Source organism: Schistocerca gregaria, chromosome 2, assembly GCF_023897955.1.
Source record: "Schistocerca gregaria isolate iqSchGreg1 chromosome 2, iqSchGreg1.2, whole genome shotgun sequence".
NCBI lineage: Eukaryota > Metazoa > Arthropoda > Insecta > Orthoptera > Acrididae > Schistocerca > Schistocerca gregaria.
The window spans coordinates 431845380-431906327 of NC_064921.1; the positions used below are offsets into that span (position 1 = coordinate 431845380).

Here is a 60948-nt window from a genome sequence, read left to right on the forward strand (position 1 = left end):
CCTCTCTGCCACACAATTGGACGAAGAGTGGAAAGGGGGGGGCTACAGCTATGTTTGATACTGTTGGCCTGACAGAAGTCGTGGAAGGAGGACACCATGAATTGGGGACCATTATCAGAAACCAATGTGTGTAGCAGGCCCTCAATGGCGAGAACATGGACCAGGGCAGTGAGTGTAGCCTCTGTGGTGGTGGATGCCATGTGGACAACATATGTGTATTTCGAGTAGGCATCAATGATGAGTAACCACATGGACCCCAAAACAGGCCCGCAAAATCGATATGGATGGGATCCCAGGGCTGGCGAGGCACAGGCCAGGGTGCAAACGACTGAAGGGGGCTTGCCTGGTGATGCACACAGACAGTGCACCCACGGACCAGGTGCTCAATATCGCCATCAATGCTGGGCCAATACATGTACCGGCGACCTAAAACTTTCATATGAGTCATACCCTAGTGCCTGGAATGTAGCAAACTGAGCACCCGAAGTTGCAGTTCCGGAGGGATGACCACCTGATGGGCATCGGACTCCGTGGCCAACAGAAGAACATCATTGGCCACGGACAGCCTGTGGGGCAGGTGGCGCCAGGGGCTGAAATTGGACTGCATCCGACGAGTAACATAGGGGGGGGGGGGGGGTCACCCATGGACCACTTAGTGGAGAACCTGCCGCAAGACAGGGTCACAGAGGGTAGCCACTGCAATGTGAACAGCCATAAGAGGCAGACCATCCAGTGCATCCTGGCGGGCAGAATCAATGTGAAAGAAGAGTACCTCTTGTTGGCCAAAGGCAGGATCGGGGCCTGCTGGGAGATGTGACAAAGCGTACGCATTAACATGATGGGCGGTGGGCTTATACCGATGGTGTAAGCATAATTGCGTTTAAATAATGCCCAGCGCTGAAGTCGTAGAGCTGTCCGCTCTGGAAGGTGAGTGTGGGGGCTGAAAAGTGTAACCAAGGGTTTGTGGTCTGTCAGGAGGACGAACTTTGCTCCAAAGAGATAGGTGTGAAATTTTTGGACGACAAACACGATCGCCAGGGCCTCCTTTTCAATCTAGGAGTAGTTCTGTTGTGCTGGGGTCAACGACTTAGAGGCATAAGCGACGGGCTATTCGGAACCATTGGCATCCCGGTGCGTGAGGACAGGCCCAATGCTGTATGCTGACACATTACCTGCCACAACCAAGCGCATCTGGAGAGAAGGGAGTAAGGAAAGGGGCGGACTTCAGGATCGCCTTTAAATGGAGAAAAGCATGGTCACGCGCAGGAGTCCAATCAAAAGGTACCCCTTTGCATGCAAGTGATTAAGGGGTTGAGCAACAGAGGCAGCCTGGTGCAAGAACATTAAGTAACCTTGCCCAAAAACACCTGGAGTTCAGGTAAGTCCTTGGGACGAGGAAGGGCCCCAATGGCCGCAACATTACGATCCGAAGGGCGAATGCCACCTTTGCTAAGTCAGTGGCCTACGTATTCCACTTTCGGTTGAAAAAAAAAAAAACAACACTTGTCCAGCCAACAGTGTAAACCAGCAGATTGCAGAATGTGAAATAAGGCGCTGAGGTTTTGCAAATGTTCCTGGCAGGGATGCCCAGTGACCAAGATGTCATCCAGATAATTCACACAGGCGGGGATAGGCTGTGTAAGCTGCTCCAGGAATCGCTGGAAAATGGCCGCCACCGAAGAGACACCAAAGGGAAGGCACTTGTACTAATAAAATCCAAGAGGCGTGTTTATAACCATGATGTTCTGAGATTCGGCATCCAAGGGCAACTGGTGGTATGCCTCAACCAGGTCGATCTTTGAAAAATACTCTCCCCTGGCAAGCTTGGCAAGAAGGTCTTCCTGTCGGGGAATGGGGTAAGTGTCAACAAGGGACAGAGTATTGACTATAGTGCCGAAGTCCTCACACAGCCGAATGGACCCATGGGGTTTCTGTATGACCACCAATGGCGTCGCCCAGGCACTATGAGTTACAGGCTCCAGAATGCCAGCAGCCTGGAGCCAATCTAGTTCCTGCTTAACCGTTGGCCATAAGGCCGGGTCTGTAAAAAGCGAGGCTGTGCATCCGGCTATAGGGTGATGTGCGCCTGAAAACTGGAAGCACATCCGAGATCCATTGCAAAGGCTGCAAAAGCAGAGCACAGATCGTCGAAATTTTGTAAAGGAACAGCAGTGGAAACGACCTTAACATTGTTGGAAATTGAAAAGCCAAACAGTTGAAACGTATCCAGTTCAAAAATATTCTAAGCCGATGGATGGTCGATGACAAAGAGCGTGAGGAGCTGTGGAACATGCTTGTACATCTCCTGGACGACAAACTCCCCATGAAGGAGAATGGAACCCGTCTCTGTAGGCGACCAAACGGCGAGAGGGAGGTGACAACTCAGGAGAGCCCAGCTGAGTATATGTCGCCACATTAATCAGGGAGACAAAGGCCCCAGTGTTGACCTGAAAACTGACATACTCAGTGAAAAAGTAGAGCGTGAGGAAAAGCTTCCGCACTGATGGGTCATCCTGTGGGATGACCGATTGCAGAGCATGGACTGTATCTTGAGGCACAGGAGGGGGAGGACTGGAGTGAGTCGAGCAACTACGACAAACCAATCGGATGTGGCCCTCCTTTTTACACAGCATGCATGTTTTCAAACAGTGGGGAAAATCAGCCTGTGAATGTACAATTAAGCACTGTGGGCAAGATGGAAGTGGGTCGCGTGACTGGCAACAAGGGGCGACCAGAGGCGCGATGTCGTGAGGGTGGAGCCCGCCGAGATGCGGCGATCGCCGCCACCTGCAGTCGCGCCATACGACGCTCGTTAGCCGCTTGATCAATTTCAAAGGAGTGGTCAATGTGGAGAATCTCTTCCAAGGAGAGTTTGTCGAGTTTCAATCCCACAGTATGGACCTCAGGATCGGGAGCCAGCTGAAGCACCATATCCCGGATCAGCAAGTCCGCATACGAAGCCTTACACTGCTGATTGGTGCATGTAAATTCGCATCGACAACTGAGACCCTGCAAGTCCATGACCCAGGAAAGATATGATTGACCAGGCTGTTATGGTACTGGTGGAATTCCAGCCAAGAGGCGACCACATGGTAGCGTTGGGAATAATAGTTTGTCAGCAAAAGGCATATCTCCTGGAAAGAGAGAGCCACAGGATTGGACAATGGTGCCAATTTGTAGAGAAGAAAGGACGTATCCGGAGAGGCCCAAGAAAAAACAATGACCGTTGCAAGGCGTCGTCCGTGACTTGAAAATCCGTGAAATGTTGTTTCAGCCGATGTAAGAAGGTTTCCCAGTCCTCTTTAGCGTCATTAATGGGTGGAAACGATGGCGGCCGTGGGGAAGCATCGGACATCTGAGGACTCGGAAGCTATTGTGTTAACGTGTCCCGAGCATCAACTTTGTCCGTGAGCAGCTGCAGTGACTGTTGTAAGATGTCTAACTGGAGCTGCTGCTGCTGCATGAGCTGCTGCTGTTGCTCCAGAAGACAAACTAACTTTGCCTCCATGCTAGCAACTACCACTGTTTACCTCGTCACCAGAGATGAACAAACAAACAAATGGAAAGGATGGACACAAAACAACGACGGACAATGGAGAGAGACCTTACAAGAGACAACATGCAAGAAGCAATGGAATGACAGAGACAACCAGACGAATCCAAGACGTCCACTAGTAATGAAAACAAATAACGATAAACACGCTGTCTGTTGTCGAGGCGATGTGTCAAGACTCGCGCAACGATTAGACTCGCTGGCTGAGCGAGAGGCAGGCGCTTAAATACTCTATCGGGAGCGTCGCTATTGGCCACTGGAACCACGTGTACCACTGTGGCGCCCTCACACTAAATGTGGACCGGGACGCGCGCGGCGCCACAGCTTATGGCGCGATGGTGCAGAAATCTCTAGGGCGCTTCGACATCCATGATGTCTGGCGGGGATTCAAATTCTGCGGCGCGCGGTACCAGACCAAGACTATATACTACATGCAAACAGCATTCGAAAAACTGTATCCACGCATACAAAGTTGACAATCGGTACTGAAGGTGATCTTCAGAGGCTTTGTTTTCTAAAATAGCGCCGATATTCTTAAATAATTCTTTTGAAGTTGCATTGCATAAATAGCACCATTGAGTAGACATATTATGTGTGACAGCATTAAAAACTTACTATCATGGGGAAAGCAAGTCGGAAACAAACCCTTCGGAAAGGGACAAGATTTTTCTCTTGCTGTTCAATGTATTCCATTTCTTCACGAGTAGCTTCAGGACTCTCATGAAAAAACTGGATTGTAATTGGACTGCAAAAACGAGCAGATGACGTCCTCAGATTTTTCCATACAACTATCCTTGCGTTTGTTTCTTGGTCGTCTGACACAAGTTGCAGTGGAACGATTGAGGTAAAAAAAAAATTTGCATCTGACTTGTTTCCATCATCATTGGTGAACTTTTGTTTGTAGTGCCATCGCTGCCGCACATACAAATTAAATTCAAGTTACGAACATTTTCAGCAAACTTTCGACAGCATCCATTTGTGTTAATAATATCCTATCAACTGTTTGATTCAGCAAAGCCTGCAATTTTAACCTCGGAATATGTGACTTAGGCGGATAACATTTGAGCTTTGCTTGACATGGCAATTTATATGGTGGAAATAAACCACAGCTGTTCTCTTTGCTTCTATTACGAAGCCCCTGATAATGCGATTTCGATCGTTTTAGTTCTACCATGAGCGACAGAACGGCATCGGCACATAAAGTCGTTTATCGAATCGTATCTATAGACTCCTTACACTTCTTGGATTTAGATGGGCTCCCCAATACCACAGCATGGCCAATTTTTGGAGCATCTGATTTCCCAGATGATCGGAGCCTCATTTGAGTGACATACGTTAATTATTCCGTGCTATTTCTTGCCCTAATTCTTCAGTCGTACTTCGTTTCTTTCGGTCACTAGACCCTGAAAATTCTGAAGAAGGCCTGCGCAAATTACGGGATTTTTCCGAAGGTTGTTTACTTTCTTCGAAAGAAGCAAACACACTCATCCACTCAGAATATCTTTGCTGGAGCAATTTGCCGTCATTTTTCGATACTTGCTACCACTTTTCACGCAAGTCATGCAACAACTTGCGGAGGACAGGTCTCGTAGAGCGAAGGGGCGTTGCAATTTAGCAGACATAAAATTTTCGATCACTGCATACGCTTCAGTCACTTTCTCATTCAAATGACATTTCAATATCATAAAAATTTCCCCCGTTTCAGGCCACACACTTCACTTTCATCAGCGACAGATTCTGAAATAGGAAAATATATAGGTGGATAATTCCACATTTAACGTCGTTTCTATTATTCATTCCAAAATATTATTTGAAAAGTAGAAGAGTGTATTTATAAAAGTGAATTACGTGTCATAGAACTCAAAATACAATGAAGAGTACAGATGAATTCAAGAAAAAGAGCAACATTCTGCTTAATTGATGTACGAAATTCAACACACTATGTTTTACGTTGCAAGAATTCGTTCCAATGTCTCAGTTGCAGCTAGATGCAGTAAGTTATAATTTTTTTCAGTCAATAATAGTTCCATCTATAACTTACGATCCGTCAGGTCGTCAAACTCTGCACAACTTATAAGCTTCTCTCTTAGTGTTAACAATTTTTCCGTTCATATACGCATAAATAGTTCATTTTTTGTTATCGCGTGGTCTGTTTTTATCAATTTTATGTTACATAGTGATTTTCTATTTACTTTTGGCTGTTGATTCCATCTTTAAGAATTGAAATCGATTGATTTTTAGAACTTTGGCGTTATGCAGGGTGTTTATAAATGAATATCGGTGTTTTAAAGCTTTATAATATTTATTACATTAAACTTACAGTTATAAATGATGTGTCAATGAAAGAGCAACTCAAACAGATTTACCAAGAACCTTATACCATAGCGAAGTAGACGACTCGTTGAACTTCACTGTACCCAAGCGCTTGATAAGCTGCAAGGGGTCCAATGATAGGGCTTGCTTTGCATGGCGTCCACGTTCGCCCGACCTAACGCCACGCGATTTTTTTTCCCTTTGAGGCTTCACCAAGGATCGTGTGTACCTGCCTCCGCTACCAGCAGACCTACCTGAATTCAGAAACCGGGCTCAAGTAGCTGTTGCTACAATCACTGAAGACACACTAATCAAAGTTTGGAAGAACTCGGCTATAGACATGATATGTGCCATGTGACAAATGGTTCTCGGTAAAACTGAGTTGCTCTTTCGTTTGACATATCATTTATAACTCTAAGCTTAATGTAATAAATATTATAAAGCCTTAAAACCCCGATATTCATTTATGAACATCCTGTATTGAATGTAGCATTGAAATATTTGCTCTCTGCACAACGTGTCTATCTTGCTGAAAGGTTCCCCTTTATATTGTTCTACTGCAGCAGGTATAGAGGCAAGGGGGCTCTGGCACCGGAATTCGACCTTCGGACCCTTACCCAACCTAATCCATGATTAGAAATTACCGAACTTCAACTTTATCTTTCGACTTTTGGCCAGATTTTTGGGATTTGTCCCCACTGTGTGACGCACCAAATCACAAGGCAACATCATGAATCCATGGACGCTGCATGTCAGCTGGGGACTATTCTGGTGGAGGCTCTGTAATGTTGTGAGGCATGTGCAATTGGAGTGATATGGGACCCTGATAAGACTAGATACGACGCTGACCCAGGTGACATGTACATAGGCATCCTGTATGACCATGCATCCATTCATGTCCATTGTGCATTCTGATGCACTTGGGCAATTTCTGCAGGACAATGCGACACCCCACACATCCAGAATTGCTACAGAGTGGCTTCAGGAACATCCTTCTGAGTTTATTCAATTTCTTTGGCAACAGAACTCTCCAGACATAAACATTATTGAGTATATCTGAGATGCCTTACAATGTGCTGTTCAGAAGAGACCTTCATCCTTCATACTCTTACAGATTTATGGACAGTCCTGCAGGATTCATGGTGTCAGTTCCCTGCAGCACTATTTCAGACATTAATCGAGTCCATGCCACGTCATGTTGTGGAACTTCTGTGTGCTCGCGGAGGCCACACACAGTATTAGACAGGTGTACCAGTTTCTTTGGCTCTTCGACATAGGTCCTAACCTTACACCTCACTGTTACAAACGGACGTTAAACACGAGCAGACAAAAATTTGAATACTGCAAACAGCGGAAAAAAAGAAAAGAAAAGTGGCAACAGGGAGTTTCGAACATGATTAGTCTGCTTCACAATCTAACACCACAACCATGTGCCAACAAAGCAATTTAAATTTCTCGCCGCTCTATATTGTATTTCTTTCTGGAACTGTCATTGTTTCTAATTTGATTTTGTTCACTGTCCAGTACACCACCTTCCTGTTTTCTTGCTTGATTTGTGTTTTAGTTTTTGACGGACTCTCCACTGGGTCCTCTTACCACTAAATCTGAGGAAGGTGCGATGGGGAGTTTTAAGGAGGTAAGAACTGAACAACAGGAATACAGATGCCATTGATATCAGATTACATTCATGACCTCTGTACAGCACCATAAAGTAACGAAGTTAAACACATTAACAATACAGCAGTGAGGAAATGTAGAAAGATCTTCCTATTTACATACCAATAATGCTGACGAAATTACAAACAAGAAATAAAAGAGAGAACAGCTGTAACCATTAGATTGAGTCTTCAACCCTCGAGCGGGCGGGCGTATGTATGAAGTGCGCTTACCACAAATAACATTGTTTTGTCTCATCCCATTGTAATTTTACGATTGCGAACCCACTTGCATTTCTTCAGCTAACACAGTGATAAGCTGTGTTCTTATATGCCAGGTGAGTGGCAGTAATATAAAATAAACAGTGAGCCAGGTGAGAAAAAATTTACTATCTGTGCAAGAAAATGGCCCAGATTCCGAACTATACTGTGTGATTAAAAGTATCAGCACACACCGACAAAACATGTTTCTCATATCAGGTGCATTGTGCTGCCACCTACTGCCAGGTACTCCATATCAGCGATCCTGGTAGTCCTTAGACATCATGAGAGAGCAGAATAGGGTGCTCTGCGGAACTCATGGACTTCAAACTTGGTCAGGTGATTGGGTGTCACTTGCATTATACACCTGTATGTGAGATTTCCAGACTCCTAAACATCCATAGGTCCAATATGATAGTGGAATGGAAACATTAAGTGACATGTACAGCACAAAAGCTTACAGCCCGACCTCATCTGTTGACTGCCAGACACCGCTGCAATTGAAGACAATTGTAATGTATAATAGGCAGACGTCTATCCAGACCACCACACAGGAATTCCAAACTGCATCAGAATCCACTGCAAGTACTATGTCAGTTAAGCAGGAGATGAGAAAACATGAATTTCATGGTCGAGTGGCTGCTTATAAGTCACCCATCACACTGGTAAATTCCAAACGACACCTTGCTTGGTGTAAGGAGAGTAAACATTGGACAACTGAACAGTGGAAAAACGTTGTGTGGAGCAACACAATGTGGTGATCCGATGGCAGGATGTGGGTATGGCAAATGCTTGGTGAAAGTTATAGGCCAGAGTGTGTAGTGCCAACAGTAAAATTCGGAGGCAGTGGTGTTACAGTGTGGCTGTTTTTATCGTGGAGGGGGCTTGCACCCCTTGTTGTTTTACGTGGCAGTATCACAGCACAAGCCTACATTGGTGTTGTAAGCAACTTCTTGCTTCCCACTGTTGAAGAGCAATTCAAGGATGGGATGGCAATTGCAACTTTCAACATGATCGAGCACCTGTTCATAATGCAAGGCCTGTGGTGCAGTGGTTACATGACAGTAACATCCCTGTTATGGACTGGCCTGCACTGAGTCCTGGCCTGACTCCTATAGAACACCTGACTTCGTGTCAGGCCTCACTGACCGACATTGATACCTCTCCTCAGTGCAGCACTCCATGAAGAATGCGCTCCCATTGTCATTTACAGTCTTCCTAGTGCAGAGTGTGTGTCAGTTAATGTTTGGCTCAGCAGCCACATACTGCAAGTATCTGTGGACTGATACCAAATGCAGGTAAGCTCTAGTATGCCCACAATTCCTGTCACAGCCAACACAGTAAGCAACAGTATTGATTGAAAACAATATTTAACTGCGTGAGGCAGACTACTGAAGAATGTTGCCGGATGGTAGGCCCTAGGCCCACTAATTAATGAAAATAAAATTTAATCAGTTGCCACCAGAAATAATAATTGCTCAACTGTTGTGTACATTTTTGGTCCTGTATTACATGAGAGTACTGACATAGCACCACTTTATGGGCCGTTCAGCTGACTTATGTAAATGGAAAATATAGTAATATGCCTGCTATTCAAGACACAGAAAATAAATGAGCTGTGTACATTTACATGAGTTCCAAGTAGACAAAGTTTTGTTCTGTTGTCCATATGAATTTTTGATAGGAAGAATGAAATGCTTGAACATATATTACATGCAACTTACTGTGCCACACAAACACTTCAAAATGTTCTTCATAACAGCTGCAGCTTCAGGTACGTGCTTTGCTAGCAATATTTCTGTTTACAGTTACATGTAAAGGTGTCACAGACTTCCTGCCTGACAAAATCTGTAATATCTCTTCATAAGCATAGCAAGTGTGGAAGGTGCCACAAGTCAAACAAAGCAAGAATTGTTTGGAATACTCGTATGTTATATGTGTACAAAGGGTGAACCCCATCTCCACCAACAAAATTTCGAAGGTTGTTCAAGAATATTCTTTGAATATTTTCGTATAAGGAACCTGCGATTTGTGGTAGTTCATTACAGAGTAATAATTTAATTACGATTTCTTCAGTTTGTCACCCCAAGTATCTTTGCTTCAGTGAAAATTCCTTCACAACAGGAAAAAGCCCGTAATACGCAATCATCAAAATGTAAAACACAAAACAATTACTAATGAAACACTCCTCAGATAAAACACAGAGATTTTCATCACAATTTGCTCTATCAGTGCACTGTACAGTATGCAGCCAATGCTCACCTGTTATCATACACAGATTGTACAAAATCTCAACCACAACCATTATGACAGAGAGAGAGAGAGAGAGAGAGAGAGAGAGAGAGAGAGAGAGATAGAGAGAGAGAGAGAGAGAGAGCAGCAACACATCATTGTCTCTCTTACACATGGAAGAATCCCAGGAATTTGGCATACTACTTCCAAGTCTGCAACAATTCTAGTAACCAGCTCCATGAGAATATCAGTCAGTCTTCTAAACTCGGCTCTTCATTTGGCCCCAGAAGTAGTAGTTTGTTGGTGCCATGTCTTACAAACCAAGCTGATCCTGGAACAATACTTCCATGACCAATTCATTGTTTACCAAACCGCAGATCAATTACATTCCTCAACATTTGAGTACAAAGTGTGACTGTGCCTCATCATGCCGAAACACATTAAGCTAATGAATCTCTGTGACACACCTTCCAGGAATCATGGGCAGTCACGTTGAAGGGACTGTTGTTGTATATTAATCTGTTCAGTTTATCAGAAAATATGTAAGGTCTAAGCGCATAACTGTTGACACTAGCATCCCATACACTGACAGCAAACTTGTGTGGATAGGAGCGACGCAACATGGCATGTAGGGTTTCTACAGGGATGTCTCTACTGCTGAATATTCCTTCTCTTGTAAACATGGCCACAACGGTAAATTACATGAAAACAGGAAAATTGTGATTTTCTGCACACTGCTATAGGAACCAATTTGCAACTTGCTTGACATGGGAGGTCCACTGGCCACAATGACTGCATCTTCTATGGATGATTTGGGTGCAGTTATTCATGTAAGATTCTCAACACAGTTTACTTGTGCTCAAAGCTCATGCTACGCACAAACGTCTGGTGACACAATCATCACCAATTAAGTGTAACCCTTTCCTTTCGAGATCAAGTGTCCTGGCATCTCTGTACAGCCAATTCCCTCTTTCCAACAAAGTAGGACCACATTTCTCATAGGCTTTGTTGTGATTTCTTTTAAGAAGATCAAATATAGCAGCTCTTTCTTCATTAAATTTGGTAGGTGAATTTAGATTACTAAATAGGATTATGTCTTGGTCTTCTTTTAGACTTTTGGCTCTAATTTTTTTTATCTTTTTTTAGAGTTCTCAGCATGAAAATTACTATTCTGGCATTTATACTTGTTCTCTTGGTTATTTTCAGGAATATCATCTTTTAGTTTTGCATTGATTGCCTTTAAATATTCTTTGTTTAAATTGCTTAAGTATTTTAATTGAAAATATTGTTTGGTGGGATCAATGATATGAAGTTTTTCATCTTAGGCCGTGTATTTATATTCTATTTCTTCCGAGTCTTTTTATTTTTTTTAAATCAAGAACTATAATCTTTATTTTAGGTATCTAGTACTTAATAACTGATTATAGAGTTTTGTTAAACATATGGGCCTTTAATAAGTAACGGTACAGTGCAATGACTGCCATCACTGTGGGAACAGCTCTAACATATGGTTTCTGTGCCAGTCTTTCATTGCATTCTGTGAACACTTAGACAAGGTGGATATTAGCATACCCTTTATCAGTATACATATCCATACTACTACCTATTACAGTTGGAGTCATAATGAATGCAACCTCAAGGCATATAGTAAAGTGGGCATTATTGTTGTTAATAGTGCCCACCATGAGTGAATGTAACGGTTTTGTTTCCATTCAAGACGCACAGCACATATTGTTCACAATTGCATAGCTGTGCAAATACTTTCATTGCAGATGCAAAGATAAATGGTGGCAACAATGAAACAACATATAATTATCTGTAACAAACAATTGGAGATCACAGTTTTCCCAGTACCAAAATACTCTCTAAATACCCCCAAACAAGCACTGAAATTTTGGTAGAAGAGTTCATGTTCAGCCTGTAGATCACCAATACAGTTCTGAAGCGTATAATACACCATATAGAAAGGGCAACACATTTTATCACAGAGAGAATAAAGATACAATTAACTTAAAGCTAGCTTAGTAAATAAGTCACTTTTGATACATATTTATCCAAATATAATTACAGTGTAGTGTAGGAAAATTTAATTAAAAATATTTGCCTCTATGTTAATTTAAATAGAGTCTCAGGATAGTATGTTGATTTGGTTCACATCAGTGTTTATTTTCTTCTACAGTGTCTGTTACGATGAAGCTGCGTAAATGCAGTATGTTCCACATTTTCTATTAGAGTACATGCTTGCTCAGAATTCTCTCTGTTAGGGGGTTTCATATTACATTTAAATTGTAAGTTTCAATAAAGGAACATTAGCAGAATATACAAATACGGTAGCTCATTATAAATTAGAATGTTAGTCATAGGAAACGTCCTGCATTTGAAATATACTGGGGTGAAGTAAGCATGTGGATACATAGTTCCAATACTTCAAGGTGGTAAATTTTCTTGCCTCTTCTCACGATGTGTAAGATCTGTAAATTATCATAAATGCTAGAAGTACAATGACTATGCTAACTCATATGACTGGCCGAAAGGATATGCTGATCTTTTTCGAATTTAAAGCCATCCAGGTGTTCTCTGTATCTTATGTTAAAATTACTGCCAGATTAAGATAACCTGAGGCAACTGTCACAAACCCTTATAATGTCTAGATTTTTTGATCTTGGCCGTTTGGTTTTGCATTGTATTTTGTATTATGTTGCACAGTGGTATTGGTGCAGAAACACAGTTTTGTTATTAGATAATTTTGTGTAATACACATTCATTCCACATGCAATGTTATTGTCGAGTGTGGCAGTCCAATCACTTTTGTTGCCAGACTGTTGCCTCTGATCAGACAATTTAATAGAAATTAATTTAGATCATTTTATGGATTACATGATCCGTCAACTTTCTGAGAAAAACCAAAATGTCCACATTGTGGGAGTAGGAGGTGCATTACTGGTACATTGAGCACAAAAGCATAATCAAAAATATGTCTTCACAATCTGTAGAGGTGATGCAAACAGGAGACTTGTAAGAGTTGGTGAAAGATTACAGCACTGCTAAGGGTACACGTGTTGTTATACATAAATCTTTTCACGGTACACAGTACAATGAATAATTAGGCCCAATACTATTTTTCAACGTATATTAATTATTATACACCGAGGTGACGTAAGTCATAGGATACCTCCTAGTATTGTGTCTTCCCAGCATAGTGCAGCAACTCAACATGACATGGGCTCAATAAGTCGTCATATGTCCCCTGCAGAAATATAGAGACATGCTGCCTCTACAGCTGTCCATAAGTGCAAAAGTGCAGCCTCTGGAATTTTGTGCACAAAATGATCGATCCTTTATATCTCATAAAGGATCGATGGGATGCATATCTGGTGATATGGTTGGCCAAATTGTTCGAACTGTCCAGAATGGTCTTCAAAGTGTGGCAAAACAAGTGCTGTATCATTTGAGAGGTACAGAGGCGAGCGACTGTACTGGGACTTACCCAAGTTCACTGCTACTAGCACAACGTCTTCATAACACACCTGTGTGTACCATACAGGTATTGCATCATAATTTAAGAATTAAACTAAAAATGGAAGTAGTATCTCCAAACTTTGTCAACATATACTTCAGTATATTAATGTTTAAATTGTTAAATCTCAGAATGATCAGATGAATATGTTTTCCTAAATACACAGTTCTAAGTAAAAAACAAGTGGTGCTAAATAATAAAGCTAGAAAGCAAAAAAATCTAAAGGGTGTGCAAATGTATGTCACAATCAACTGTTACAAATTTCAACTTGATCAGAACAATGTTTCGGTCAAAATCGGCATTTTTACAAAAATTGAAGGCCTAAATATTAGACTCAGGAAGATAAAAATCCGTAAGATGCTTCAGTTTGTTATAAACACATTAACTGTGTGATCCCATTAGGCTACCTCTTAATAGTTTTTGAGTAGTTTACTGAAAACTAAATTTGGAACAAAAACATTCTTATTTGTAATAGATTAATTACGATTTATATTAATGACAAAAAGTTCTGATTACAGTTCCTGATGAAACCCATTAAATTATAAAGCTATAACAAGTTTCAAGACCTTAATGTAAATAACAATCAGTACAAGGTCTCGTAAAGTTGTAGTTCAGAGATCATGTTCTACTGTTAGTTCCATTCTAAAACTTCTAACCAGCAAAGTTTAAATGCAGTCGAACTGAAACTTGTTCTGTAATTAAAGCAAACATTACTCCACTCATGTAAAAATTACAATGATTTTAAATTGATGCACAACGGTGTTATAAAATCATGTGTCTCCGAGAAAGTGGCTGTTTAGATGCTTCTACTTCGCGATAGAGCAGATGATGGCAGGTGCTTCCTTCGGCCATCTGCTGTGCCCCTATATAAATACAGCCTAAGAGGCAGTGAGTATTTCACATCACACCCAGCTAAAATACGGTCCACGTCAGTCAAATGCCGGCTTACGTGCTTGCCTTGGGTGATGTCACAGCCAGACTGCAACTAAATGCATGTTTTCGGTACAAATACGAAGTGAACTCGCGAGGACTGTACACTGTCCTGGATCACTTGAATTTTGTGAGAGTAACTGTTTGCCTGCCACCCGTAATGTTAACAAAATCACGTGGCAAATGGTGATATTTCCACTTTTGTGGTGAGTAATTAACTTTGATTATAAAAAGTTTGGGAGAAAGACCTTGGAGATCGCCTCTGAACTGCTCATAGTGCTGTTTCTGATAGACACACCATAATAATAATAATAATAATAATAATAATAATAATAATAATAATAACAATAAACACCAGATATTACAGCAAGCACATTATTAAAGATCCCAATACCACAACAGATAAATGCAGACTTTGCAAACAACAAATAGAAACAGTAGACCACATCACAAGCGGATGTACAATACTAGCAAATACAGAATACCCCAGAAGACATGACAATGTAGCAAAAATAATACATCAACAACTTGCCATACAACATAAACTAATAAAACAACATGTTCCCACATACAAGTATGCACCACAAAGTGTACTGGAGAATGATGAATACAAATTATACTGGAACAGAACCATTATAACAGATAAAACAACACCACATAACAAACCTGACATCATACTCACCTGTAAAAAGAAGAAATTAACACAACTAATCGAAATATCCATACCCAATACAACAAATATACAGAAGAAAACAGGAGAAAAAATTGAAAAATACATCCAACTGGCTGAGGAAGTCAATGACATGTGGCATCAGGATAAAGTTGACATTATACCAATTATACTATCAACTACAGGAGTCATACCATACAATATCCACCAGTACATCAACGCAATACAGCTACATCCAAACGTATATATACAACTACAGAAATCTGTAATTATTGATACACGTTAAATTACCCGAAAGTTCCTAAATGCAATGTAACATATACCGTACAGTTAAAAGGAAGTCATGCATGATCAAGGTCCGCGTCACTTTCCTTTTTTAACCAGACATAACCTCTGAGAAAGGAAAGAAATAATAATAATAAAATAATAATTGTTATTATTAGTAGTAGTAGTAGTATTAGTATTATCAGGAATATTACTATGTTGTGAGTGTTAAATTTTCTTTAATATAATTGAATCAAATAGAAGTCAAAACTTTTATTTACAATTATAATCATTATCCCACTGAGCAAATGGAGAGTAGAAACATTTATTTCAGTGAACAAAGGAAGAATGTGGACTTGCAGACTGGAAACTATAGTCAGTATGTTCTCCAGCACTCATGAAGTTCATGAATGGCTGCAAATGGTCTTCAAGTAGTCAAACCAGTCAGTGATCGGTTCAGGTGGACCAGAGGACCCAGTCCATTCGTGTAAAAACTGCCCACACCATTATGGAGCCACCACCAGCTGGCATAGTGCCTTGTTGACAGCTTGGGATCATTGCTTCGTGGAGTCTGCACCACACTCAAACCATACCATCAGCTGTTAGCAACTGAAATCGGGATTCATCTGACCAGGCCACAGTTTTCCAGTCGTGTATGGTCCAACCTATATGGCCACAAGCCCAGGAGAAGCACTGTAGGATATGTCATGCTGTGAACAAGGACATCGCGTTGGTCGTCTGCTGCCATAGCCCATTAATGCCAAATTTTTGCAGCACTGTCTAACTGATACATTCATTGTACACCCCACATTCATTTCTGTGCTTATTTCCACAGTGTTTCTTGTTTGTTAGCACTGACAACTCTACGCAAACACCATTACTCTCGGTCGTTCAGTGAAGGCCGTTGGCCACTTTTTTGTCTGTGGTGAGAGGTAACTCTTGAAAGTTGGTATTCTCTGCATACTCTTGACACGGTGGATCTCATAATATTGAATTCTCTGATGATTTCTGAAATGGAATGTCTATGCACCTAGCTCCAACAATCAGTCAGCATTTAAAGTCTGTTAATTTCCATCATATGGAAATAATCATGTTGAACACCTTTGCACATGAATCATTGGAGTATAAATGACAGCTCTGTTAATGCACTGCCCTTTTACACTGAAGGGCCAAAGAAACTGCTACACCTGCCTAATATAAAGCAAACAGAAATGCTGCAACACAACTTGGCATGGGCTTGACTAATGTCTGAAGGAGTGCTGAGGGAAATGGACACGATGAGTCCTGTAGTGTTGTCCATAAATCCATAAGAGTACGAGGGGGTGGAGATCTCTTCTGAACAGCAAGTTGCAAAGCATCCTAGACTGTATGCTCAATAATGTTCATGTCTCCGGAGTTCGGTGACAAGCAGAAGTGTTTAAACTCAGAAGAGTGTTTCTGCAGCCAGTCTGTAGCAATTGGATGTGTGGTGTGTTGCATTATCCTGCTGGAATTGCTGTATTTCATCAGAACACACAATCGACATGAATGGATGCAGGTGATAAGACAGGATGCTTACATATGAGTCACCAGTCAAAGTCATATCTAGACATATCAGGGGTCCCATATCACTCTAACTGCACATGTCGCACACCACTTCCATGAATTCATGAGGTTGTTTCCATACCCGTACATATTGATACACCAGGCAACATGTTTCCAGTGATCAACAGCTCAGTGTCTGTGTCGACGGGCCCAGTTGAGACGTAAAGTTTTGTGTCATGCAATCGTCAAGAGTACATGAGCGGGCCTTCAGCTCCGAAGGTCCATATTGATGATGTTTCATCGAATGGCACACTCTCTGACACTTGTTGATGGTCCATCATTGAAATCTCCAGCAATTTGTGGAAGGGTTTCACTTCTGTCACGTTGAACGATTCTCTTCAGTCGTCGGGTGGTCCCATTCTTGCAGGATCTTTTTCCGACTGCAGCAGTGTCTGAGATTTGATGTTTTACTTGATTCTTGATATTCACGGTACACTCGTGAAATGATCATATGGAGAAATCTCCACTTCAGTGTTACCTCAGAGATGCTGTGTCCCATCGCTCGTGTGCTGACTGTAACACCATATTCAGACTCACTTAAATCTTGATAACCTGCCATTGAAGCAGCAGTAACCAATCTAACAACTGCACCAGACACTTGTTATCTTATATAGGTGTTGCTGGCCGTAGTGTCGTATTCTGCCTGTTTACATATCTCTGTATTTGAATACACAGGCCTGTACCTGTTTCTTTGGCACTTCAGTGTATTTAGTTGAGTTTACATGTAAAACAAATAGGAAAAGCGACTGAAATAGTGTGGTGTGGATTTTTTTAAAAAATACATATTAATCTCTAACATTTCCATTGCAATAGGGATACCTTTAAGTACAACATGAGTATCAAATAAGCTACAGTATAAGGAATTTAGCCCTAAAAGTGTCACAAAAAGAAAAAAGCTTTAACTGATTCACAAGAAAGCCCTTTATTCCTCCATATCAGAAAGGCACTGGTTGTAATTAATTTACAACTGAATTCTTTTGCTCTTCTGCAGGAACAAGAGTCGGTGATGTATTTTCCACTGTATTGTTGACTGTCTGCTGTATCAGCTGATGACATTCTTGCATACTGTCCAGAATGTGTTTTAGGTGCCAGTGTTTTGGCAGGAGAGCGTGTTCCAGTGTGAAGAGCCCATGCCGAATACAGTGAATGCCAGTGCATGTAGCACATGTGTGAAGTTGGATACCAATGTCATGGATGAGAGTCTTCAAGTATGATTCATACTCATTAATACACGTAACCTCTGCAAAAATTAAAAACAACAAAAAGAATGACAGTTTCGGCAAATAAAAACCATCTTCATTTAAAACATTTTACACAAGTAGTTACATCAGGTAAAAAAAAAAAGAATGACTGAAAATATACAGCATTATCCTTCACAACATAATACGAGTCAAGTAGCAAAAAACACAAATTAAAAAAGAAATGTACTTCATATGCTAATATAATTAGTACTACTGCTACCTGAAGAAAGGAGATCTTAAAAGGGAATCTTTAGAAGAATGTCCTTCCAAAATTACACTAAGTAAGCTGACAACTGGTATTTGAGGAAGACTACAAGACAATGGCAAGGAGAGATTAGAGCAGCTGGGACAGTTAGTATTATTTATTTATAACTTTTACACTATTTACTGCAACTGATTTCATACAAAGGGTGAAGATGCGAAATTCATGAAAATCACTGGAGATATAATGACATGGCATCTATTGGATATACAGTAGAAAATAAATTGTAATGGAATTCCCCTGAAAGTGCTGTCATCAAACTGACAGCAAAACCATTTACTGTGTGTTAAAACACCATATACTGCACTTAGAGCAAAAGATAATGTGTGGTGAGAACCCAGCAGTAGTGATGCAATAAAATTTACTTTGTATTTCATCACATCTGAAATAAAATACAATTGCAGATCTTAAAACTTATGCAGCTGTTGACTGCACCATGGGTGTTTTGGTGTACAGCTGCTGAACAGTCAGCCACACAAAGGGGACGACATGCTTAAACTGCTGTGGCAGTCAAGGATTAAGGATGGACCACTAGCTTAATCAGATAATGTTTATTGATGTGGCTTTCTTGAAGGAAACATCAACTGGAGAGATTTATTGAACATGCAGGCTACCTAAATGAGATTGGTTGCGTGGGGGCTTGAAATCCACATCTCTAAACTGCATCTCGAAGAAGAAAGCAGGCGGAGAGAACGCAAAAGATCAGCTAGAGTTAACCTCTGCTTCGCTGGGTGTGATGGGCTTCAGTATATACAATAAATCAATAAGATATTTTTGCACAGAGCCTGCAGAACAATCATGTACTAAGGGAGGAAGCCCCGAGTTACTGCAATGAGACCCAGATAATCCCAACTATCATACATAATTTTTGCAGTGGTGAATGTCAGGTGGAATGGCACCACTTTATCTTGCAGTAGAAAAAGCTACATACAATGATCTCAATCTCTAGACCCTGTTATTAAATGTTTATTTATTTAGTTATTTGTTTATTTCATTAGTGTAACACTAATTTAACAGACTACAGAATCCTCCTACAAAACTTCAACTACTGATGAAAAATCTAGGTGAGTTATTGAGCTCCCTGTTGGACAAGAAGAAACAGTAGTTTGTGGAGATTTCAATGTAGATTTCGGGTACAGACAGGACAAATGAACTAGAATTATTATTTGGATATTTCAATCTAATTTCATTAGTCAATTTTCCAACTTGGGTGAAGCATGATAATACATCACTGACTGATGATATTTTTACAGCCAGTGCTCAGGCTGAATCAGTTACTCTGTATCCAGTTGCTAATGGACTATCTGATCATCACGCACAATTAATGAAAATAAACAATTTGAGACCTTACATACCTGAACCAGTTTCATACACAACAGTGATGCTTTTTAATGAGAACAGGGCATAACATTCTAAGAGTAAGTTATAAGGGGTGGTATGGAACAATATACAAGTTTGGAACTTAAATAGTGGAAACTATTTATTCACAACCGATACAAAAGTGTTACAAGTTTGCACCCATTACAGTCCTTCAAAGCAGTCACCAGCGTTGTGTGAAACCTGTTGCCAGCGATGTGGAAGGCGTAGTATACCATTAGCAGAGCCTGTTCTGTTGATGGTGCAGTCTACAACTTGTCGAATCTCTGGAACAGTTCTGAAGCAAATGACACGAAGTGGTTCCTTCATCTTCGGAATCAAATCAAAGTCACATGGACTTAAGTCCAGGGATTATGGTGGATGGTACAGTACTTCCCAGTCCCACTGACTGAACAGAGCAGCCACAGCTTGCGCTGTATCCACCCACGCATTGCCGTGCAAAATTATGGGTGGGTTGTGGAGAAAGTTTCGCCGCTTCTTTCGCAAAGCTGGTCACAGGTGATGCTCCAAAAACGAACAGTAATACAACTTAAGTCCTTGTGACTTTGATTTGATTCCAAATACGAAGGAACCACTTCGTGGCATTCGCTTCATAACTGTTCCAGAGATTTGAGAGATTGTAGACCACTCCATTTGCATCATTAATAGAACAGGCTCTGCTATCGGTATACTACGCCTTCCACATCGCTGGCAATGGGTTCTACACAATGCTGATGACTACTTTGAAGGACAGTAACAGGTGCAAACATGTAACTCTTTTGTATCAGTTGTGAATAAATAGTTGCCAATATTTAAGTTCCAACCCTCACATAAAGAGATGCAGATTTAAAGGAATGTTTAATACAAATCGTCGGCTTTACATAGCGACATAGGAAACATGCGACAAATGCCGTCAAAAATATTGTGACTATAATGTAATTCTGTCAGAATTTTTTAAATATTGGTTAAGGACAGATCATCCTGTCACCCTACCCACATTTCTTCCCACTATATCACATTCATTGGCTTCTACAACTCACAACCAAACTATTACCTTCCAACCTGGGCAGGAATCACTAAACAGAGTAGAATGCTCCAAAATTTTGGGCGTAAATATTGATGAAAGCTTCAACTGAAAGAAGCACATTACTGAGCTTCTCAAAAAATTAGGTTCAGCTACTTGTTTTCTTTGTATAATTGCAAATCTCGTAAATGAATAATTAACTTTCTGACATATTCCACATATTTCCACCAATAATGTCTTATGGATTAATTTTCTTACACAGAAAGTATTGATTGCACACAAGTGAGCAGTAAGAATAAAATGTGGTGTTCATACATCGACAATATGTAGGTACATATTCATGGAACTAGGTATTTTAACTCCGCTGTCACAATACACAAAGTGTAGTACACAAAAGTCATACTGAGACTGTCTAATAAATATTTTATTTGCAGTTTGCCAACTTTGGATTATTGTGACGAGCAACCATAGTTTGTGCAAGGTTCACTGGAAGACAGAACTTGTCAATATCATGCATGTGTGTCACCCTCGCAAGTTGGGCAAGGGCTAGTTGACACCAGAACAAAAAGTGAAGCAGTGTCATTTTCAATGGAAATGAAGAGAGTAGCAGAAGCAACAGTTTATTGTTTATTTTCACAAATGTGGGCATAGACAATACAGTGTATAGATTACCAACAAAATTTAAAACTGACTGCAGTATTATAGAGTAGAAGTTACCTTGTGCCAATGCAGTCCATACCCCAGAGAATATCAAGGCTGTGACAGTGTCTTTGACGCAAAGTCTTTAAAAACCCATGATGCAAGCTACAGTTGAATTGGGCATCTCACATCATTCTCTTCACAGACTATGTCATGCTGGAGTGAAACTATTCCCATATGAAATTACAGTGTTGCACAAACTAATGGAGAATTACAGTCTGGGACTTCAGCTGTTGCGAATGACGGTGCTATGATTCATGACACATGGTTTTCTGATGAGGTGTATGTTTATCTGAATGGTAACGTCAATAGGCAGAACATCATATTTTGGGCACAAGAAGCTCCTGATGTTGTAGACAAAATTGAAAATTAAGGAAAAAAAGTGAGTGTATGGGGTGCCATTTCCAACCATAGAATCACTGGGCCAATGTTTTTCACAGGTGCAGTTAACAGTGCATGGTACATGAACAAGTTGCTGAGCAATTTTCTTCCACAACTTTATACACACAATGGTTCCGGCATAATGGAGCTCGTCCTCATACAGCAAATGTTACTCTGGATTTCTGCATGAAAATTTCAGGCACCATGTAATATTCCATTGATATCCAGAACATTTTTGGGGTGGTTTAATATGGCCACCACACAGCTTGGATTTTAATCTCTGTGATTATTTCTTACGGGGAACATTCGAAGGAGACAGTCTACCACAACAAATCACATAATCCAAAGCAACTGGTAGTGGCTACCACAACAATTCTCCAGGGAATCACAGGAGACTCGTCTCAGATGGTTGGAAACATCACAGTTGACCTCAAAGAGGTGGTACGTCAATAAGGCATACATACTGAACATTTACTGCACACTTGCTGAACACACACATTCTGATGATTACTGTACAAAGGAAAGAAATAAATATTTTTGTTTATTAAAAGTTATATAAAAAATTTTCAATGTAAGACATTTCGCACACCACCCTGTATAATCACTAATAAAATTTACCATAAATAATCCATCATAAATTGAGAAGAACAGCAATCGCCATACCTAAAACACTAGAGGGGAATAAAAATATTTGATTATTCATCCAATAACATAAAATGTCTGACCGGTAGCAAAGCAAGTTTTAAATCTTATTTAAAAGTCATTTCTCCTGGATAGTTCCATCTATATCATTGACCAATTTCTACTTAAAAACAGGGAGCCAGTAAAAAAACTTGCTGTTTAATGTAGTTACATGAGTAGGCCTAAAATAATAAAGTGGTCATTAATGTTAACATTACTCATGTATACACATCCTGTAAACTCATTTCGTTACAAGAAATGTTCAAATGATCTACGGAATATGTCATTAGCCACCTACTTAAGCACCATGATAAGCTTAGAAGCATTACAACAGTTGTTCTCCATTTTTCTTTTTTCTTTCTCCATTTAAGCTATATGTTTTTCATCCATGCCCTGTGTCTATCACAGTGTTCATCTGACCATTTGGCACAGTTGTTTGTTTTCCATCTTGGAAAGTCCCAAATATTATTACAGCTATCCTGAAGACATCTCAGTTTTGTGTGTCTTCTGCTTGTATACCAACTTCCTCTAAGATCGTTTTAGATATTCATCTGCATTAGCATTCTCATTTTCAGATATTTGTGTAAGGTATTGAAGATACATTTTGTCCATTTGAAATCATTCATTCTTATAACAAGACCATAAAACAAAATTGTGTGTTTGTGCATTGTGTCCCTATTTTTTTCTATTTTCAGGTATTCTTGTGGTTCAAATTTTTTATGTAGATCCTGTTTTTTATATTTCTCACTTTCTAATTCCATTAGCAAACATCTTTAAAGTGCATGTAAGCACACTATTTTTTGGACAGAGTTGCAATGACAAGTTTTGATATTTACCAAAAAGCACTTTTTGTTGTAAATGTTCCACGTGGTTTACAATGCTATTTTCATTTTACTAGTAGCTGTTGTTTCAATGCATTTTTTATGCAGCCCATTGGCTGTAATCCATTAACCCTGATATTTATAGCTATACACATGTTTTATTGTTTCAAATATGGCGTTGAACTGGTTTATAACGTTGATATTGCTGTTAGATCTGTTAATTCTTTCAGTACATTAATCTGTTCTGTAGCTATTTCAAATCTTCTGTCATTAAGCCCATATCACAGCAGTAGCTTAACAGCCGATACCCACGCCATTCTTCTTAGTGTCAATCCTTAAAAGTTTAAACAAGTTTTAAAGTTTCAATTCCTTGTGTCATCAGTGTATTACTGAACTCCTGTATTATAATTACTAGCAGTGTTTCATGAACTTCCTTTTGGATAAATATGTTAAGTAGGACATCACAGCCAAAGGACTCCTATGCCTCCTCACAATCTGCACTGCTAGATACATATTTTACGTATTTTTTAACGTTATTTTTACTGGGCAGATATATTAATTCCCTGACAAGGAGACATTTTCTCCACAACAAAGCAAATTATAACGTATTTGGCATAATATAACAACAATTTTTTCAGAAAGTTAGTTTTCGTGTGTCAAAATTCAGGAGTTCTGGTACTGGAAAGAATGTATTGACAGATTTCAGGAAAATAAGCCTAGGTGTGGAATTCAGCAACTTATTGCACCAAACACTGAAATTCCAGAAGTTTGTTGGTCGTGTTGACTTTTCGCAGGATGAAATATTACTTTTAATTATTCTTTTACAAGATATGTTTTCATGCTACTATTGAAAAAATTAACACACTGGCCTTTTTTTGCCTGTGACAGCATTCACTTCAAATTTTTAAAAGTTCTCCAGAAATAATTCAAACTGTTTAACAAACTAACAGATTCATTACTAAAATGTAATATTATTTTTTCTATGGCAAAACAAAACACTAACCGAGAGTAAAATCTGGTGGATTGAAGTAGGTGCACCTCACATTGTACAAAAGAGGAACTGTATTTGCTGGTGGTCTGATCATGCCTCGTGATGCCAGTTCATATGCAGTCTGACTCTGAATGTCAACTCCAGCCTGTCTGTAAACAAATAACATATAATTTTACAATATGCTAATATTTTTTAATAGTGCTCAATAGTAATAACTGTTAAAATGAGAGTGTTGATTCATATTGAAGCTGATGGTGTACCATGTGATGGCACTAGTTGTCTCTGTAACTTTCTTTTCTGTGAAGCAGGAAGACTTAACATCAGCTAAAGGACACTGTGTTGCAAGGTACAAAGGACATTACGCCTAAAACTGAACATTCAAAATGTGTCCAATCAACTGCAGATCAGACCATCAATTTTCTTTTGTTCTTCCTGATTGTTGTCCTTAAACGAAACCTTCTGCATAAGTCACAAGACAACAAATATAAAAGGTCAAAGATTCAAATAAAAAATTTATTCTGACAAGGGTTCATGCAACATAAATTGCTCTGCATCGCCGTTTTCCATTGATCCTACTATGAATCTGCTGCCATCAGTGAGAAAAGTTCCAGCCAATATTTTGTTTAGTTTCTGAAACTCTAGTCAGTTACAAAAAGGTTCTTTACTCATAAAAGAAATTTATTAGCCAACAACAATCGTAACAATCATGAATGGTCTTGGGAACACTGGATTTTCCACTGCTGTGTACGGCCACAGTTACTCCCCCATTTTAGTGATACGTAATTTGAAGAAAAAAAAAGAAGAAGAAAGCAGTAAGATAAAACTATTAAAACAGACCTCCATCTCTTATATGGTTTTTGTAAAGAAGAAAGACAAAACACGGCATTTCTGTGACAATCATAAGCAAATGAAAAAATTATCACAAAGAATAGCTATCCATTGCCTTTAAAAACTAAATTTTGAGTTGTCTGAAAGTAGTAAATTATTTCTTCATTGTAAATATGTAGACTGGATACTGATAGGACAAGGCCAGTGAGCCTGCAAAGGAAAAAAAATGGCTTTCACAGATCCAGTCGTAACAACTGGTCTGGGCAATGTATCTACAGTAGATAATGCTACCCAAATGACATCACTGCCTTTGAAAAGACATTTCAAAATAAATTAAGAAAATGTGTGTGTGATTTCTTAAGGGACCAAACTGCTGAGGCCATTGGTCCCTAGAAATTAAGCTGGAACTGCTATAATGATGCGTGCTCTACCTGGATCCATGAGAGAGCGTTGTCTTTGTTGCTGAAGAAATAAAATTCTTGGGGTGCCCAGTTAATATAGAAGTACTTTGAACTGAATGAGAAGGAGGCAACACATTTTCCAGTGCCCCAATAAACATTTGACATGAGCAGTTTTCTTGGAACAATCTCGTATTGTAGGTACTTTGAAATAATTTTATTGTACTAAGGTACAACCATTGGAAGAACTGATGCAGGTGAACACCAAATTTTTTTGGAATAAAGAGCAAGAAATATCTTCCTCTGTTTATTAGTAGGCCGCAATATCATCATCTCCAGGAGCGGCCCTGTATGATAAGAAGATGGAACTGCACACTAACTACATGTTGCAGGATGGGTGCAGTTCTAGCACAAACCTAGGACAATTTGGAAACAGTGATCAAGGCTCTCCCTTGTCTGAAAAGAATTATTCTGTGAGTGAGAAACTGTGAATAATGAATAAATTTCTACCACATTTATTTATCTGAAATTCGATATTGTAGCAAATCGTCGAATAATGAATAAATTTCTACCACATTTATTTATCTGAAATTCGATATTGTAGCAACTCGTCGTTTTTTACACTAGATTACAAGTCTGACAGATCTACTAGGATAGTTTGCAGGATTGACAGCGAGGCTGGAGAAGTAAAATTTTACACAGGAAAACAAAAGCAGATGTAATGGCATACCATCAACTGTCTTTTGAGGGATCATTTAGAGAAAAACTCCTACAAGGATGACAATTCTTTTGCTGTTATCTTGACAGATACCCCTAATGAACAAAGAGAGAACCTGGTGTTAAGGAAGACTAAAAGCTGCGGACAGAGAAACAGGCTCCAAAGAAAATTGCTGATTAATAAACAGTGAACTGTATAAATGAAATTACAGTCCAATGAGACAGAAATGGTCACTGATCATGCCAACTCATTTATGGAAAAGCATTTCAAAATATTTTCACAATTCTCAAACATTTTCCCCTCTGGTATTTGTGAAGATCCAAGAGGATTAAAATTCAAGTGTCCTTGGCCAGGTCCCCACAATCATTCAAAACTTGTAGAGAGTCCCTGTGACAGGATGATATCCTACAAAGAGGCTCTTAATAATGGAAATCCAGGATAGAATAAAGGCAATATTATGAAAAGGATAGAGTGCTACTCACCATGTAGTGGAGATGCTGAGTCACAGATAGGCACAAAAAAGACTGATAATCAAGCAAGCTTCAGCTAAAAGGCCTGCTTCCGAAGTACACACACACACACACACACACACACACACACACACACAAACTGTCTCTGGTTGCCTCGGCTGCAAGAAACAGTGCTTGTGTGAGTGAGTTGTGTTTGTGTGAATGTATGTGTGTTTTCTACTTCTGAAGCACGTCTTTTGGCTAAAAGCTTACTTGTTTAGCAGTCTTTCTGTAGTGCCTGTCTGTGACTCAACATCTCTACTACATGGTGAGTAGCAATCCAGCCTTTTCGTAATAATGTCAAACAGGTTCTTGAAGTAGATAAATGGAAATCGGTGCATAATTATGTGTATGATTTACCTCACTCACAATGCTTTCACCAAAACCGAGAAAATGTTGTCCTAGAAGTTGCAAAGTTCATTGTGGAAGACATAACTCTGAAATAAAGAGGAAAGAATATGTAACAAACTCTATTTCCTTTTAACTGCCTTTGTTAAAACAGATCACAGACAGTTTCACAGAGTCACCCACAGGATGACCACTATCGCCATCCACAAATCATCTCATGGGATATTTTAACAACACATTGGCAGATATGCTCTCCATTTACAATGACAATGTACAGAGAGACCAAGAAACAAAGCTACTTCTCATGGCATAGCGAGGCAAGACGGTACAGGCTTATCACATTCTTCCTGCTCCACAGTTTGAGACTGAAACAACAATGGATATACTCTGCTCTCAACTTGATGATACTCATAGCCATTATGATAACCAACATAACTAAAAGAAGCAACAGAGCTGCCCCACATAAATATCATGGACACACAGAACAGGTATTAAGAGTGTTACGCTGCTAAGCACCAATACGTAACTTACAAGCGAAACAATTCTGTGCCGACAGTTTACTTATCACAAAAAAATTACTAAAGCATTAATTTGGCCTTACTACATACTGAAGAGCTATTCAGAAATTGCAAGTAAATTTCCAGAATGAATTTTCACTCTGCAGTGGAGTGTTTGGATATATTTGCAACTTCCTGGGTACGAAGGCAGGTTGTGAATCGTGCTTTGACAACTGTCAGTAAAGCACTTGCACGAGAAAGGCATGTAACAAAACATTTGGCTGATTCAACATCAAAATTTAATGCTGTTTATAAATGTGGGCACTGTTCATCAGGGGGCAGTTCAGCTCCATCTCTGCTTTTTGGTGGGGCTTTCTAATGAACAGGACTCAGATCTGTGTCTCTGCCTTTTGCATGTAACAAATTCAAATTAACACAGTACATGGGCTAACTGGAGTTCAATATTGTTTGCTGTAAATGGCTGACAAGATAATAGCTCAATGTAAATACCCATTATTAAATTAACAAATATTATGCAAAATGTGGAAATAAAAATTGTGGTAGTGATGGCTGTGACAACTCCTATAAAGGTGTTTATAAGAATGCAAGTGGTGGAGTGATGCACAGTGGCAAGGAACAGAATACCATGTGATGCTCTAGCCAAAAACATTATTCTCCTATGTCCTGTATCTTTCGTTTCAGGGTGCATGTAGAACACATGCACTGATTTTCATGTTAGTTTAGGTATAGTGAGGGTGGATAGGCACTGTATGCTCATTGTGAGTGCCATGAAGCAAACATGACAAGTATTACATTAAGAGGTGACAGTAATAGTTTTCAAAACCTACAGTTTTTTCTGGGGAAACTCAGAAGCAGATACACTGGACCAATGTGGCTCTCACGTCAACACTGACAATTACTAGGATAGGCAACGGCTGGAGTTTGAGGCATGGGACAGAAACAGATAGCACACTCGCAATGCTGCAATATGTTATCCATTCTTCTCTGTGCAGAATGCTTCATGCAATCGTCATCTTTTTAGAACATCAGTATAGTTTATGTTAGACTTAATCAATTTTTAAACATATTACATCTTAACCATATTATGTGGGAATACAGTGTTTAAATTTCAAAATACAATTCAATACCTGCCGACAAAAACATTGTAACCCTCACTTTTCAAAGAAACCAGTTTGTCACGTATAAACATTATATGGGCCAAGAGTAAGGCGTGTATGAAGTTATATTGACAAACATGTACATTAAGCACCATTTTTTGAATGTTTCCTATTCGTTGCGAGGTGCTCAGATGCAGAAATGTTGTAAACATGGAGAAGAAATGTTGTGTGATGTTAAGTCAGAGCATGTGCGAAGATACGAGGGCTATCCACAAAGTACATTACATTTTGGAATTAAAAATAATTAAAGCATTGGAATTTTTATTATTAATACAGATGAAAGCCACACTTAAATATTACTTTTCTACATAGTTGCCATTTAAATTAAGGCACTTATCGTAGCATGAACAAGCTTGGAAATTTCTTCGTCGTAAAATTCGGCCGCCTGCACCTTCAACCACGTGGATCCATGAGAGAGCGTCGTCTTTGTTGCTGAAGAAATAAAATTCTTGGGGTGCCCAGTTAATATAGATGTACTTTGAACTGAATGAGAAAGAGGCAACACATTTTCCAGTGCCCCAATAAACATTTGACATGAGCAGTTTTCTTGGAACAATCTCGTATTGTAGGTACTTTGAAATAATTTTATTGTACTAAGGTACAACCATTGGAAGAACTGATGCTGGTGAACACCAAATTTTTTTGGAATAAAGAGCAAGAAATATCTTCCTCTGTTTATTAGTAGGCAGTAATATCATCATCTCCAGGAGCGGCCCTGTATGATAAGAAGATGGAACTGCACACTAACTAAATGTTGCAGGATAGGTGCAGTTCCAGCACAAACATAGGACAATTTGGAAACAGTGATCAAGGCTCTCCCTTGTCTGAAAAGAATTATTCTGTGAGTGAGAAACTGTGAATAATGAATAAATTTCTACCACACTTATTTATCTGAAATTCGATATTGTAGCAACTCGTCGAATAATGAATAAATTTCTACCACATTTATTTATCTGAAATTCGATATTGTAGCAACTCGTCGTTTTTTACACTAGATAACAAGTCTGACAGATCTAATAGGATAGTTTGCAGGATTGACAGCGAGGCTGGAGAAGTAAAATTTTACACAGGAAAACAAAAGCAGATGTAATGGCATACCATCAACTGTCTTTTGAGGGATCATTTAGAGAAAAACTCCTACAAGGATGACAATTCTCTTGCTGTTATCTTGACAGATACCCCTAATGAACAAAGAGAGAACCTGGTGTTAAGGAAGACTAAAAGCTGCGGACAGAGAAACAGGCTCCAAAGAAAATTGCTGATTAATAAACAGTGAACTGTATAAAAGAAATTACAGTCCAATGAGACAGAAATGGTCACTGATCATGCCAACTCATTTACGGAAAAGTATCTCAAAATATTTTCACAATTCTCAAACATTTTCCCCTCTGGTATTTGTGAAGATCCAAGAGGATTAAAATTCAAGTGTCCTTGGCCAGGTCCCCACAATCATTCAAAACTTGTAGAGAGTCCCTGTGACAGGATGATATCCTTCAAAGAGGCTCTTAATAATGGAAATCCAGGATAGAATAAAGGCAATATTATGAAAAGGATAGAGTGCTACTCACCATGTAGTGGAGATGCTGAGTCACAGATAGGCACAAAAAAGACTGATAATCAAGCAAGCTTCAGCTAAAAGGCCTGCTTCCGAAGTACACACACACACACACACACACACACACACATACACACACACACACACTCAAACTGTCTCTGGTTGCCTCAGCTGCAAGAGACAGTGCTTGTGTGAGTGAGTTGTGTTTGTGTGAATGTATGTGTGTTTTCTACTTCTGAAGCACGTCTTTTGGCTAAAAGCTTACTTGTTTAGCAGTCTTTCTGTAGTGCCTGTCTGTGACTCAACATCTCTACTACATGGTGAATAGCAATCCAGCCTTTTCGTAATAATGTAAAACAGGTTCTTGAAGTAGATAAAAGGAAATCGGTGCATAATTATGTGTATGATTTACCTCACTCACAATGCTTTCACCAAAACCGAGAAAATGTTGTCCTAGAAGTTGCAAAGTTCATTGTGGAAGACATAACTCTGTAATAAAGAGGAAAGAATATGTAACAAACTCTATTTCCTTTTAACTGCCTTTGTTAAAACAGATCACAGACAGTTTCACAGAGTCACCCACAGGATGATCACTATCGCCATCCACAAATCATCTCATGGGATATTTTAACAACACATTGGCAGATATGCTCTCCATTTACAATGACAATGTACAGAGTCCAAGAAACAAAGCTACTTCTCATGGCATAGCGAGGCAAGACAGTACAGGCTTATCACATTCTTCCTGCTCCACAGTTTGAGACTGAAACAACAATGGATATACTCTGCTCTCAACTTGACGATACTCATAGCCATTATGATAACCAACAAAACTAAAAGAAGCAACAGAACTGCCCCACATAAATATCATGGACACGCAGAACAGGTATTAAGAGTGTTACACTGCTAAGCACCAATAGGTAACTTACAAGCCAAACAATTCTATAGTTGAAGGCGCAGGCGGCCGAATTTTACGACGAAGGAATTTCCAAGCTCGTCCATTGCTAAGATAAGTGCCTTAATTTAAATGGCAACTATGTGGAATAGTAGTATTTAAGTGTGGCTTTCATCTGTATATAATAAAAAAAATCCAATACTTTATTTATTTGTAATTCCAAAACTTAATGTACTTTGTGGATAGTCCTCGTATAAATAGGGGCCGGAAACGGAAAATTAAGCATAGTGAATGGAAGAGGAATGTGAAGAAACACAAACAGAATTTGGGGCAACCATATTTGGCCCACAATAGCAAACCAGTACCTAGGAAAATCCCTGCTGAATAGGTTGGTGCATAAAAATTGTATGCCGATCTAACACAATATTTCTGTGAAATGGGAGATTCCATACATTATTCGCAAACATTATATTGTAATGCACTGTCATAGCCTTTACCTTTGACGTTAATGTGGCTAACTATATGTATCATTACATCGTGTTCCCTTTATAGATTGCTACCTGCAAATGTAGATACCAGAGTAAAACACTAAAAATGGAGGACAACAGAGAACTGTTTCAAGAATTCTACGCTTTAGACTATAATGGTGTTTAGCTTGAATGACCTACCTAGACTTTATGGTGAGCCATTGCCTGTCTCTGCGGAAAAGAAAGCTAATCTACTACACATGTGTAGATATATTCTTGAAAAATACTGAGAGTTTTATGAAAACCTAAAGATGAAGTAAAGTGACAATGTCATGGTTGGTCACGCAAAATGTACGTTTGCAACAATACTACTTGTGTACCATGAATAATCATGTTACACAGTGGGAACTATTAATAACGGTTCATTTAAACTGCATGTGCAGTATCAATTCTGTTTCGTTATATTCTTGTGAAATGAAAATGTGAATGTTTATCACTACAAACCCTTCATTTGTAACAATATTTCCACCTTCAGTCAAACACCCAGAAGTTCCGACATTTTTACGTCTAATCAGAATAAAACCAATAAACAGTATTAGAGGTTAAATAATATCAATGGTATGATCGTTGTAACCCACAAAAGTGTGCTACTCTCGTTAGAGTTACAACGTTTTTGCATGGATGCTGAAAAAAAATCTGTAATATCTTGCTTTTCAGGTCACGTACTGCCACAACTTGTACACATTGATCAGCAATGGACTCATTTCAAGTGATTATGAATGCTATTTCTGCCATTTGCAAACCTGTTCCATAGCTAATGGTTTTTCGTGCCTCCTGTACAATTTGTATTTTGAGGGTTACACAATTTTTGACGGCAGGTATTCAATTAATGTTAACAGTATACAAAATGGAAGAAAAGCACAAAGTACAGCATTTATAAAAGCATACACTATTTCAACTGCTGAAATGGGATATTACATTTTTATGTTTCATTTCTGTACATGCAGGTTTAGGCTTTCCACATTGTTCCTGCACTATTCCACAGGAATGCTAGTATGTTTCTACATAGTAGGACACGGTTGTCACCTTTGTTATTCCGTCCCTACTACTAATAATTTCAGATTAATATTTAACCTATCACACCAATATGTTTGTAAGTATGTAGTGTTCCATAGCCAAAGTCCATTAAAATAAAAGTTTCCTGGCTCTGGTACTGTGTATTTTGTGAAATAAATGTCACAGAATGAAACTGATGTTGCGGGCATGGTTGGTCTACTGAGAGGACGACCACAGTAACTGTGGCCAGAATGTCAGTTTTATTTTGTGACTGTTGTTTTACAATATAACATGGTACCATGCCCAGACAATGTTGCATCAAAATGATGATGTGATGTGGGACGTCATATGTGAGCAAACATGAGAAAAGAATATGCACAATATTTGTTTTTGGAGTTTAGGTCACCAAACAGACTAATCTGTAGCATAATACAAAATCTAGGTTAGGCTGAAAGGTGATATTCCAGTAGTGAGTTGGTGGAAGTCAATGAACGTGGGTATGACTTTTAGATCTGGTGACATGTTGATTTGTAGTGTAGCCAGAGGTCTAAGATGGGTTGGAAGGTGGCCGAGATGGTGAAGCAGTATCGAAAGTTTCAGTTCAACGGAAATGTTTATGTTACTCAATTGTTTTGTTGTTGTGATGATACCTTAACTTGCTTAAGTGATGTTCACTTAAGATAGTGCTTTATGTAATTGTATGTTGTGTTACATAAAGGCTCAATAGAATAAAAAAATACATAAAGAACTAAAGCTAGTTTCAGGAGAAGTTAGGAACAATAAGAAGTAAGTTGGCCTGAAGTCAGAACAATATAATGTGGAGCCAGCTCACTAAGAAAATCAACAATTCCAGGTGTACCGGTACCATTTGAAGGGTATGTGGGAACAGTAATACAAGTTCAGTTTGCAAGATTCTGAGAAAAACATATTTTAAACTTTGAGGACTGTTATTAGGTTTCTATTATAAATAATTTATAGACGCCCCTCCTAAATTGTTGTCTACTTTATGTGTTGTATAATGGCATAATATCCACTTGCAATAGTGCAGTACAACAATGAAAAATATATGAATACAACAATACACCAAATTTGCACGGTAAAAATAATCTAAGTCTATTCTACCCTAAATGAATTTAAATTCTCAGAAACTACTTTTTTTATGAATATTATTACCAACATATCACTTTTATACTTGACACACAGAATAATTCAATAAAGCAATCTTTTATCTTGACGTAATAGTAGGTCTATTTGCAATAATACAGTACAAGAGTGAAAACTTAGCACAACAATAAACAGAATTAATTTTGTGAGGTAAAAATTATTATTAAAGTCTTTACAATATCTTAAATGAATTTAAAAGCATAGAAAGTATGGTTAGAACTTTTTTTTTATACTGAGGCTTTTTTCCCTAAATATCAACTTTATACATGAGGCAGAACTTATTTTTTTAATAATGCAATACAGTAACATTTAGTAATAGCACTATATAACTAGATGAAAAATTTCTAAGCCAAGAGTTAGAATGTTTGTAATATTATGAAACGTTATCTCTCTCATCTTCATCATGATGATGAACTTAAATATTGCTGAACTACTGGGCCACAAAACAACATCAAAATTTGCAGACTGACATATTTTGCTTAAGGGATGTCAAGAAGTTGTAGATGAATTTGCGAAGCCAGGGGCTTCTCCTTCAACTTGTGAAGATAAGGAGCTTCAATGATTTAGGAAACCAGAAACTGTTAAACTTCTGCTTATTGAACCTGCAGTAAAAGAAGCAGGCAAAAAGGAATACAAATGTCTCAAAAATGAGATCGACAGGAAGTGCAAAATGGCTAAACAGGGATGGCTAGAGGACAAATGTAAGGATGTAGAGGCTTATCTCACTAGGGGTAAGATAGATAGTGTCTACAGAAAAATTAAAGAGACCTTTGGAGGAAAAAGAGAAACACTTGTATGAATATCAAGAGCTCAGATGGAAACCCAGTTCTAAGCAAAGAAGGGAGAGCAGAAAGGTGGAAGGAGTATATAGAGGGTCTATACAAGGGCAATGTACTTGAGGACAATATTATGGAAACAGAAGAGGATGTAGATGAAGATGAAATGGGAGATACGATACTGCGTGAAGAGTTTGACAGAGCACTGAAAGACCTGAGTCCATACAAGGCCCCCGGAGTAGACAACATTCCATAAGAACTATTGATAGCCTTGGGAGAGCCAGCCCAAACAAAACTCTACCATCTGGTGAGCAAGATGTATGAGACAGGCAAAATACCCTCAGACTTCAAGAAGAATATAATAATTCCAATCCCAAAGAAAGCAGGTGTTGGCAGATGTGAAAATTACCAAACAATCAGTTTAATAAGCCATAGCTGCAAAATACTAACGCGAATTCTTTACAGAAGAATGGAAAAACTGGTAGAAGTCGACATCGGTGAAGATCAGTTTGGATTCCGTAGAAATGCTGGAACACGTGAGGCAATACTGACCTTATCTTAAAAGAAAGATTAAGGAAAGGCAAACCTACGTTTCTAGCATTTGTAGACTTAGAGGAAGCTTTTGACAACGTTGACTGGAATACTCTGTTTCAAATTCTGAAGGTGGCAGGGGTAAAATACAGGGATCGAAAGGCTATTTACAATTTGTACAGAAACCAGATGACAGTTATAAGAGTCGAGGGGCATGAAAGGGAAGCAGTGGTTGGGAAGGGAGTGAGACAGGGTTTAGCCTATCCCCAATATTATTCAATCTGTATATTGAGAAAGCAGTAAAGGAAACAAAAGAAAAATTCAGAGTAGGTATTAAAATCCATGGAGAAGAAATAAAAACTTTGAGGTTTGGTGATGACATTGTAATTCTGTCAGAGACAGCAAAGGAATTGGAAGAGCAGTTGAACGGAATGGACAGTGTCTTAAAAGGAGGATATAAGATGAACCTCAACAAAAGCAAAATGAGTATCATGGAATGTAGTCGAATTAAGTCAGGTGATGCTGAGGGAATTAGATTAGGAAATGAGACACTTAAAGTAGTAAAGGAGTTTTGCTATTTGGGGAGCAAAATAACTGATGATGGTCGAAGTAGAAAAGACATAAAATTTAGATTGGCAATGGGAAGGAAAGCATTTCTGAAGAAGAGGAGTTTGTTAGCATCAAGTATAGATTTAAGTGTCAGGAAGTCGTTTCTGAAAGTATCTGTATGGAATGTAGCCATGTATGGAAGTGAAACAGGGATGATAAAAAGTTTGGACAGGAAGAGAATAGAAGCTTTCGAAACATGGTGCTGCAGAAGAATGCTGAAGATTAGATGGGTAGATCACATAACTAATGAGGAGGTATTGAATAGAATAAGAGAGAAGAGGAGTTTGTGGCACAACTTGACAAGAAGAAGGGACCGATTGGTTGGGCACGTTCTACCAAGGGATCACAAATTTAGCATTGGAGGGCAGCGTGGAGGGTAAAAATCGTAGAGGGAGACCAAGAGATGAATACACTAAAAAGATTCAGAAGGATGTAGGTTGCAATAAGTACTGGGAGATGAAGAAGCTTGCACAGGACAGGGTAGCATGAATAGCTGCATCAAACCAGTCTCAGGACTGAAGACCACCACAACAACAACAACAACAACATACTGAACCTTACACATTGACTGCTACTCACGTAATTATCTTATAACAAAACTTTTACTATGCATCAAAATGCCACTACAGCTCCACTGCATTCACTGAAGGAACCTACAATGAAAATTAAACACTATCTATGAAAGCAGTCGAGCAGACACTATGCTGACAGGTTGAGGAAAAGTGTTCACAAAAACATTATTTACAATTCCTTTATGTTGCTACATCAAGCTCAAGAGTAGTGATATGCTAACTGCTACAGTTTAATAAGTGTGTACTTGGAAGACATTTGATTCAGCAGTTCAAGAACATATCCAGGAAACCCTTAAGCAGAATTCTGATTACTCTAATGCACAATGAGTTTTCTTTTACATGCATATTACAAGAGGGCAATTTAATGCAAGAATATACTTATACACGCATTCTTCTTTAACTTACTGAAACATATGTTTTTGATGTGCTGCTTGGACAGATGCCAGAACTCTGTCCAACTTTGCTTGCTTCACATGCCCAAATGTTGCCTTCTCAACCACTTTCCCATCTCGGAAATAAGTGTCAGTGGCGTAGCCCAGCTGTCCCTTTATATGGTAACTTCTTGTTGGTCTACTCAAATGAAATTTCTGAGCTGCTCGTGCTCCTTTATTTATACCAATAACTGCAAATGAAAAATTATCAATTTACAATCTATTCCAATATTTGATACCGTAATTTATTAAATTGTGGCATAATAAACAAGTAATTGTCTTACTGAGCTCTGTCAAACAATAAATGCTAAATATAGTATCTGATTGTTAACTCGATTATTCTTCTGTTATTACCACCTCTAATAATGCTACTAACACTACCTACTATTATAGCTGCTGATACAGCATCACTATTTTCAACAGACATTACTACATGCTCTCATGAGCGTTTCTGCCTATTAAAATGGTGTACAGAACAAGAGTTTGAACCAGGATCTCTTCCTTGCACGAATAACACAACATTCTGGGGGCAATAGGTGATTTAGCATACTGATGAATGAATTGGCCTATAGCAGCAATATTTGTTCCAATTTTGGCTCCATTAACAGATACTGGAATGACGATTTTGCAGCAAACGTAGAGAAATTACACAGCAGATCACCAGAAACTGGCAGATATTGAAGAAAGAACATGTTAACTAAGGCAGCATAAGGAGGAAAAGAAAGCGAGGGATGGGAAAAATTATACTTCGCACACATGTACACTATTAGCGCGACTGCTGCTGCATTTCAGCACTGGTATCAATGACAATACAAGGTCTATATTAAAAACAAAGATTCCAAGACTTACTTTGTTTTTAATATATTTTTCCCATGTGGAAGTTTCTTTCTATTTTATTTACAATACAAGGTCTGTTAGAAAACTATCTGATCATTGGCCAGGGGGGGGGGGGGGAGGGGGGACTGGCTTACCTGGAGTGTTGGACAACTAATCACCCTCAAAATACCTCTTTTGGGACTTCATACACTTCTCACAGTGATGCCGCCATTGTTGGAAGGGTGCCGAAAAAACGTCTTTTGGAATGCAGTTGATCTTGGCTTTCATTGCTGCCATAATGTCCTCTCATCTGAAACTGTGTTTCTTTCAATGGCATCTTGAGTTTGGGGAACATCCAGAAGTTGCAGGAGGCAATATCATTACAGAAAAGAGTCTGTTGAAGCACAGAAATATGTTTTTTTGCCAAAAATAGTCTGAATCAAGTGCAAGATAACATGTTGCATGTCATGACGTAGGTGCCAAGTCCGATTTTTGGGCTGCACAGCATCACCTAGGCGATGGAGGACATCCCTGTAGTTGTCTTTGGTGATTGTTTGACCCTGTGGTGTGTACTCATGGTGTACCAGGCTGTTGGAGTGAAAGAAAGCAGTCAGCATCGCTTCCAACATAATTGGTGGGCCTCCTTTGGTCTTTGTGATGAGGAATGTTTCCACTGTGACGACTGGGATTTGGTTTCTGGAGCGTACCCGTACACCAAGGACTCATCATATAGTGATTATGGTGTGAATGAAATCAAGGTCGCTGTTTGTAGAGTCCAGCATTTATTGTGAGACTTCAACACAAAGTTGCTTTTGCTCCACCGTCAGCAGCTTAGGAACAAATTTCACCAACACTCTCTTCATTGGTAAATCTTTGGTCTTAACAGATTGTGTCAAGAAAGTACTGACACCAATCTCTTCCGTAATTTCCCTGATATGCACATTACAGTCTCACATCGCCACCATGTTCACCTTGAAACAGTGACCTGGTCATTTCGGCAAGTTGATGGCCAACTGGACCATAGCTTGCTCTCCACCTATGTCCAGCTGTCTTTAAACTGCTATCTCATTCAACTGCTGCTTGCCGGCATTTGACGCTATCAGCAGGCAGGAAAAAATTCACACTCGCATGAAGCTGATACTTTTCCAGCAGACCTCGTTTGTGGTTTCGGACCTGGACTTAAAGGCTCACAAACTTCTGTCTCGTTTATGTTCCTATCGACATCATATCTCAACTATATCATGAGTTGTTACCTTGACTCCTTCCATTATTTAAACTTCCCCAAATACTTTCTATTACCATATTACTATAAGCCTTTTGGAGACTGACTTAAATCATTTACAGTGGAGTCAATGTAGACCTTTTCAGCTATCATCTGGACTGTGTTTTTCTGGTACGCCAAGTTTCAGTCCTTGATAAGTATAATTATGTTACTGATAAACATTACAGTTTTTATAAGTGTCCTTTTAAGTCACTGCAAAATATTTTATTTCAGTTGGGGATAAGAGTGGAACAAGTACAAATCATTGTTGATTCCATATTATGTTCTCCCATCCTAAGTTTACATCTATCACTATGGCAGCATTCATCAATGTGGATTTTTTCTTTCAGTAATTGCAGTTTATAAACCATACCTTATTTTGCAAAACACAATTTTATGGTATATACAATCAAAAGCCTCAGCAAGACTACAGAATATGCTAACAGAATAGTTTTTGTGGTTTAGCCCTGCCAGAAATTCATTTGAGAGACCATTCAAATGAGTAACATGTCAATGGTAGATCTAGGTTTCCTGTACAGGATGGACAAGGACCAGGGAGTACTCGGCATGTTACACCAGGCCCTCTAACCAACTAGTTTGGGGGTGCTCTCTCCCACTGAAACTCATCCAATAGGACTCACTTGATCTTTTTTGGGGAAACCTGTTTTGTCCAGTGTCCATTAATCACCAGCAGTTCCAATGTACAGTGAATGACAGTACCCCTTACGGAAATGGCAGCAAAGGACAGGAACTGATACCAGGTGCACTCAGTGTGTAAGCCTGGGGCCTTATTCAACATGTTGAAGAGGCTATTCCAGCAGCCACTGTTGGAACAGGGTGAAACCAATTACATATTGTGGCACATATTGGAACAAATGATGCCTGTCATCAGAGCTTTGAGCCCATACTTGGGTCATTCCAATGACTGACACAGAAGGTTGAGAAGACCACTGTTGTGCATGGAGTTTCAATTTGCAGCATTGTCCCCAGAATTGATTTTGGCCCTTTGGTTATGAGTCGAGTAGAAGGACTGCACTAGAGACTTCGAAGATTTTGTGACAAGCGAGGCTGTGACTTCCTGTACGTTTGTCATATGGTTGAGAACTATAGGATCCCATAAATGGGTCAGGTGTGTACTACACATCAGAGTCTGCCACTCAAGTAACTGACTGTGTATGAAGTGCACACAAGGGGTTTTCAAATTTGGCAACTCTCCATCCAATCAAGATAACAATAGCTGTTGGAAACCCAGAAGTATCAGTATAAGATAAAAAGAAACGCCTCCCACAGGTGAGTTTTAAAATCCTAATGGTAAACTGCCAAAGCATTCCCAATAAAATTCCAGAGTTTGAAGTGCTCATGAAATGTAGTGAAGCTCACATAATACTAGGTACAGTAAGTTGGTTGAAACCTGAAACTAATAGCAACGCGATTTTTGGAAAAAATTTAAGTGCATATTGAAAGGATAGCCAGTGGGGTATTTGCCACTGCATACAAGAAACTCAAATCCATCAAGATAGAAATTGAAGATGCGTGTGATATTGTTTGGCCAAGACTTGGTACCAGGGGTGGGCATAAAATAATAATCTGATTCTTCTATTGCACACCAGACTCATATGCTGATGTAAACAAAAAGTTCAGAGAAAACCTCAGTTCACTTGTCTAAGTTCTTCCACCATACTGTAATCATTGGTGGTGACTTTTAATGATTCAAAAGTAAACTGAGAAAATTACAGTCTTGTTAGAAGTGGGTGTGATAAGAAATCCTGTGAAACGTTACTAAACGCCTTCTCTGAGAGAACAAATAATTTGGAACTCCACTCATGATGAAAATACATTGGACCTAATGGTAAAATGCAGACCTGTCCTCTTTGAAGATGTCCACAGTGAAAGTGATATTAGTGACCATGATATAGTTGTGCCAACAATGATTACCAAAGCAAAAAGGACAATTAATCAAAGCAGAAAGACATATATGCTCAGTAAACTACATAAAAAATCAGTAGTGTCACATCTCAATGGGGAACTTGAAACTTTCAGCACAAGGCAGAAGCATGTAGAGGAACTACAGCTATGCACTGGATAGATACTTACCTAGTAGAAGAGACCATAAGGGGAGGAAACCGCTATGGTATATAGTCAGTGTAATGAAACTTCTAAAGAAACAGAGATTACTACATAATAGGCATAAAACAAAGAATATGGCTACAGATAGAGAGACGGTGAATGAAACACTTTTGGTTCTCAAGAGAGCAATACATGATGCCTTTAGTGACTACAATAGCAGAATACTGGCAAATAGTCTTTCACAGAACCCAAAAAATTCTGGTTGTATGCAAAGGCGCTTTCCGTACCTATAATGATTTCAGCTTCGGTGCTTTCTACCAGCGCTTGAAGTTCCAGTACTTTTCCAATGCAGCTTTGACAGTTTACAATTACAATACCGATTGCTGCTTGGTCCCCGCATGTCCTTACTTTGGTCCACAGCCTTTGAGGCTGTTGCCCTTTCTGTACTTGCCCGAGGACATTTAACCTAAAAAACCGCCCAGTCCACGCCACACAACCTCTGCTACCCGTCCAGCTCCCTGCTGTGTGTAGTGGCCTCTCAACTAACGACATAATAGTTGGTTCATGTATGTTTTCAATAGGGCTGTTACTACAAATGACCACTGTCCATGGTTAGCAGCGGTATTCTTTGAGTTTACGTATTAACGAATAAATCAATGTAATTTTTTTATCCTTACCAAACACTCCTGAGGTGTCTCTTCCAAGAATCGTAGCCCATGAGCATCGAACATCTTGCGGTTGATACCGTGGTCCCGTAACGAGTGGGCTATCAGAATATTTCGGAGCCACAGAAACTGTTAACGATTTGGCTGGGTCTCCTTCAATATATACATGATTTAATGGTGGTCGGCTTTCAAGCTTACATAAATCTGTACAGGGAAAGCGAATACATTACAGGATATTGCCAATTGGTTCTGTCTTCGCAGATTATTTCTGGCATTGAATAATAGACATCCTAGCGCATACAAAGACGGACCTTCACAAATATGCCCAATGAGCGTTCTCCGAACGTTATTTACGCTTATACCGGCATTTTTATACACGCAAATAACTCCGTTCAATAGTTTCCACTTTAACTGTGCCTCTGTCAACACCATGTTAGCAAAGATGGAAAAATAAACTTTCACGAGATCGAAATTTCATTCCACGCACAATAACACTCACACAATGGTAATAAATAACAACATGAACAACTCGCACACAAAAACATAAACAACGACGTCATGTCAAAGACTATCTTGAAGACATTCTTATCCACGAGTACTCGGGCGCAAGTTGACAGGCGTCTTCCAAAGTAAGAGTGATTTCAGGTGTGCCGCAGGGGAGTGTCATAGGACCGTTGCTATTCACAATATACATAAATGACCTGGTGGATGACATCGGAAGTTCACTGAGGCTTTTCGCAGATGATGCTGTGGTGTATCGAGAGGTTGCAACAATGAAAAATTGTACTGAAATGCAGGAGGATCTGCAGCGAATTGGCGCATGGTGCAGGGAATGGCAATTGAATCTCAATGTAGACAAATGTAATGTGCTGCGAATACATAGAAAGATAGATCCCTTATCATTTAGCTACAATATAGCAGGTCAGCAACTGGAAGCAGTTAATTCCATAAATTATCTGGGAGTAATCTTAGGAGTGATTTTAAAATGGAATGATCATATCAAGTTGATCGTCGGTAAAGCAGATGCCAGACTGAGATTCATTGGAAGAATCCTAAGGAAACGCAATCCGAAAACAAAGGAAGTAGGTTACAGTACGCTTGTTCGCCCACTGCTTGAATACTGCTCAACAGTGTGGGATCCGTACCAGATAGAGTTGATAGAAGAGATAGATAAGATCCAACGGAGAGCAGCGCGCTTCGTTACAGGATCATTTAGTAATTGTGAAAGCGTTACGGAGATTATAGATAAACTCCAGTGTAAGACTCTGCAGGAGAGACGCTCAGCAGCTAGGTACTGGCTTTTGTTAAAGTTTCGTGAACATACCTTCACCGAAGAGTCAAGAAGTATATTGCTCCCTCCTACGTATATCTCGCTAAGAGACCATGAGGATAAAATCAGAGAGATTAGAGCCCACACAGAAGCATACCGACAATCCTTCTTTCCACGAACAATACGAGACTGGAATAGAAGGGAGAACCGATAGAGGTACTCAGGGTACCCTCCGCCACACACCGTCAGGTGGCTTCCGGAGTATGGATGTAGATGTAAATGTAAAGGCCCGTCCACACGCAACGATCTGTCTGCGTAAATGTGTGCGCACATACCATCTGCGCAAACAGATCGTTGCGTGTGGACAGAAGATTTGCACCTACCTGAGGTGTGTGCAAACCTGGAAGTTGGAGTTGGAGGTTTGAGCGAAACCTCTCAAATCTGCGGCTTCAAACCACATCTGCGCAGACAAGTTGGAGCGTGTGGACAGGATATCGCCACAAATCTGGCGCGAAACAGCTGTTTGCTCAGTCTAGTGTTTGAATTTGTGCGCATAGGGCTTTAAAATGGCTGATACCACGGCCGCCTGTATTAGAGGCCGGAGTCATCAAGCTGACAACGTCGTAGCCTGTGACGTCAGTAGGCCGGCTAGCGTGACCAGCTAGACCGAGACTGAAGATTCCGTCAAATGCAGACGACGTGTCAGATATAAATACGCAATCACTTTCTTTTTTTGTAGATTTGGTCCCTATAAATAACACAGTTATCTAGTAAAGCTAATTTCTCGCAGTATTACGCCGACTTTATGTCGGAATTACGCATTTTAATCTTGTTTCCTCGCAACGATGAATTTTTCAATAATTCACATGTGCTTCATAGCAGTATATTACGACGTTTCTTACCTGAGATTTGGAAATACAAGTTCAGCAAACAATTTTGTGAGGTGCCTATTAACATTATTTGCAGACTTGCAATTATTTCAGTCTGTTATTTGAAATGTATTATCATGTTCCTTCCAATATAAATGACAAACTAATATAAAAGTTTCTGACAGCTGCAACATATCTGTCACACCTTTATATATGAGGGTGGCATAATAATAATTTTAACGAACGTTTTTCGTGTATTGTTCATTAGTATGTTAGATTTTTTTAAAATCACAGGTCATACACAATCTACACATCTTTTTGAGTCAGAATGGACTGGGGACCTTGCTGTAGGATTTGCATAAGAAGCATGACTGAAATTTATCAGTGCATTAAAGTTTATTTCATAAGGGCCACTTCCTCCTTGCCAGTACTAATTAGAGCATTTAAGGACTGAGGTTATGGGTAAGAAAGAAGTTTCATAATTTTGTGTCAAAAGTTATGTAATGTTTTTAATTTTCTATTAACTCCCTCCTTCTTGGGACATATTAAATGATCATTTTGGAGTTTGGTATAATTATTTAACAATATGTTACACATAATGGAAACCAGCTTTTTGTAGATATCAGTAAGTGGCCTTCCACAGAGACATGAATCTGTTAGGGAATCAGTAGGGAATCTGAACACTGAGATGTAACCCTCTCCCTTACTGGAATTGTAGCTGCTGTTGCAACCAGGAACACATTTTTCTGGCATCTGTAAATAGAATGATGCATTAATTGCTAACATCTTAAATCAAAATACTGTTATGTAAAAATAGCAAATGAGCATTTGAGTGGACTGTTTTTTTCATCTGCTTGGACATCACGAAACACAAGTCTACAGATAGAATCAAATGTGTAGAAATATTCATAATATTAACACAAAATCACTTAGAAGACGATTCTGATACTAAATTTATGAATTCAAAACTTTATTTTCAAATTATATCTACAATATAGTAGAAATTTTGTTGCAATTCTGTAGACGAAAGTCGATCACGTAGCGCACTTGCAGGTATACATGTAAAAACACTACAAACTTCACAGAATTGTATACTTACATTGTGTTATATCTTCGACTGTAGTCACGACTACTTGCTATAATTTTTGCAGAGTCCAGTATAGCATAATTACACTGTAATGTCGGATAAAACAGACACCGCGAAAGTACGTAAACAACTGCTTCCGTTTGCTACCTTATAGCCAAAGCCATGCGGTAGGCCTTAACGTAACGTTGCCACATTTCAGTCCTCTGGCCTCGAATAGAGGAGGTTGTGCTTATACCCGTGGTGTAGGGGTAGCGTCTTTGATTCATAATCGAAACGTCTTCGGTCCCGTGTTCGATCCCCGCCGCTACTTAAATTTTGATAAATAATCAGCATTGGCGGCCGAAGACTTCCGGCATAAGAAGTCAGCCTCATTCTGCCAACAGCCTTGTCAAAGAGGGCGGATGAGCGGATAGAAGTTCAGGGCACTCTCTTGTCCTAGGGGTGGGAAATTGCCCCTAAAGGAGGAAGAATCAGCAATGATCAACGACATGAGGATGCAGAAGGCAATGGAAACCACTGCATTAAAGACACGTGTCGTGTATCCACAGGACATGTGGCCTGTAGTTGAAGAAGTGTCATGATGATCTCTCCATAGGCAAAAGATTCCGGAATAGTCCCCAATTCGGATCTCAGGGACAGGACTGAAAAGGGGGAGGTTACCATGAGAAAAAGATTGAATAATCAACGAAAGGATAACGTTCTACGAGTTGGGGTGTGGAAGTTCAGAAGCTTGAACGTGGTAGAGAAACTAGAAAATCTGAAAAGGGAAATGCAAAGGCTCAATCTTGATATAGTACGGGTCAGTGAAGTGAAGTGGAAGGAAAACAAGGATTTCTGGTCAGATGAGTAATCAACAGCAGCAGAAAATGGTATAACAGGTGTAGGATTCGTTATGAATAGGAAGGTAGGGCAGAGGGTGTGTTACTGTGAACAGTTCAGTGACCGGGTTGTTCTAATCAGAGTCGACAGCAGACCAACAACGACAACGATAGTTCAGGTATACATGCCGATGTCGCAAGCTGAAGATGAACAGATAGAGAAAGTGTATGAGGATACTGAAAGGGTAATGCAGTATGTAAAGGGGGACGAAAATCTAATAGTCATGGGCGACTGGAATGCAGTTGTAGGGGAACGAGTAGAAGAAAAGGTTACAGGAGAATATGGGCTTGGGACAAGGAATGAAAGAGGAGAAAGACTAATTGAGTTCTGTAACAAGTTTCAGCTAGTAATAGCGAATACCCTGTTCAAGAATCACAAGAGGAGGAGGTATACTTGGAAAAGACCGGGAAATACGGGAAGATTTCAATTAGATTACATCATGGTGAGACAGAGATTCCGAAATCAGATACTGGATTGTAAGGCATACCCAGGAGCAGATATAGAATCAGATCACAATATAGTAGTGATGAAGAGTAGGCTGAAGTTCAAGCCATTAGTCAGGAAGAATCAATACACAAAGAAGTGGGATACTGAAGTTCTAAGGAATGACGAGATACGTTTGAAGTTCTCTAACTCTATAGATACAGCAATAAGGAATAGCGCAGTAGGCAGTACAGCTGAAGAGGAATGGACATCTCTAAAAACGGCCATCACAGAAGTTGGGAAGGAAAACATAGGTACAAAGAAGGTAGCTGCGAAGAAACCACGGGTAACAGAAGAAATACTTCAGTTGATTGATGAAAGGAGGAAACACAAACATGTTCCAGGAAAATCAGGAATACAGAAATACAAGTAACTGAGGAATGAAATAAATAGGAAGTGCAGGGAAGCTAAGACGAAATGGCTGCAGGAAAAATGTGAAGACATCAAAGAAATGTGATTGTCGGAAGAACAGACTCAGCATACAGGAAAGTCAAAACAACCTTTGGTGACATTAAAAGCAACGGTGGTAACATTAAGAGTGCAACGAGAATTCCACTGTTAAATGCAGAGGAGAGAGCAGATAGGTGGAAAGAATACATTGAAAGCCTCTATGAGGGTGAAGATTTGTCTGATGTGATAGAAGAAGAAACAGGAGTCAATTTAGAAGAGATAGGGGATCCAGTATTAGAATCGGAATTTAAAAGAGCTTTGGAGGACTTACGGTCAAATAAGGCAGAAGGGATAGATAACATTCCATCAGAATTTCTAAAATCATTAGGGGAAGTGGCCTCAAAACGACTATTCACGTTGGTGTGTAAAATATATGAGTCTGGCGACATACCATCTGACTTTCGGAAAAGCATCATCCACACAATTCCGAAGACGGCAAGAGCCGACAAGTGCTAGAATTATCGCACAATCAGCTTAACAGCTCATGCATCGAAGCTGCTTACAAGAATAATATACAGAAGAATAGAAAAGAAAATTGAGAATTCGCTAGGTGACGATCAGTTTGGCTTTAGGAAAAGTAAAGGTATGAGAGAGGCAATTCTGACGTTACAGCTAATAATGGAAGCAAGGCTAAAGAAAACTCAAGACATGTTCATAGGATTTGTCGACCTGGAAAAAGCGTTCGACAATATAAAATGGTGCAAGCTGTTCGAGATACTGAAAAAAGTAGGGGTAAGCCATAGGGAGAGACAGGTCATATACAATATGTACAACAACCAAGAGGGAATAATAAGAGTGGATGATCAAGAGCGAAGTGCTTGTATTAAGAAGGGTGTAAGACAAGGCTGTAGCCTTTCGCCCCTACTCTTCAATCTGTACATCGAGGAAGCAATGATGGAAATAAAAGAAAGGTTCAGGAGTGGAATTAAAATACAAGGTGAAAGGATATCAATGACACGATTCGCTGATGACATTGCTATCCTGAGTGAAAGTGAAGAAGAATTAAATGATCTGCTGAACGGAATGAACAGTCTAATGAGTACACAGTATGGTTTGAGAGTAAATCGGAGAAAGACGAAGCTAATGAGAAGTAGTAGAAATGAGAACAGCGAGAAACTTTACATCAGGATTGATGGTCACGAAGTCAATGAAGCTAAGGAATTCTGCTACCTAGGCAGTAAAATAACCAATGACGGACGGAGCAAGGAAGACATCAAAAGCAGACTCGCTATGGCAAAAAAGTCATTTCTGGGCAAGAGAAGTCTACTAATATCAAATACCGGCCTTAATTTGAGGAAGAAATTTCTGATGATGTACGTCTGGAGTATAGTATTGTATGGTAGTGAAACATGGACTGTGGGAAAACCGGAACAGAAGAGAATCGAAGCATTTGAGATGTGGTGCTATAGACAAATGTAGAAAATTAGTTGGACTGATAAGGTAAGGAATGAGGAGGTTCTACGCAAAATCGGAGAGGAAAGGAATATGTGGAAAACAATGATAAGGAGAAGGGACAGGATGATAGGACATCTGCTAAGACAGGAGGGAATGACTTCCATGGTACTAGAGGAAACTGTAGAGGGCAAAAACTGTAGAGGAAAACAGAGATTGGAATACGTCAAGCAAATTGAAATACATAGAAACCACCCATGTTTGTGGAAGATTAAAAGTAAAGAATATAGTGACCGAGACAAAAAGACAGCAGCATACAATGCTCTAATTGAAAAATTGCGGGCAGTTGACGCCCCGGCAAACAGAGAAACGGTAATAAAGAAAAATTTTGGTTCCAAATTAGCGAAATTATTTGCAGATGGATGTCGAAACTTATAATTATCTCTTAAAGCTTGTAGCCCCTCATATTATGAGAAGGGCAATTTCTCCTCATGAACGGCTGGCGGTAGTATTAAGATTCCTAGCAACAGGAAGGGTCTACAAGGATTTGGAATTTTTAACTGCAGTATCAAAACAAGCGTTGAGTAAAATAATACCCAACGCATGTGAAGCTATTTACGCTGTCCTGAAGGATGAGTTCATGAAGGCAAGTTAAGTAAATTAAGTCTGTCAGCGAACTGTTTACCGAAAAGAGTTATCCAAAGTTCATAAATCTAGAAGATCTGGTGTAAGAGTAGATCAAGTATACCAGCCAACGTTATGGTATTTCGATCTGCTTGGCTTTCTTAGTGATCAAGAAACGCCATGACGAAGCAGGAGTACAATTGAAGATGAAATTGGAGTGTCAATGTGCCAGGAAATGGAACACGAGGTAATGTAAAACAAAACAGGTTCGCCCTGCAACTCCCGCAGTAAATGTATGTGAGAAAACTGCTTTCGCTTTAGCAACCACTGTCTACACTGATCGTCTTCTCTGTTTCTTGTGGTTGGTCTGAATGTTTTTTGCACACAAGTTGCGAACACAGGCCACAACAGAACTTCCTCCATTTCTATATTTCAAAATAACTGAATTAAATTTTTGACATTTACGGGGAGTGTAGTCGCTTGCCATGGATATTGCTTTTCTACACCGACAGATGGCGGGCGAGTAGTAGATTGGGGTTTGTGTCGTGTGAAAACACCACATTTACAGCGATCTATTGCATGTACAGACATCTACGCCAATGTCTGCCCAGACAGATCGTTGCGTGTGGACCGGGCTTAAAGCTAGCGAAATGAGGGATGCTTAACTACCGGACCTACCGATAGATGGCTCTAGCGCGTGCCGGCCAGTGCCGTGAGTGTCAGTCATATCTGAATTTGGCAAAAAAACGGTGTCAAAACACGGATGAAAATGTTTTTCGTTCTGCGCCCTCATACGTCTTTTATATTGGATGTTCTAGATAGCCACACATCAACATAATGAAGTGTTTCTAATCTAGCGAGAAAAAGCAGTGACAGATCTGCTATGAAATTCCTAAATTCGAGTGTGTTTTGGAAGTTTGACAAGCTGACCTATAAATTGTTTACTATTAATTTTATGAGTGCTTTACTTACTTGCATGTTTTAAAACACTATTTAAGATTCAGTGGAGGTCAACAAATTATCTTACTTGCCAAAGCTTTTAACAACAGGTATAATTCGGAAAATCAAGTGTGGAAAACAGTGAAGACGTCTCTTGAAAAAAAATTGACATCATTTGCTTAGGGGTATCTTTACTGACAACAGAAATTACAAATGAACTACTAAGGTATTACTTACATATAAATGGAACAAATTGTTATTTGCATTACTGATTTGTATTTATGCTGACATGTAATTGCAACATGCACTTACGAAGTTGGCTCTCTCTTTGATCAGAAATTTAAATGTCAAGATTTTATTAATGCCTGTATGTGGCATGGAGTATTTTAACTGAGTGATAAGGTAGAAGCACCAGTTTTTGACAGTGCTTCAGTCTTTGATACAAGACAAGAAATACATTTAAATGAGACAAACACAAAGGCCAACGTTGAGGCTCCTCTTAAAAGCGTGACTTGTATCATTTGGGAGTTACGTCTAGTAATAACATTATATTGGACTGATCCATGATGATGTAGGAAGTGGAGGAACTTGTTGAAAATAACATTGATCACAGCTGTTAATTTTAAGGTTGGGGTGTCTTAAAACTGTAATTTTCCAGTCTGACACCCAAACAATGACTGGTTAGCATGGTTTTATTTTAAAATTTAATTTAAAACATGTCAATGAGCAAAATTAATTACACTATGAATTACGAGCATGGAATTTTATTTCTGTGAATCTTAGTTCCAATCTGACATGGTGTCAATCACTGGAATGACTGGTTGTCAGTATAGGGCCCAAGCAAAAAACAAACCTGAAAGTGAAAGCTGCATAAGCTGGCCAGACAGGCACCCTGATGGATGCTACAATCTGTGTGAGACAAGGTTGGCATTACATTGCAAATTTAGTGCAAAAAGTTCCATATTGTCTGAATTTGTCCTATACTGACAGGACATTCTAGTCCAGTCAATTTTCTTATCTGCAAAAGTACACTAGCCAGTACCAGTGGCACAAAGGTAGTGGGGGGATTCCATTGTCACAGGTGGCACAGTTGGTATACGTTTTTCAACAGTCAGATGCTGATATAACAAAGCTTAAATAGAAATAAAGTAAAGATTGACTGGTTGCCATACAAATAATTGTTTGATCTTCCCTTTAAATCTGAATGTCAGAAGTTTACAAATAGAGCTGTTATTCATCTTTAAAACTTTGTCACGGGTTGGACAGCAAATAGACATAGCATTGAATAACCACCAACATTTTAGAACAAATATGTGATTTAGGCACTTATTTTCTTTTGAAAATTTTGAATTTACATTAATAAAACAATTCTCTACATGACATAATATCAATAAATATTAGATTAGTAATACTTACTTGCAGTTAGACTGTCACGGGTGGGACAAGGAATTGTCACGGGTGGGAGTCACGTGAAGTACAATCTGTTTTTTTAAAAATTTAAACTGATTTTATTATGTCAGTTAGCTATGAATCAGTACATAACATATATTTAGAGGGCACTTTAAGTTTTAATAACTTTGTAGAACATTTTTGTTGCCTATAAATAATATAAATTTTGGTATAGTATTAGTTTACAGTTCTGAGTAGTTAATTATTTCACTTGAAGAATGTACCAATCCAAAAAAATATGCACTTCACCTCTCACCCACTTTCGAAAATGTCTAAATTGCCGGAAAACTCATAATATAAGGATATAAGGTGTCCCTAACATATTTGACATTTGGATTCGGGAGAATAACAAGAACTTGTTTAAACTCTACGTAAGATGCATGCTGCTCGTCAGCTTTGAATACCTTTGCTGAGCCCCCAACAGATCGTATACACATAATCTGTATTTCCCCATTGTCTTCTACACTTCTCTGTGCAATTGCAGGATATCTATATTTAGTGGATTGCTTGGTTCCTTGGTCCCAAACTACTTGCTTCCTAATTGCCATACTGTCTACCATTAGATATGAATCGCTGAACTGGTCCCTTACAATTAGGTTCAAATCAATGTACTTAAAAACATCTTTTAAGAAGCCAGGTTCACAGTCTACACTTGCTACCCATTTGGAAATCAATGATTTATGAGGCAGAGGCATTAATTTTTGCAGGTATTCATATGCTGCTGGTGAATAAAAGTACACAGTCATCACAAATTTTTTCACATTTGTAGTTTATCTATTATCCTTTGACGAGAGACTTGTGTTCTTTTCTGATGATTGAGGAAGTTATGTAACTTCTCAGGAAGTTTCCCCTTCTTCTTCAATGAACTTATGATGTCATCCATGGAAAACACTTTCTTCTCTCTTCTTCGAAGTTCTTAACAGATGCACTTCAGTTTACCTTTTTCATTCGTGCACAATGTCTAAGAAAAAATTGCAAGTTTCTGTCGCCTTGCCTTCCATTTCTACTTTCGACTGTATACCACAATCAATTACTGACGAACCAACTGCACTCTGAAATAAAGAAATAATTTCGTTATATAAGATTGAAATAACTCAAGGCTTGATGAAAAAATATTACAAGAAAACTTTGGTGGTGTAAAAACATCTTTATACTAACGTTTTCGACACAATTCGCAGCTTCTGCATTGGATAAATGGGACATGCTTTCCACAGAAGAGTTCTCCTTGATAACATTCTCCACGCAATCAGTAGCTTCTGCAGTGGGCAAATCGAACACGGATTCCATGACAGAACGCTAAAAACAAAAATATGGACCTGTATTACAATATTGCTTAGACCTATGTAGCCCATTTGTGTCCGTACGAAATAAATTCACAAAAGTAAAAATCACACACATAGCAAGGAAATTAATTCGCTACCTCAAATGGAGAAGCATCGTTGTCACTCAAAATCCTGACAACACGTAGTCGTGGCTGTTTATTTTGTGGCATCAAATGTGTCGGAAAGTCAAAAACTGAATGTGTCGAAAAGTCAAAATCTGATGGCACTGCTTCGGGTTTGAGACGTTTCTTCCACGCTCCAGGGCTCACTACGTAATCATCTTGTCGTAAATGGTTTCCGCAAAGAGAACTGCAAGACATACGATTAAAATCTTTCCGCTTCACGGAAGTAATCCACTTCTTTAGCAGCTCAGGATGCTTTAGAGGAAACCTGTTAAAAAACATCGAATTATCAAACGCACTAAGTCTGTATTTTTATCGTATTGTATCGATAGTCCTATTACCTGTGAAATCGTAAGTCACTTTCCTTACTCCATCGCTTCGAACAGTTGAAAGCGGAACAAGAAATCACCATTTCGATAATCCTTAATTCCTCATAACCATGCAGACTGAGAGAAACTTCTTGCCAAATTCAAATATGGCGGACAATACAGACGACAGTAATCAGCTGGTAGAGCCATCTATCGGTAGGTCCGGTAGTTGAGCATCCCTCATTTCGCTAGCTTTAGACGCGTGTCGCAAGTTGCACCAGAGACTATATGCGGTGAAGTGTTTCGCTACAAGCATGTGAGGAGTGTCTCCCGATAGTACGCACTTGGCTGTTTTGACGCTTAGCTGCCGCAACTAACTAGCTATCGTTAAACGTCAATAATATTACCTTAATTTTAAAACTAGGTGGTCCGTTTCTTGTACAAAATTAAAGTGTCTCTCCAAGATATTGAAAAAACAGGTGATATTGCGATAGAAGAAGATGGGTCATCTTATGATAATGTAGTTAAAGACACCTATAAACGATCACACAATACGTCAGATTTTGCGTGTTCGTCGGGTTATTCAGCAATGTGTCGCTTAGTTGGGCATGTCGGTCTAACAAGGACAATGTCCAAGGTGTTCAGGTTTTGATATAGTAGTAGTTGACAAATGAGTAACATTTCCAAAGCGTTCATTTTTAAGAGATGAAAATTAAACCAGAGAGACATCGAACTCATTCTCTCAGCTTCTTTCGATTCACTATAGAAACATTTATGCATCGAAATGAAAAAAGTCACTCGATGATAGCAAATAAAGAAATATGAAATATCACTGCCTCAATTGTAGTAGTAGTTCGCCCCAAAAGCAAATAACATTTAATTTATAACTGAGAGGATAATGTGAAAGGTCTTCAGCGTTTAGACATCATTGATTGAAGCTAGATTAAAAGGTTCGTTTGAGCCAGTGAACTGACGACACATCCGAAACTTGCTCGCCGCTAAGAAACGCTGGGACTGGCGACAGACACGCACCCGTTTAAATGCTACACTTCCTATAAACTCGTCCAAGTCCTGGTCAGCCTTCCGCCGCCTTACCGGATCTAACCCTCCCCCCCCCCCCCCCCCCTACTATCCTCTCCTTCATGATAATCAACCCTCCCCTGACAACCTTAGTAAGGCCAATCACTTTGCCTCCTATCTCTCATATGTCGCATCTGCTCCGAACAATTCATTACGTAACGAACATGGTTTACTTTTTCGTAAGAAATTATTCACTCTTCAAAACAATGTTAAGGCGCATTTTTAAGTCATGTACTTGGGACCAACAAAATTTACTAAAACATGACGGGACAGCAGCAACGAAATAACAAGAAGCAGCAACAAACAACGAAAGCAGTTAAATGGAGCACAAGGCAAACATCAACATGAATGGTGTTTTCGAACAGGATGACTCGTCACGTGAAACCAACTTTCGGTCAGTAAACGTCAAAACAGCCAAGTGCATACTGTCGGGAGACACTCCCCGAGCACGTGTACCATTGTAGATGTATACATCATTAGATTAGATTTAGATTAGATTAATTATTCATTCTACAGACCCATAAGAGGACTTCTTAATGTCTATTTAGAACTGGCGCAGCTCTCTAAGTCGTGGCAGAAAAACGAAATGTTTGGCAGTATACAAAGCGTGTTAGAAAACAGCGTTTCAGCGAACTAAACAGGACCACAGGAAATTTTTCTCTGTTGAGGGGTAGAGAATAACGATGATAGCATGTTGGGTTGATAGATTTGAATGAACGTAGATCTGTAGTACTTGTATGTAGTTTGGGAACGCACCACAATGCACGCATTTCCGCCGAATGGCCAAAACAAGGTCCTGTCGCACTAACTTAGTTCGCTTTGTTTCTAGACGAGTTGCAGAAGGTGGTGGCTATGGCTTTGTCCGACTTCTACTCAGTTCCGACTTGAAATGGCATCATCACATGCGCAGAGCTGCAAAAGCGGAAGTAGTTGCAAGATGTGTAGGGACTGACTAAGACCATGTTGGATTTTTACTGTAGCAGATTGGTTCGAGAAAGGTGACTCGTTTCGAGAGACGAGAGCGCCAGAAATATAATTCACTTGTGGCTGTGATCCAGCGCAGGTATGTGGCTGAATGGGAGGACCTGATTCCAAATCGTAGACGTCATTTCTATCGGATAGCGTAACACTAGAGTAGTGAAAAGCTAGTGTAGATTTCTTACGACCTCAATAAGCATACGATTTAATACTGTTTGTGATCCTTCTCAATCAGTCATCACCTTTAACTCAGTGGATATATAACGGAACCTCTGACATGGTATTGAGACAGAATATGTTACACATACTGGATCAATATCTAGTGGCGTGAGGGAGTTGCAAATACCGGTCATGTACCGCGTTCCTTAACCGAATGACTTTCAGAATTCACCGATTTTATCACGAGGTTGCATTATGGGTTACGTGTTGGTCTGATAATACACATTCCTACGATTACCGTCTCGGCATTTGTCTGGACAAAAAACCACCTCATTCAGAGGTAATGTCGTACCTAGATTTATAAGGCAAGTATATACTCGTAACTTTTAACATTGATACTAGTGTACACCCGTAGAACCGAGACCACTTGTGGCAGTAACATACAGTAGTTGTTGCGATCTGGTTTTTTTAACATCTGAACGATTAAGTCTATCTTTATAAGACAGAGTGTTACCACTCGCAAGAAAAAACTTATTAGACATGTCGACCGATCGCTGATGTTCTCTCAGCATTATTTAGTGTCATAGACACTGAGTTATTGATGAATTATTATACTTAGTAGTGGTAGGAGATAGATGATAAGTTCGTGTTTGAGCATCAGGCTTATAAAGTATGTGTTTTTGGGAAGGAAATGACTATGTCCAGTCGTAAGGGGGGTTTGGATTTGACTTGGAGTACTTTGATAGCAAAGGGAAGCGTGTGTCAAGTCATAAGAATGATAGTGATATTTCTATTTCCAGAGCAACTGCCAACAGCAGGGTGTACTTCCGATAGTAGAATGAAGGTTTTCACGACCGGGTGACATGGCTGTTGATATACTTTTCGGGATGTGAGGTCCTGCTCCTTACGTTTCGTCCAGGACTGCGCTGGACTTCCTCAGAGGCGCTGCTCCACTGAGTCTTGCCGACTGACTGGTCAGGTATCTGAGAGCGACTTATTTTGTGAGAAAGGGGGGCGTGTTCTTCTTTCTTCCCTTGAAATATACCACTTGGAGTTCATTCTACCGAGTACCTGCTGTAGCGCAATATTCAAGTTCCTATCTTCAGTGGGAGAGAAGTGTAATTGAGTAAGAGTCTTTCTGTATTTGACGATATGTATGGCACTTTACGAGGTTTAGTTGTCGGTGCAATACAGTGATCAGTGTAAAATAATCGCTGGAAGTCTCGTCTGTAGAAGGAAAAATGCGGACAGTGCTTTGATATCAGAGGTAACAGTAATTCGTTGGGTAAATACGTAAGAGCAAATAAATAATGCTTGACTGATTCACATCCTTTGTGCTGGGATATAGGAGCCTCTACATAACGTTGAGGAAGTTTGCGTATATTGAGAACAGGAAGGATATCACCTCAGGTGCGCTGGGACGAGTGAATTCGATGTTATTTTCGTAAACATGTTCTGTTAGGGCAAGAATTTGCGTGCATACAAGCTGAGACACGAAGAAAGAGAGCATTAACTATTTCTGGGACAGTATAGAACAAACCGAGAGTTGGAGTTGGCTGTTATTTTTTACAAAGCCATGTGACGTAAGAATAAGATTCAGAACATTCTAGATGGCGACTCGCGATGCGGACATTTCGCGAGTACACACGGCAGAACGCAGGTCTTATGTTCCGTTAGGGGTAACTTTCACATGCGTAAGGCGTCGGCTCGGGGCTGTGATGGAGCGCGGTCCTGAACAGACGTCTGTTGTGCTTTGACAGCTGACGGCCGCGTCGACCATATGTCCGATTGCGTCATCATTGGTGTCTATCCGATAGGAATTTCTCAGGTGTGTGGATGGTGCAGCCGCCACCTCATGCTTGCAGAAGCCTAGCAAGGGCTGTGCGCGGATTGACATCTGACGGATGCATCACTTATCGCTACCTCTTGTGTACTCTTCTGGACAGGGGGTGTTGGACTGTGATTCTGTACGTTGATTCCATTATGTCGCTCTATAGGCCCTGCTATGCGCTATTTGGACAGTTTACGAATACTGAGCGTGTCTACACATCTGTACGAAGAATATTTAGGAGCAGTTTGCTATTGTGTACTGAAATTACGAGTTGGTTGCGTGTCTGTGGGCTGTGCAACATGACCCCAGGCACATCAGGGTGGATATTTTGTATAAATGTGAGAGATATACTCTATTCTTAAATAAGTTGTTTGAAAATAAATAGAGTGCACTGCATCCTTACTCTCCCCAGCAGCCCCCCGTTTTCTCTCACCATCTTGGTTTACATCACGAAAAGGACGACAGCGTCCTCTGCTGGTGGTACTGAGTACTAGACTTTGTGGAGAACACACTGTTTGCCCCCATCATGGATAACTGAACATGCGTCATCAGCTGGTGTCATGGAGGCGTCCTCTGGCGGCGGCGAAATATACTAAGACAGATGGGGTCTGGAGCATGTGGTGAACCCACCAGGTGGCGCCATCTTTTATTACGGTACTTGCATCATCACCTGACGTCACTGCAGCGTCCTCTGGTGGCATCAATATGAACTAAGTCAGTTGGGCTCTGGACTCAGTGGTGAATACACTGTGTGGTGGTGATGTCACTAATTCTTTAAATAAAGGCTGGTGTATGATTTCAACAGTTGAGAATTACCAAGCAGAGTGTTTTAGATGGATTATTATTTTGACAATTTACGACTTGTTTGGCTATCTGGACGTAAATGAATTGCATTATTTAGGAGTGGTTTGCATGTCTGTAGGCTATGCAATGCGTCGTTATTTTTCACGGTTTAAAATTACCAAGTGTGTGTGTAGAGCTTTATAAAGGAGTTATTTAGGAGTAGTTTGCAGGTCTGTATGCTGTGGGACATGTCAGAGAGTGTGTTCTGTTATAAATATACTCCATCCCTAAATAAATTGCTCCAAAATAAATAAAGTACACTCCTTCTTCTCTCCGTCAGCCTAGTGCAGGCTGAGTCCTTTTACCACCCGCCCCTAGGAAGAGGTGACGGCCTGGTAACTTAGGTTAATGGTGGTGGTGAGTTTCGTTTGCAACTATTTTCTTACATTGGTAGCGAAAGCGCAAGTGACCTTTCTTTACTGCCAAAATTCAAACTTGGCGCCGGTTCCTAGGAGGAGGTGGCGGTCGGGTGGCTGAGGTTAGTACAAGTGTCCTTTCTTTCTCACAATTTTCTTAGGTTCATAGCGAATGCGCATGCGACCTTCCTTCCCGTGATTTTCTTAGGTGGACGCATTATCATGTTGGAATTTAAACTTCCCGCCATTTCTTGGGGTGGGGGGAGGGAGGTTAGGTTAGTGGAAGTAACTCAATTGACCTTCTTCCCGCCAAAATTCAAACTTCCCACCCAAATCCGCTCTCTTGGATGACGTAACGGTTGCGCTTTCTGGTGGCGACAATATGAACTAAGTCAGTTGGAGTCCAGAACTGTTGGCGCACACACATGCTTGAAATTTGTTACATAATAAAGACAAGTTCTTTTCCCGCGATTTTCCTGGGTGTGACGCATTATCATGTTGGTATTTGAAATTCGCGCCATTTTTCTGCGCGAGGGGTGTGTGGCACTTTCCCGCCAAAATTCAAACTTCCCGCTAAAATCCGCCATTTTCATGACGTCATCGCCCCCATTTTGGATAACGGTACTTTGGAATGATGCCCCTGATGTCCCAATACTCGCGATAACGTTGCTGTAGCTACAGCAACACACGGCGACCTGTCAACGTAGTTGCACAGTTGCAGGACACGAGCAAGAGCGGCTGACTCGCGACGCACACATGAGAGGCGACGCGCTGTACCGACGCAGCACCTTTCGCCGACAGCACTAAATGACGAAGGATCATTAATAATGGCGAGATGGTTCATTCCCCCTCCTTCCCTTAATAACTGAGTCGTGTCACAGTCAAATCAGCCCTCAGGTTTGTAATTATTTTTTGAGTGTAAAAGGTGCTGAAATAAATGCAGTCATTTCATCTTTCATTCACCAAAACAATTTATTCTTTTCGCTTAGCAATCCCTTAATCTCATTACCTTCTTGCTTTTTGTTTTCAGTTAATTATTGATGTCAATTGATCATTGGCTCCAAATGTGGGGCAATATAATTAGTAGTTGGCATGTCAATTAACGCAAAATATCAATTAATTATCAATTTATAACATTTTGACACCCAATGTGGGGCGATCTCATTGGTAATTTGTTTGCTATGTGACATCTAAAGGATTCTCGGTTCACTACACTTTGGCGCCAAACGGGGGGCAATAGAACTAGTGCTGTGCATGTCATTTTATGCAACAGATCAAGGAATACTCGATTCATTAACTTTTTGGACTCAAAGTGGAGCGATCTTATTTTACTCATCTACATTTCATTTCACGTCAGAGAGGAGAATTTCTCAATTCGCTGCATTAAATTTGTTAGCAAGCCAGCATCTTAAGTCGCCGAAATGGCGTCAACTAAAAAGGACTTGCAATACGGCAGCTGAACTTCCCCGCATGGGGTCTCCCGGCCAACAATGCCATACGATTATCATCATTCTAGTCTTTTATCTTTTTCCAGCACAGATACCAAAGAATTCCAATTTACATATTGTGAATTTACCGCCTCTCCCAATAAGAGCCATCAAGTGGCCAATTTTTTTCCTTGGCTAATTAAGTATTTCTTGCACATCTTTTAATTCAGTGGACTTCTTTGGTGATGTTCAAAGTAGCTACAAATTCTGTTTAGAATGACTGAACAGTATTCAGCTGCTCAGCTGAGTGCTAGAGCTGACGGATGGGCCACACAAGCTACAGATAACGCTGAGTGGGACAAATAAAAGTGGCCCGGGTGAGTGAATACGATTGGACGTGAATGTGTGGACATAACCTCACCCCGTGACGTGCACAGCGGTTCAGAGCATAGTGCAGGCTGCGTAGGGCAGGCTGTATCAGTGTGAGTGCAGCAGGGCTAAGGCAATGATGGTACTAAAAATGGTGCATCGGATGTTGGTTGTGGAAATTTACGTGACAACGTCGTGGGAACGGTGTGGCCAGTTCTTCACTGAGAAGTTTAATGGTGTCAAAGTGCCGGCAAAGAGTGCCGTGCAATGCTTAGTCTGATATGGTATCTCACGGGATCTGTTTTGAATGTTTTGAACAAGTCAAAAAACATTTCGAAACGTGCCCACACACAAGAAACAGTGTCTGCAGTTCACTAGAAAATGTTTCGGAGTCGTACCAAGTCAACACGATGCCTGTTGCAAGAGATCGGTATATCACATTGATCATGCGGATGAATACTCGACCTGGACTTACAGTCTTGTCGCTGCAGCAGCTGGCCACGCAGATCACCTGATGCGTAGGTGTGTGATTACTTTGTGTGTGATTACTTAGATGTATCGCATAAAGCCTCACAGTCTTCAAGAACTGCAACATAACTTTTCCAATAAGATTGCAGCATTTCCTGGGTTCAGCATCGATTTGCATTCAGCATATTGCTGACCGGGGCCCGAAAGTGCCAAGAGATAAATGGTGGTCACTTTCAACATCTGCTGTAGTCAGTTTGGTACTGCATTTCCGTTCCTCCGCTGTGTTTATTTGTACCCTGTAAATGGGAATAATTGTTTTTAAAAGGAGTTGCCATACCAAACTGGACGCCTGTCATAACAGATGCACTGTCAGTAGCAACTGAGGAGCATTTACTCTTATCAGTGTCATGTCTATACAATTCCTACAACACATGAATACAGTGGACAGTAGACAGGAGACAGTTATA

General features: G+C 39.8%; 1 protein-coding gene across 1 annotated transcript; it reads right to left on the reverse strand.

The window, feature by feature from the left end:
* Positions 1–17882: 17882 nt before the first annotated feature.
* Positions 17883–42370, reverse strand: LOC126324617 (pseudouridylate synthase TRUB2, mitochondrial). Its single transcript, XM_049995076.1, has 5 exons — positions 42088–42370; positions 41789–41980; positions 36942–37158; positions 24448–24584; positions 17883–18219 (listed from the first exon to the last, which is right to left on the reverse strand). The coding sequence occupies exons 1-5, from the start codon at positions 42206–42208 to the stop codon at positions 17936–17938; spliced, it is 951 nt and encodes a 316-aa protein (XP_049851033.1). The 5' UTR covers positions 42209–42370; the 3' UTR covers positions 17883–17935.
* Positions 42371–60948: the final 18578 nt, after the last annotated feature.

What these genes read in the sequence shown, in the direction of transcription:
- LOC126324617 (XM_049995076.1), bottom strand. Translation starts at nt 42,208, where the DNA reads ATGGTGTTGACAGAGGCACAGTTAAAGTGGAAACTATTGAACGGAGTT. An exon ending in CATTGGGCATATTTGTGAAG is followed by an intron (nt 41,981 to 42,087) that starts GTCCGTCTTTGT and finishes TTCCCTGTACAG; the next exon opens with ATTTATGTAAGCTTGAAAGC. An exon ending in TCCACCAGATTTTACTCTCG is followed by an intron (nt 18,220 to 24,447) that starts GTTAGTGTTTTG and finishes TAATTTTTGCAG; the next exon opens with AGGTTACGTGTATTAATGAG.